At 45.4% G+C, this 70,339-nt stretch overlaps 1 protein-coding gene across 1 annotated transcript; it reads left to right on the top strand.

Annotated features, from left to right (window-relative positions):
* Positions 1-12,519: 12,519 nt before the first annotated feature.
* Positions 12,520-13,142, top strand: LOC101146806 (large ribosomal subunit protein eL20-like). Its single transcript, XM_055377845.2, has one exon. It carries the CDS (start codon positions 12,552-12,554, stop codon positions 13,080-13,082), a length of 531 nt encoding a protein of 176 aa, XP_055233820.2. The 5' UTR covers positions 12,520-12,551; the 3' UTR covers positions 13,083-13,142.
* Positions 13,143-70,339: the final 57,197 nt, after the last annotated feature.

The raw sequence follows: 70,339 nt of genomic DNA on the forward strand, positions 1-70,339 counted from the left end.
GCAGGAGGACTGGGAGCTGCCATGCTGTGTGATTTGCTCCCATGGCTCATCTTGAATTATTGTTCCCTCTGGTGAAGGGGCTGGTGCCATCGTGGGTCCTACCAGGTTATAAATTAATCACAGTCAATCTAGTAGCCAGGAATAGGTTCCAGCCTTGAAGTCATCTTTTGTTAGAGTGAGACTTCTGGAGGTGTCAGGTCCATATCAAGATCTGACCCCTGAAGCGTTTAAGGAAATATATGACCAGATAAGTGAGTGTGGAACATTCCGAGGCTGTAAAGTTTATCTCAGAACTACATCTTGAAACTGGGTAGGGCAGGGAGAAGAGCAAATGGAAAAAGAAAAAAAGTTTTATTTCTTATTTATTTATTTTTTTGAGACAGAGTCTCGCTCTGTTGCCCAGGCTGGAGTGCAGTGGCACCATCTTGGCTTGCTGCAAACTTCGTCTCCTGGTTTCAAGTGATTCTCCTGCCTCAGCCTCCCGAGTAGCTGGGATTACAGGCGTGCACCACCAAGCCTGGCTAGTTTTTGTATTTTTAGTAGAGACAGGTTTCACCATGTTGGCCAGGCTGGTCTTGAACTCCTGACCTCAAGTGATCTGCCCACCTCAGCCTCCCAAAGTGCTGAGATTACAGGCATGAGCCACTGCGCCTGGCTGGAAAAAAAGTTTTAAAGAAAAAATGTTGTCTTTTTTTTTTTTTTTTAAGACAGAGTTTTATTTTGAGGAATGTCTTGATGTTTATCTTTGACAAAAACTTTTTTTTTTTTTCCTGACGTGGAGTTTCACTCTGTTGCCCAGGCTGGAGTGCAGTGGCATGCTTGGCTCACTGCAGTCTCTGCCTCTTGGGTTCAAGCGATTCTCCTGCCTCAGTAGCTGGAGAAGTAGCTGGCACTACAGGCGCCCACCACCACGCCTAGCTAATTTTTGTATTTTTAGTAGAGATGAGGTTTCACCATGTTGGCCAGACTGGTCTCAAACTCCTGACATCAGGTGACCCACCCGCCTCAGCCTCCCAAAGTGCTGGGATTACAGGTGTGAGCCTCTGCGCCCAGCCGAAAAAAAAGTTTGAGGCTAAGCCACTAAGCTCCTCAGTTACAATAAGAATTTCCTGTGATTTAGTCATCTTTCTCGTCCTGGTACAGAGAGGAGACAGCATTATAAATGGAGATTTCCTTTATAGATGTAAATTTCCCTTACAAAAGAGCAATTTTTACTGTTTTCAGACCTTTTCCTGTGTCTGCTGTTTCTCAAAAATATCAGCTCTAAATAGTCCTTATGTCAAAGAGACGCATTTTGGGGTGGCATATTCTGGTCTCCTACAGTCATGTTTTGGGGTGGCATTTTGGTCTGCTACAACAGGAACTGGTAGTGATAGGCCACCCACTATACCACCCAGTAATATCAGTACCATTGGTTTGATGTAGTATCTAAAATCCCCACCATTAGCCACTCTTATGGATAGAAGCATTATTTTCAGAAGGCATATATGCCATTCACGAGGGAAAAAACATTTATTTGGTAGACTGTGCCATTAGCACAACAGCCACTTGGACCCATAATGACTTGGAGGCAGAGGATGGACTCCTGTGACATTTTATCCCCTACCCTCAGTTATCTAGAAAGGACTAGGTCCTTAAGGGAAATGCTTTCCTTTTAAATTCTCTAAGCCCAATTGGCTGCTTTGAAAGCTCCATGTTTTCAAAAGTTAAGTTTACCCCTACTATCTTAAGGATCTCACCTGAGCACTCTTGGACTTTTGGCATGGGTCTCTGCAGAATTACAATGCCCCAAACCCTGCCTTCTTTTCTGGGCCCTTCTCCCACTGGCCTCCAAATATTACCCCATCATGACCCTCTGGGGCCCCATTTCTTTTGAGGTTTTGCCAGTAAATCCCTTAAGTCAGTGTCTAAGTCAGTATGAGCTGCCTTAGCAGGATAAACTGGGGCCTGGAGATCTCAATCCAGGAAGAAGACTAGAAAGTCTTTTTTTTATTTTTTTTTGAGACGGAGTATCACTCTGTCACCCAGGCTGGAGTGCAGTGGCGCCATCTCGGCTCACTGCAAGCTCTGCCTCCTGGGTTAATGCCATTCTCCTGCCTCAGCCTCCAGAATAGCTGGGACTATAGACGCCCACCACCACGCCCGGCTAATTTTTTGTATTTTTAGTAGAGACGGGGTTTCACCATGTTAGCCAGGACGGTCTCGATCTCCTGACCTCATGATCCGCCTGCCTCAGCCTCCCAAAGTGCTGGGATTACAGGCGTGAGCCACCGCGCCTGGCCTAGAAAGTCCTTCTTAAATAGGTTCAGCGATTAAAAAGAGAGTCAATTTTGCCGTTAATATTTCTCTACTCTAAAAGGGAGGTTATAAAAGTTCTGAGAACATATACTGTTTCCAAGAGATACAATAAAGCTATTTTTCATATTGAATGAGTAGAAAATGCCTCTTGAAGGCCAGGCATGGTGGCTCACACCTGTAATTCCAGCAATTTGGGAGGCTGAGGTGGGTGGATCACTTGAGGCCAGGAGTTCAAGACCGGCCTGGCCAACATGGTGAAACCCTATCTCTACTAAAAAAAAAAATACAAAAAAAATTAGCCGGGCATGGAACCCAGAAAGCGGAGGTTGCAGTGAGCTGGCGTCACACCACTGCACTCCAGCCTGGGTGACAGAGAGAGACCTTGTCTCAAAAAAAAGGAAAAAAAAGAAAATGCCTCTTGTAAACATTTTTATTTGATGTTTCTTCCCTCTCCCTTTTTTTTTTTAGGCATGGTCCCTCTATTGTTCAGTCTGGTCTCAAACTCCTGGGCTCAAGTTATCCTCCTGCCTCAGCTTCCCAAATAACTAGGATTACAGGTATGTACCACCATGCCCAGCTACTTTTATTTTTCTTCAATAAAATTTTATGTAAAACATTTCCTAGAGTGAATAGTTCTAAAGTTTTGGGCTGGATCAGTAAAATTTAAAAATTAAACAAAACAAAGAAAGAAAGATACAAAGAAAACTCAATACCGTTAGGTGACCAAAAGCACATTAAGGAAAGATTTCCAAAACTTGGAAATAGGGAAAAGGGATTACTACCTTTCTTCTCAGGGTGCTACTGGGCTTTGTCTAGTAAACATACCCAAGGATTATCTGATCAGCTAGGGGTATGTGCCTTGGTTTGAATTGCTAATCTATTGAGTACAGTATTTAATTAGAAGACTAGCTGGTAGAAAACGAGTAGGAATTTAAATTAATTTTGTCCTATACAGATGCTGATTATTTCTGTCCTTTAGAGAAGACAATCCCAAAGGTGACAATTAATGTAGAATATAAACCAGTTTTCACTGGCACAGTGTCTCACGCCTATAATCCCAGCACTTTGGGAGGCAGAGGGGGCAGTGGATCACCTGAGATTGGTAGTTTGAGACCAGCCTAGCAAACATGGTGAAAACCCACCTCTACTAAAAATACAAAAATCAGCTGGGCATAGTAGTGGGTGCCTGTAATCTCAGCTACTTGGGAGGTTGATGCAGGAGAATCGCTTGAACCCAGGAGGCAGAGTTTGCAGTGAGCCGAGATTGCACCACTGCACTCCAGCCTGGGTGACAGAGTGAGACTCAGTTTCAAAAAGAAAAAAAATTATCCAGTTTTGTATCTAAATTGGCAAACTTTTGCAAACATTCTTTCTTTTAGCCGCTATAAAGGCTTCACTCTCTTTAATTCTCTTTGAACTAGCCTTACCATTTTGCTGGTTCCTTCATTAATGAGTTAACTAAACATGTGACATGTGCTCATTTTTTTATTTGCATGAGATTCATGTTTTTTTAACTTTTTGAGAAGTATACTTTCTCAGTAAGGTTGGCAAGGTTTATTCTGTCAAGTAAAAACAGAAAATTTATACCATCTACTATCTCCATAAAAGTAAATATATTTAATACAAAAAATGAAGCCTATAATGGGAGGTAAAGGACAATATTTAAATGGGTAGTGTAGGAGACCAGAATGTGCCACCCCAAAATATGCCTCTTTGGCATAAAGGCTATTTTGAGCTGATTATTTTGAGAAACAGCAGACACAGGAGAAGCTCTAAAAACAGAGTAGAAGTTACCCTTTTGTAAGGGAAATTTACATCTATAAAGAAAATCTCCATTTGTAAGGGTGTCTCCCTCTCTGCACCAGGAAGAGAAGGGTAACTAAATCATAGGAAACTCTTTTCAATGGAGAAGGCACCAAATTAAATCTGCACGATAAACTTTAATTTTGTTTACCATGCTTTTCCTGGTCATATCCTTAAAACCAGCATCCCCCATACTTTTTTCCTTTGATTTTTAGCTGAAGATGCAATATAAGCCTGAATTCTAAGCTACCTCTTGGAGAGTTACACATTTTCTCCAGGCTATTTCCCATGTATAGGAAGGAAATTAAAATATCTCACCCCAAGATATACTTCTTTGACATGTTTTGAGATGGCTGTTCAGAGGGCCCGCAAACAGAAGTAGCCCTGCAAAGCTGTCTTTTGTGCGGAAGATTTGCATCTGTAGAGAAAATCTGCGTTAATGCAGCCATTTTTCTCTGCATTTACTCTTTCCTCTAAAGCCTTCCCTTCTCTGAATCTAGGAAAGATTAACTGAGAGTCTTGTAACCACCCATTGGGTTCACCTTGTTCACCGCCTAGACAGAGCGAATTTATCAAGACAGCGGAATTGCAATGGCGAAAGAGTAATTCATGCACAGCCGTCTGTGTGGGAGACTGGAGTTTTATTATTACTCAAATCAGTCTCCCTGAGCATTCAGGGATCAGCGTTTTTAAGGATTATTTGGCAGGTATGGGCTCAGGAAGTAGGGAGTGTTGATTGGTCGGATTGAAGATAAAATTACAGGGGGTTGAAGTGAGTTCTTGCTGACTTCTGTTCCCGGATGGGATCACAGGACTGGTTGAGCCAGATTAGCAGTCTAGGTGGTGTCATCTGCTGCATTGGAATGCAGGGTCTGCAAAATATCTCAAACACTGATCTTAGGTTTTGCAACAGTGATCTTATTCCCAGAAGCAATTTGGGGAGGTTCGGACTCTTCCAGCCAGAGACTGCATGGCTCCTAAATCATAATTTCTAATCTTGTGGCTAATTTGTTAGTGTCAGGCCTCTGAGCCCAAGCTAAGCCATCATATCCCCTGTGACCTGCACGTACACATCCAGATGGCCGGTTCCAGCCTTAACTGATGACATTCCACCACAAAAGAAGTGAAAATGGTCTGCTCCTGCCTTAACTGATGACATTGTCTTGTGAAATTCCTTCTCCTGGCTCATCCTGGCTCAAAAGCTCCCCCACTGAGTACCTTGTGACCCCCACTCCAGCCCGCCAGAGAACAACCCCCCTTTTTCCTTTACCTACCCAAATCCTATAAAACGGCCCCACCCCATCTCCCTTCGCTGACTGTCTTTTTGGACTCAGCCCGTCTGCACCCAGGTGATTAAAAGCATTATTGCTCACACAAAGCCTGTTTAGTGGTCTCTTCACACGGACGCGCATGAAAGTTAGTCCTACAAAGACAGACTGGTCTCCACGCAAGCAAGGGTTTTTTTCCAGAAAGGGCTATTGTCAATTTTGTTGGTTCAGAGTTTAAACTATAAACTAAATTCCTTCCCAAGACTAGCTCAGCCTACACCCAGGAATGAACAGACAGCTTAGAGGCTAGAAGCAATGTGGAATCAGTGAGGTCTGATCTTTTTCACTGTCATAATTTCCTCAGTTATGATTTTTGCAAAGGCAGTTTTGTAATACCTAACCTTGTTTTTACTAACCCTGTTTTTAGACTCTCCCTTTCCTTTAATCACCTAGCCTTGTTTCCACCTGAATTGACTCTCCCTTAGCTAAGAGAGCCAGACAGACTCCATCTTGGCTCTTTCACTGGCAGCCCCTTCCTCAAGGACTTAACTTGTGCAAGCTGACTCCCAGCACATCCAAGAATGCAATGAACTGATAAGATACGGTGGCGAGCTATATCCGCAGTTCCCAGGAATTCGTCCGATTGATAACGCCCAAAGCCCCGCGTCTATCACCTTGTGATAGTCTTAAAGCCCCTGCACCTGGAACTGTTTACTTTCCTGTAACCATTTATCCTTTTAATTTTTTTGCCTACTTTACTTCTGTAAAATTGTTTTAACTAGAACCCCCCTCCCCTTCTAAACCAAAGTATAAAAGAAAATCTAGCCCCTTCTTTGAGGTCTAGAGAACTTTGAGCGTTAGCCATCTCTTGGCTGCTGGCTAAATAAACAGACTCTTAATTCGTCTGAAAGTGTGGCGTTTTCTCTAACTCGCTCAAGTACAACAGTTTCAGTCTGACACCTTTAAAAGTCTGAAAGTGTAACCACCTGATGGGTTCGTCCTGCCCACTGCACAGGCAAAACCAATTCACTGAGACCACAGCATTGCAATAAAGAAAGAGTTTAATAGATACAAGGCTGGCCACGCCACGTGGAAGACTGAATTATTACTCAGATCAATCTCCCTGAAAAATTCAGAGGTTAGGGTTTTTAAGGATAGTTTGGCAGGCCAGGGAGCCTATTTCTGGGTGGGGCCACATGACCAGGTAGCAGAGATCAGCAGGTGTCAGTGGAGCCATTGGTTCATCGTTAGTCAGAAATGCAAAAACCTGAAAAGATATCTCAAAAGACCAATCTTGGCTGTGCGCAGTGGCCCATGCCTGTAATCCCAGCACTTTGGGAGGCCAAGGTGGGCGGATCACCTGAGGTCAGGAATTCGAGACCAGCCTGACCAAAATACTAAAATTAGTATTAGCCTACTAAAAATACAAAATTAGCCGGGCATGGTGGCACATGCCTGTAATCCCAGCTACTTGGGAGGCGGAGGCAGGAAAATGACTTGAACCTGGAAGGCGGAGGTTGTGGTGAGCCGAGTTCGCACCATTGCACTCCAGCCTGGGCAACATGAGCGAAACTCTGTCTCAAAAACAAAAACAAAACAACAACAAAAGACCAATCTTAGGTTCTATTAGGTTGGTGCAAAAGTAATTGCAGTTTTTGCGATTAAAAGTAATAGTGATGTTATCTGCAGGAGTAACTGGGAGAGTTGCAAATCTTATGACCTCCAGCATAATGGCTGGTAATTGTTTATGTTTACACCTTATCAGAATTCAGCCTGCTCACATCCTCCTAACCTGGTAGTCTCTCATTAGCTTTACAAAGGTGATTTAGTTTTGGGTAAGGGTTATTATCATTTAAACTGTAAACTAAATGTCTCCCAAAGTTAGGTTGGTCTAAGTCCAGGAATGATTAAGGGCAGTTTGAAGGTTAGAGGCAAGATGGGGTTGGTTAGGTCAGATCTCTTTCACTGTCATAATCTTCTCACTGTTAGAATTTTTGCAAAGGTGGTTTCAAAAGAAACATTTATCATCTATTCTGAGGACTGCTCCCTGTGAGGTTTCATCTGCATAACAAGACCACCTTTGCTAGTCAGGCCTCCTCCCCATCCCAGAACCTGTTTTGCCACAACCAAAGCCCCCATTCTTTCTGGAACCTCAAGATGACATACAAGCTTCAGAACCCCATTGCATGGTAGGGATAATCACTCTGTGGTTCTCTCCCATATGCACGTTAATACATTTGTATTCCTTTTCTCCAATTAATCTGCTATTGTTAGTTGATTTTTCAGCAAACCTTCAGAGGGTAAAGGGCAAGTTTTACCTTGGCCCTTGCAGTTTTGGCGCTGTGAGTAGGATACCAAAGCTCTGCTCTTCTGGAAGCTGCAGTCATGGGAACTCGGGACCCGATGAGAGAGAAGAAAGGAAGAAACCGGTCAGGAAGGCAGAGTCGATCCTTAGTTGAATTCTTTCAAACAAAAGAACGGCCTAAAAAAATCATGCTCGAGGCTGGGCGCAGTGGCTCACGCCTGTAATCCCAACACTTTGGGAGGCACAGGCGGGAGGATCACGAGGTCAGGAGATCCAGACCATCCTGGCTAACATGGCGAAACCCCATCTCTACTAACAAATACAAAAAAAAAAAAAAAATTAGCCGGGGGTGGTGGTGGGTGCCTGTAGTCCCAGCTACTTGGGAGATTGAGGCAGGAGAATGGTGTGAACCCAGGAGGCGGAGTTTGCGGTGAGCCGAGACCACGCCACTGCACTCCAGCCTGGGCGACAGAGTGAGGCTCCGTCTCAAAAAAAAAAAAAAAAAAAAAAATCATGCTGCATGCTGCAGGCACAGATAAGGGAACTCATACAGAAGGGCTTCCCTAAGGCATGCCCACTGCCGCATAGATAAGAAAGGCTACACAGGTGACTTGCCCTTGCAGACATGCCTGCAATGGAAAATTCCGTCCCCTGACACATGCGCAGTAAGGGGAATAAAGCAATCTGGAGTAACTCAAGCTAAGGGCCCAGGTGCACATTAGGAGGACGAGGTGGAGCTACCAGAAATTCACATCTTATGCAAATGAGATGCGTAGCCCTCATAGGTATTATAAAAGCCTTTGCATTCAAGTGTGAAAAGGGCAACCCTCTTCTGGGCCCCCTCTCTCGGCTTTTGAGGGTACCAGGGAGTAAGCTGTAGTGTGAGTAAGAACTTGACCTTTGTGTGTGTGATGGCTGGCTAGTTGCTGATGAAAGCTGCAGTTTTAGAGGTGGCCGATAACAGTTTCAATGAATGGTTATCACTGCAGGGTGCTACTTTCTTCTTTGCACGTTTACTTAAGAAAGGCATGGTTTGAACACCTAGAGGCTGTAAGAGCACTCACCACCAACGGACAAGATTCCCATGGGAGGTGGGCTGGTCACAAAGTGGGCTGATTGGCAGTGGGTCACCCACCGGCTTCGGGGGAATATCTTTGTAGTGAGGTGCACTGTGGAAGTGTTGTGCAGCCTCCTTCTGTGGTATTTTCCTCTTTTTAGGGTCTTGGGTTTCAGTGTAAAAGTGGAATCTTTGATTTTTTTTTCTTTTCTTTTTTTTTTTTTTTTTTTTTGAGACAGAGTATCACTCTGTTGCCCAGGCTGGAGTGCAGTGGGGAGATGTCAGCTCACTGCAACCTCTGCCCCCTGGGTTTAAGCGATTCTCCTGCCTCAGCCTCCCGAGTAGCTAGGATTACAGGCTCCTGCCACCGCGCCTGACTAATTGTTGTATTGTTAGTAGAGACAGGGTTTCACCATCTTGGCCAGGCTGGTCTCGAACTCCTGACCTCGTGATCCACCCAGCTCGGCCTCCCAAAGTATGGGATTACAGGCGCGAGCCACCGCGCCCATCCGGAATCTTTGATTTTTAAAGATCTAGATGTTCTGTTTTCCCGCTGTGCCTGCCTTTCATATATTTTATTACTGGGCCCTAAAAACTGCAAATGCTCTGTTGGCCCTCTTCCCTCTTTTTTTTTTTTTTTTTTTTTTTTGAGATGGAGTCTCGCTCTGTTGCCCAGGCTTGGACTCCTGGGCTCAAGCGATCCACCCATCTTGGCCTCCCAAAGTGCTGGAATTACAGGTGTGAGCCACCACTCCTGGTCGATCTAACTGTCTGTGGTTGCCCAAGACCACGCTTCTGTCTGTAAGTTCCCCAATAAAATCACCTCTATGATGACAAGCTGGACTTGTCTGCCTCCTTCTTCAGTTTCCTGGCTCCTTCTGCTTATCAGGGTCACTTTGCATATATGACCCTTTCACAAGACACAAGTTAATGTGACTTTAGCAGTCTTTTGGTTTATATTTAATTTTTTTTTTTAGACCAAGTCTTGCTCTGTCACCCAGACTGGAGTGCAGTGCTCACTGCAACCTTCATCTCCTGGGTTCAAGGAATTCTCCTGCCTCTGCCTCCTGAGTAGCTGGGATTACAGGCATGCACCACCATGCCCAGCTAATTTTTTGTATTTTTAGTAGAGACAGGGTTTTACCATGTTGGCCAGGCTGGTCTCAAATTCCTAACCTCAAGTGATCCATCTGCCTCAGCCTTCCAAAGTGTTGGGATTACAGGCGTGAGCCACTGCGCCCGGCCAAGGGCTAGTTTAATATTGTTGGTTTAATAAAAAAAAGAACTATGTCTTTTGAGTAATCAGCAAACTATACATGTATTTAACTTCAAAGTTCTTGCTTTTTTGACACTTGCCTAACATATAAAAATAGTTAATAAAAAATTTAACTTGAGATAATGACTAGATTTGTTTCATGTCTCATACAATTTTTCAAACACAATTGTTAAGAGTAAATAAATGTCAATGAGATAAAAGTTTACAAATGGACTTTCTTTTTTTGAGACAAGGTCTTGCTTTGTTGGCCAGGCTAGAGTGCAGTGGTATGAACATACCTTACTGCAGCCTCAACCTCCGGGGCTCAAGCAGTCCTCCTGCCTTAGCCTTCCAATGTGTTGGGATTATAGGCATGAACCACCTTGCCTGGCCTACAATGAACTTTTAATAATAGTTACGTTTTATAATGTGTTTTCTTAAAAAGGTTTCTCAGAGGCAAGCATGGTGGCATACGCCTGTAGTTTCAGCTACTCAGGAGGCTGAGGTGGGAGGATTATTTGATTCCAGGAGTTTTAGTACAGCTTAGGCAGCAAAGTGAGACCCCTGTCTCCTATAGAGAGAGAGAAAGAAAGAGTTAAAAAAAAGTTTCTAAAATCTTTTTGGTAACTCTATACCCTTAGAGTTTTGCTGAGACAAATTAAATAATACATATTTTTAGCTGGGCTTGGTGGTGCATGCCTGTAGTCCCAGCTACTTGCAAGGCTGAGGTGGGAGGATCAATTGAACCTGGGAGGTCAAGGCTGCAGTGAACTGTGATCACATCACTGCACTCAGCCTGGGCAACAGAGTGAGACCCTGTCTCAAAAAGAGAAAAAAATTAGGGTCAGGTGTGGTGGCTCACGCCTGTAATCCCAGCACTTTGGGAGGCTGAGGTTGGTGGATTAACTGAGATAAAGATTTCGAGACCAGCCCAGCCAATATGGCAAAACCCCATCTCTACTAAAAATACACAAATTAGCTGGGCTTGGTGGTGAGCACCTGTAATCCCAGCTGCTAGGGAGGCTGAGACAGGAGAATCAATTGAACCCGGGAGGCAGAGGTTGTAGCGAGCTGAGATCACACCACTGTACTCCAGCCTGGGCGACAGAGCAAGACTCCGTCTCAAAAAAAAATAAAATAAAACCAAGAAAAAAAAAAAAACCAGATATCCAGCCATGGGCAACATGACAAAACCCCCTCTCTACAGAAAATGAGCCAGGCATGGTGCCACATGCCTATAGTCCCAGCTACTCAGGAGGCTGAGATGGGAGGATCACCTGAGCCCAGAAGGCTGAGGCAGCAGTGAGCTGAGATTGCACCACTGCACTCCAGTCTGAGTGACAGAGAGAGAGAGACTCTGTCTCAATACATAAATAAATACATAAATAAAAAGAAATTTAAGAAATAAGAGGAATGATAGATAAAATGGAATGCATATAAAAAGCTAAAAGAGAATGAAAAATATTATAAGAGGTTCTAAAAGGTTTATGGAACTCTTATTGTGTATGGTCAAACTGATTGAAGTTGGGTGAATTTGTTTATAAGGTTTTCTTAAAATTAGCTTTGCCATTAATAATACACTGATGCAAAGGTAGAATTTTGAATAAGATTTTCATCTAGTATTAATAAGGGATAATAATAGATTTTTGTTTACTTTTAAGTATACTGAAAAAAATGAGGGGAGAGGGAGAGACAGACTTTGCCTCATGCTGTCTTTATTAGGTCTTTTGATTGTTGGGAAAATGAGTCTCTTCTCTATCAAAGAGTAAAGTTTTTGCTTTTTGAAATCTTTGAATTATCACTTTGGCTCAATGAATGATTATTATTTTACAGTGACCTGTGATCCTATTTTGATAAAATGTTTTAAATCTTTCATATTTAACAAACTTCCTAAAATTAAATTTCAAGTTCCAAAAAGAGCCGCTGGAAGTTCAAGAGAGACACATTAAGTTTATTTTGTATGTAAATATCACACAGGAAGCATTGTCAAGTAAGAAATGGTGTTTACCTTTCTCTGAGTTCTATTTGTATAAATGTGTTGTTAATATGTGTCCCAAAATTGTGTGAGATTCCTAAAATTCTGATATCTTAGTAAATGTTATCAATTATAATGATTATTATGTTAAATTTTTGTACATCACAGAAATAACCAAATTTTTTTTTTTTTGTCAATCACATCTTTTCTTTTTCTTTTTTTTTTTTTTTGAGACAAAGTTTCACTTTTGTTGCCCAGGCTGGAGTGCAGTGGTGCGATCTCAGCTCACCGCAACCTCCGTCTCCCAGGTTCAAGCAATTCTCCTGCCTCAGTCTCCTGAGTAGCTGGGATTACAGGCACGAGCCACCACGCCTGTCTAATTTTTATATTTTTAGCAGAGACGGGGTTTTATCATGTTGGCCAGGCTGGTTTCAAACTCTTGACCTCAGGTGATACACCCGCCTCAGCCTCCTGAAGTGCTGGGATTATAAGCGTGAGCCACCGCGCCCAGCCGTTCCTGTTGTTTTTATGTTACAAAATTTATCAGCGAGTCTCCTTTTGCGGGTGGCGGCGAACGCGGAGAGCACGCCATGAAGGCCTCGGGCACACTACGAGAGTACAAAGTAGTGGGTCGCTGCCTGCCCACCCCCAAATGCCACACACCGCCCCTCTACCGCATGCGAATCTTTGCGCCTAATCATGTCGTCGCCAAGTCCCGCTTCTGGTACTTCGTATCTCAGTTAAAGAAGATGAAGAAGTCTTCAGGGGAGATTGTCTACTGTGGGCAGGTGTTTGAGAAGTTCCCCCTGCGGGTGAAGAACTTCGGGATCTGGCTGCGCTATGACTCCCGGAGCGGCACCCACAACATGTACCGGGAATACCGGGACCTGACCACCGCAGGCGCTGTCACCCAGTGCTACCAAGACATGGGCGCCCGGCACCGCGCCCGGGCCCACTCCATTCAGATCATGAAGGTGGAGGAGATCGCGGCCAGCAAGTGCCGCCGGCTGGCTGTCAACCAGTTCCACGACTCCAAGATCAAGTTCCCGCTGCCCCACCGGGTCCTGCGCCGTCAGCACAAGCCACGCTTCACCACCAAGAGGCCCAACACCTTCTTCTAGGTGCAGGGCCCTCGCCCGGGTGTGCCCCAAATAAACTCAGGAACGCCCCGGAAAAAAAAATTATCACCAAGAAAATAATTTAAGATGATGGCTAGCTGTTTATGTCTCATGGAATTTTTATGATTAATCCAAGCAAGATTGTTTAAAAACAGCTGAGTTAATTTATAAGCTTCTATCTCACATCTGTTTATCTTTTCACCAATCATTATGTTTTGTAATATGTTTATTTAAAAATAATTCTCCAGGCTGAGTATGGTGGCTCATACCTCATGCTTGTAACTCCAGCACTTTAGGAGGCCAAGGTGGGAGGATTGCTTGAGCCCAGGAGTTTGAGACTGCCTGGGCAACACAGTTGGAACCTGTGTCTACAAACAAATTAGTTAGCTGGGCGTGGTGTCATGCATCTGTGGTCCCAGCTACTCTGGAGGCTGTGATAGGAGGATCACTTGAGCATGGGAGGTCAAGACTGCAGTGAGCTGTAATCGTGCCACTGCACTCCACCCTTGGTGACAGAACAAGACCCTGTCTCAAAAAATGATGATAATTATAATAATTCTACAACTCTCTTTGGTATCTTTCACCCTTAGAGTTTTGCTAAGTTAAATGATGGATATTCATTGCATTCATAGATTATTTCCAAACAAGGAGATATACTGAAGCATTAATTGCCTCACATAAGTATATACTCATCTATGGTTCACTTACTATAGAGGAATGAATGATATTTGGTTAGCAAACATGTCCTGTGCCACACTGAAAAATTGCATTATTTAAAAAAATAAGCAAAAACACCTCTATGTGCATATTTGGTAAGAAAAGTAGGATGTATTTTTGAAAAGAAAAGATATGAGGTATGAAGATGCGTTTTTGCTGAGGAAAAGGAGAGTAATTCAGTTTGGAAGTCCCTCCCCTATAGCATGGGAAATACTCCCAAAGAGGCATTTCCTCTGCAGAGGTGGGCACTCAAAAACAAAGGAAGTCGCTCAGCCTAGACAGTCTCTGAGATGTAAATGACTCACTTCTGATGAGCAGGCGTCCAAATTTAACTGATCCTTCCAGACCACTGCTCTTCCCTTAACTCTTCATCATTTATTCTTTATTTATTTTTTTTATTTTTATTTTTGGAGACAGAGTCTCGCTCTGTTGCCCAGGCTGGAGTGCAGTGGTGCGATCTCAGCTCACTGCAACCTTGGCCTCCTGGGTTCAAGCGATTCTCCTGCCTCAGCTTCCTGAGTAGCTGGGATTACAGGCGCCCACCACCACAGCTGACTAATTTTTGTATTTTTAGTAGAGACAGGGTTTTATCATGTTGGCCAGGCTGGTCTCAAACTCCTGACCTCAAGTGATTTCCCCTACTCCTGCCCCCGCTTCCTCTGCACACATTGGCCTCCCAAAGTGCTGGGATTATAGTGAGCCACCACACCTGGCCATTCATTCTTCATTCAACAGGTAATCAGTAGCAGGAAATGGCCTAAACAGGGGTGTCCGAGAGAGAACACAGCCATGGGTTCTTAGTTTCTGTTTCTGGCTGGGCTAACAAAGCCCCTTCTTTATCTCTCTTTTCTGCTTTTCACTAGAGACAGAAACTAAAAACCATGGCTTCAGGTTGCTAAAAGCCTAAAACAAAACAAAACAGAACATGAACAACAAAATAAGGTGGGTTGGATGAGCTTGGCCTGCAGGGTGGAATTGGTGGATGTACTGAGGAATGGAACCGGAAGTCTGTGCTGGTTATTGGTATTTTGCCTGTCAGCTCCAAAGCCATTCTTTTTTGCCTGCTCCGTGAAAACGTATCTGGGCCTTTTAAGTATTTCTTTATTTTGTTCCTTTGCCATCTGGCACTTAATTGTCAGTAGAGGCCAGGGAAGAATGAGTTCAGGAGGAAAAGGGTTTTGCTTCCTGGTTCCATTGCCAGCTCTGCAGGCCCCTGCGGTGTGCGAGGCCTGCCCCAGCACCAGGCTTCTGCGGTGGATGTGGTTTCCCAGTGCCTCATGCCAGCAGCAAGGGTGGCTTCTCCAGCACAGCTCCTTCAGTGCTTGAAGCTTCTCCAGACTCCAGCAGCACAGCTGGATTCCTCAGTATCTGTCTCTTGCAATGTGTAATCAGCAGCACCTAGTACAGTAGCTTTCCCCTGTATCCACTTCTGATGGTTTTGTAGCGAAGTGTCTGCACTGAGTTACTTCCCTGTGAACAGCCTTCTCCCCAGCACCCCAGAAGACAGATTTCTAGCATGTTCCACTGGCATGGCACCTCAGTGAGGTCTCTGATATTTAGTGAGTCACAGCCATGCTTCTCCAGCAAGGCCTATATCTCAGCCCAAGGGTAAGTACTACATCTCAGCCCTGGGGTGGTGGCTTTTTATATTATATTTGTCATGCACATCCATGTAAAGAGACCACCAAACAGGCTTTGTGTGAGCAATAAAGCTTTTTAATCACCTGGGTGCAGGTGGGCTGAGTCCAAAAAGAGAGTCAGCAAAGGGACTTAGGGATGGGGCAGTTTTATAGGATTTGGGTAGGTAGTGGAAAATTATAGTCAAAGGGGGTCTCAAGGTGCTCAGTGGGGGAGCTTCTAAGCCAGGAGAAGGAATTTCATAAGGTAATGTCATCAGTTAAGGCAGGAACCGGCCATTTTCACTTCTTTTGTGATTCTTCAGTTGCCTCAGGCCATCTGGATGTATAAGGGCAGGCTTGGGCTCAGAGGCCTAAGAATATTAATCTGTCATTATCACATCAATTATATCTGCTATTCCTATATTCTTTTTTATTCTCTTTATTTCTTACTACCCAACCTCTGGTTACTCTGTCTAATTCCATGTTATGGTTAGTAATTCTTTGTTTTTTTTTTTTTTTGAGACGAAGTCTCACTCTTGTCCCCCAGGCTGGAGTGCAATGGCGCAATCTCAGCTCACTGCAACCTTCCCTTCTCGGGTTCAAGCGATTCTCCTGCCTCAGCCCCCCTGAGCAGCTGAGACTACAGGCGCCTACCACCATGCCCAGCTAATTTTTGTATTTTTAGTAGAGACGGGGTTTCACCATGTTGGCCAGGCTGGTCTCGAACTCCTGACCTCAGGTGATCCACCTGCCTCGGCCTCCCAAAGTACTAGGATTACAGGCATAAGCCATCGTGCCCGGCCTATGGATAATAATTCTTTATATTAAACTTTTTCTATTTGAACTACTGTTTTTTTCCTCTCTTGATGGGACTCAGACTGATACATTTATTCATTCTGGCCAAAGACAATAAGACATGGGTTTTGGATGGGTGTGGGCTTATGCCTGTAATCCCAGCACTTTGGGGAGGCCAAGGTGGAATGTTTGCTTGAGCCCAGGAGTTCACAACCATTAATTAATGAGTTAAATAAAATCTTTGACATCTGTTCGTTTTACATTTGTATGAGTATCATCATTTTACCTTTAAAAAAAATCTTTCAGCAGCGACCAGCAATAGAATCCCACAAAGAGAATGGCTTAATCATTTGGGGAGGACCATACAGAAGGAGAGGCAGGGCAACACAGTGAGATCCTGTCTCTACAAAAAATTTAAAAATTAGCTGGGCATGATGGCGTGCACATGTAGTCCCCAGCTACTCGGGAGGCTGAGGTGGGAGGATCACATGAGCTCAGGAGGTTGAGGCTGCAGTGAGCCATGATCGCATCACTGCACTCTAGTCTGGGTGACAGAGTGAGACCTTGTGTTAAACAAACAAACAAAACCAGGGGTCATGTCCCACAAGAGCTCATAGTCGAGTGGGTGGAGGAACAAGAAAACAGATAACAGTGTAAGGAAATACAAGGGGCTATAGCTGAGATATGACTACAACCTATGGAGGTCCAGCAAGGGAGCAGAAGGAGCTGAGAAGGTTTCGCCTTTTTTTAAATAAAAAAAAATGTTTTTGGCCGGGTGCAGTGGTGTCAGTAATCCCAGCACTTTGGGAGGCCAAGACGGGCAGATCACCTGAGCTCAGGAGTTCGAGACCAGCCTGGCCAAAATGGTGAAGCCCCATCTGTACTAAAAACACAAAAAATTAGCTGGGCATGATGGCGGCGGGGGTTGGGGGTTCCTGAGAGAGAAGAATCGCTTGAACTCAGGAGACGGAGGTTGCAGTAAGCCGAGATCGTACCACTGCACTCCAGCCTGGGTGACAGAGCAAGACCGTCTCAAAAAAAATTTTTTTTTTTATTTAGACACAGGTTCTCACTATATTGCCCAGGCTGGTCTTGAACACCTGGGCTCAAGAAGTCCTCCAGCCTTAGCCTCCCAAAGTGCTGGGATTACAGGCATTAGCCACTGCGGCAGCCCAAGGTTTTGCTCTAATTCCTGCTCTTATGACTAGGGCAGCTGGAGAGCCCATGAGGAAAAGAACCAGAGACCAGCTTGTGAGGATGGTAGAAGCTTGATAATGTCCCGGTGGCCATGTGGTTTCTAGCCTGTTTTCAATTGAAGGTGTCAGAAAAAATTGTGAAAGACGTTGGAATGTGGAGAAATTTCCGGATGTCCTATGTCCTGTGCCGGGTACCCTTCCAGGTTCTGTGAGTGTTTCATTTTCTGACCTGAGAGTACTGCAAGTGATCCTTGTCCATAGAAATGCCAATGAACTTTGCCCAGTGGAATACATACAGACATTGACCAATTTTGCTTGTTTTTGGAAATTCATTTTAGTATTCCATTTGCCTATGTGTATGCGTGTTCTTTGACTTCTTTGAATCATTTCTACCATCCTACTGCTTCTCTCATTAATTAATGAGTTAAATAAAATATTTGACAACTGTTTATGTTTGTATGAGTATCATGATTTTACCTTTAAAAAAATCTTTCAACAGTGACCAGCAATAGAACCCTCAAAAGAGAATGGCTTAATCATTTTGGAAGGGCAATGCAGAAGGAGAGGCTGAGAGAAGCTGAGTGTGAAAGAAAATACCAGGGGTCAGATTAATCTGAATACACATTCTTTAGTGAGCACCTACTGTAAACCCTGAACCCAATATAGGGAGGAGGCTGTGGCCCTGAGTGCACCGAGCCCAGGTCAGTGGCTCAGGACTCACCCTGCAGGAGGCCAGCCCTTGAGCCTCCCATTCACGCTGTCTCCTCCTCCCAATGTCTGAGAGGGTCAGATGTGGGGTAACTGGAGCCTGTCAGTGGTGCTGGAAGAAGGAAACCTCTGCTGGAAGCACCACTTTTCTTTCTTTCTTTTCTTTTTTTTTTTTTTTTTGAGACAGAGTCTAGCTCTGTTGCCCAGGTTGGAATGCAGGGCGCAATCTCGGCTCACTGCAACCTCCGCCTCCCGGATTCAAGCCATTTTCCTACCTCAGCCTCCCGAGTAGCTGGGACTACAGGTGCCTGCCACCACGCCCAGCTAATTTTTGTATTTTTAGTAGAGATGGGGTTTCACCGTATTGGCCAGGATTGTCTCGATCTCCTGACCTCATGATCCACCCGCCTCAGCCTCCCAATGTGCTAGGATTACATGTGTGAGCCACCATGCTCGGCCAAATCACCACTTTTCTAATAAAGAGTCCACTTTAATCTCAGAAACAAGATAGAGACAGTATGCTTGTCCAGAAAAGCTGTCCACAGGGACAGATTCCCCATTCCTGAGCAAGTTTGTTCTAATAAAAATAGAGGCGGCAGTTATTGGACACATTAATTTCCCTAATGGATTCTCTTTGGTTTCAAGGCTGGGCCTTTGCTGCTGTGTCCCAGAGCTGAAACTCTGGTGGATGGTGCCAGGCTGACGTGGATATTCTGGAGAGCTGATGGTGCTTAGGCAAGGCCAGGAGGAAGGTGGGGGGATGCCCAGGGTCTTGCAGGCAGGGCAGAGCACCCAGTGGACTTCCTCACATGGTTTCTGGGGGATGCTTTCGGGGCAGACAATCTTCTCCAGGCAAGTTGAGCAATGCATTGCATCTCACTGGCTTGGTTATTACCTTCCTTTTGAGAGACTAAGTGAAGAGAAAAATACTTGTTCTTTTTCCTGAGCATAAAAGATGTGTTCAGAGGGAAGAACTATTGGTACTCACCCCTACCACCTGCTAAATCTTAACTGAGATGGATTACCTATAGGTGAAGATAGGGTGAGAACCCAGGGGCTGTGGGAAATGGAGGGGAGTAGGGGAGTGTTGAACATCTTGGGATCTGGGATATCTCTACAAGAACTAGGCCATGTGAGGAGAGGTGGGCAGCCCTAGAAGCCTGAAATTTCACAGAATCCAAAGTATATTTGCTGTTTATATATAATTTTATATATGACATATAATTTTATATATATAAAATTTTAAAAAAGAAAAACTAAAAAAAGGCAAATATATATAAAGAAAAACTAAAAAAGGCAAATATATATATATATATATTTGAAACCTCTAAATATGGCCAAGATTACTGTCTTTACTGTTTTTGTTGTTTGGGGTTTTTTATTTATTTTATTTTATTTTTTTATTTTTTTGAGATGGAGTCTCACTCTGTTGCCCAGGCTGGAGTGCAGTGGCACGATCTTGGCTCACTGCAAGCTCCGCCTCCTGGGTTCATGCCATTCTCCTGCCTCAGCCTCCAGAGTAGATGGGCCTACAGGTGCCTGCCACCATGCCTGGCTAATTTTTTTTTTGTATTTTTAGTAGAGACGGGGTTTCACTGTGTTAGCCAGGATGGTCTCAATCTCCTGACCTTGTGATCCACCTGCCTTGGCCTCCCAAAGTGTTGGGATTACAGGCGTGAGCCATTGCGCCCGGCCTGTTTGGGGTTTTTTAAATGCTTTTTTTTTTTTTTTGGCGTTTTTTTTTTTCTATTCACTACCTGTACTTTTAAACATTATTTTATTAAGGTGAATATGCCTTTGTTTGGTTTTGCTATTTACTATTAATGGCTCAGATTCTGTGAAGTAGCATATTAACCTGAAGATTTGAGTGTTACAGAAATGCATGTGATTTATGTATACAATAAAAGATAACCCCAAAGCTTTCACTTTACTGTTCTATAGGGTATTAACATATATATATATAAAATATATATGCAATCTTATTTTAATGTTTCTTTATTAAATTGCCTATAAATACCCAACTTCTCAAATGCTGCTTTTAAGTAACTTCATAATTTGAGGTAATTATAGATTCACATGCACTTATAAGAAATAATAGAGATCCTGTGTATCCTTTACTCAGTTTCTTCTAACAATAACATTTTACACAACTGTAATGCATGATCACAACCAGGTTTGACCTTGATACAGTCAAGATGCAGAGCAAGTTCATCACCACAAGGATCCCTCATCTTGTCCTTTTACAGCCTTACTCACTTCCCTCCCCTCTACCTTAACAAAGACTTTCTACTTGACCAAACTTTAGTCAGTCAGGCTCTTTTTTTTTTTTTTTTTTGAGATGGAGTCTGGCTTTGGCTTTGTCGCCCAGGCTGGAGGGCAATGGCACGATCTTGGCTCACTGCAACCTCCACCTGCCGGGTTCAAGCAATTCTCCTGCCTCAGCCTCCCGAGTAGCTGGGACTACAGGCATGTGCCACCATGCCCAGCTAATATTTTGTATTTTTAGTAGAGATGGGGTTTCACCGTGTTGGCCAGGCTGGTCTCGAACTCCTGAGCTCAGGTGATCTGCCCGCCTTGGCCTCCCCAAGTGCTGAGATTACAGGCGTGAGCCACCGTGCTTGGGCTAGTCAGGCTCTTCTGAGCTGTCTTCTCAACTAGTCTTCAATCATTGGGCTTCCCTGTCCATCTTTGCCTTGCCCAGTTTTAGCAAGAATCCTGCTAAATTGTTTAGCCAGAACCCCTACCCTCCATATCTGACCATATTTCCCATTCTCCACCACTCCCCAGGTGACATCTGGTCACCCTGGTCGGTCTCCATCAAGAATCCTGTAAGGTTTTTTTAACCAGAATCCCCTTGACTCTTTTTTTTTTTTTTTTTTTTTGATACAGAGTTTCCCTCTTGTCACCCAGGCTGGAGTGCAATGGTGCAATCACTGCAGCCTCTGCCTCTCAGATTCAAACCATTCTCCTGCCTCAGCCTCCTGAGTAGCTGGGATTACAGGTGCCCATCACCATGCCCGGCTAATTTTTATATTTTTAGTAGGGACGGCGTTTTACCATGTTGGCCAGGCTGGTCTCGAACTCCCGAACTCAGGTGATCTGCCTGCCTCAGCCTCCCAAAGTGCTGTGATTACAGGCGTGAGCCACCGCGCCCAGCCTCCCTTGACTCTTGCTATTTTCGCTTAGTAATTTTTGATCCACTGACCTCCTACTCTGCTCTTTAGCTACAAATCTCCAGTTGTTCATGTTGTATTTGGAATTGAGCCCAGTTCTATACCGAGGTATCTTTCCTGTATTGTAATAGTCCTAGATACAATCTGTTTTTACTGCTCTATCATCTGGCTCTGATTTTCTTCCTCTCTCTCTCTCTCTTTCTCTGAGACATGGTCTTGCTCCATCTCCCAGGCTGGAGTACAGTGTCACCATCATAGCTCACTGCAGCTTCGAACTCCTGGGCTCAAGTGATCCTCCTGCCTCAGCTTCCCGAGTAGCTAGGACTACAGACTTGCAGATCTGCACCCAGCTTATTTATTTTATTTTATTTTTTTTGGTGAAGAGGGGGTTTTGCAGTATTGCCCAGGCTGGTCTCAAACTCCTGGCCTCAAGCGATCCTCCTGGCCTCAAGCAGTCAAAGTGCTGAGATTACAGGTGTGAGCCACCATGCCTGGTCCTAAAATTGGTCTTTTGAGATGTTTTCCAGACTTTTGCATTCTGGTAACAGACTGACCACACCTGGACCTGTGACTCATAACTCAACTGGTCCTGTGGCCCCCACCCAGAGGCAGATGCAACATATGGGGACCATTTTCCTCACTTCTCTGATATTTAATTTCCAGCCAATCAGCAGCATTCCCTAGCCCTACGGCCACAGAATTTTCCATAAAATCTCTGGCCTCTGAGTTCTTGGGGAGACTGATTTGAGTAATAATTCCAGTCCTGCCACTTGGTGGCCTTACATTAATTAAACTCTTCACTGAAATGCTATGGTCTCTGTGAATTGGTTTCATCTGTGCAGTGGGCAGGACAAACCCATCGGGTGATAACAGATGGAGAGAATGAGGCCTAGATGATTTCTAAGAACCTCACAGCCCTGTCATCTCTCAAGTGATGACATACATTTTGAGCTGCTGGCACAGATTGTGGTGGCTTGTTAGGGTTGAAAGTGGGGAGCAGCAATACAGTAACAGGAGAATATAGGACTGACACCAACCACCAGAAACACACCATGAAATCCATGGATGGTTTTAAGGGCCTTGCAACTTGAACAAGCTAATGCTTTAACAGTTTGGCATGTGAAAGAAAGGCACATTCCCACTGAAGCCTTTGAAATGGCATCTCAGTGGCTTTCCTGAAAACCCTGACATTTTGATGGATTTGAAGTAACAACCGAACATTTAGGGCTGAGGCCCCGACGTACAGCTGCTGTCAACACCCAGGTAGTGATCCCCAAAACCACAGTAAATGTTCACAAGTGTTGTTCAGGGAACATCAGACCTGGAGCTGAGAGATGCATCCACTGCTTCCTTCAGAAAGCCCTAAGAGACCTCTAAGGACATATGCCTTCAGATGGCCCCAATCTCAGGAGCAAGGATCACTACTTTACAACTAATGTAAATAAAACCTGGCTGGGCACAGTGGCTCATGTCTGTAATACCAGCACTTTGGGAAGCCAAGGCGGGAGGATCACCTGAGGTCAGGAGTTTGAGACCAGCCTGGCCAACATGGTGAAACCCCATCTCTACTAAAAATACAAAAAATTAACCAAGTGTGGTGGTGGACATCTGTAATGCCAGCTACTCGGGAGGCTGAGGCAGAAGAATTGCTTGAACCCAGGAGGTGGAGGTTGCAGTGAGCCGAGATCGTGCCACTGCACTCCAGCCTGGGTGAAAGAGCCAGACTCCGTCTCAAAAACTAATAAAAAATAAACAAAGTAAATGAAACCCAAAGGGTTGAACCCTCACCCTAGAGTAGATAACATATGGAAATAGAAAAGAGGAAAATTAATTTTTTAAGGTCCAGCTCACTTCCTGTATGATGCGTTCCCAGACCACTGTAGACCACAGGGATTCAATCATTTTTGTTTATCAATTTAACAAATGTTGCTTTCCTTTCTTCTAAGTGTCAGGGACTATGCTATGATGGAAAATAAGACAGTCCCTCACCCCCAGGATCAACCATTGTGGATGAATGGGCATCCAATGATATTATCATCACCACAATGGCTGTGAGTTACCAGACACTTACCGTAACCCAGGTACTTGCTAAGGTGTTAAGTATATACTTCAGTTATCTTCAAAATACCCAGAGAATATGGAAATAAGTATAACCAAGATATTCTGATTTGTCATTTTGGGTAACAAAATAAGGACACTTCTCTTTTAATATTCAAACTGATATTTCAGAGTTCTCCTGAAGATCCCACCCTTTTGCGATGAGTTCCACAGCCCACTCACTCCCAGGGGTCAGTCCTCACAGAGAAGGGTTGCTTGCTGCTGTCCCTCCCATGCAGGGTCACCACTGAAAGTGTTCTGTCCTGCCTGGTCGGACCCTTCCCCGTCTTTGATGGCTGATTCCTGGAGTGCAGCCGGCTCTGTAGGCAGTCACTTTATGGATCTCTCTCCTCACTGTCATGCTCACCTAAGTAGCCAGATGCTACTACAGACTAGACTCCTGGTGTTTGCTTACATAAACATACCTGAACATGCATGTATGTACATACCTTTCCATTTTGCCAAGAAAATTGAAGTAAGAACATCTTCAGAGACTCTCATCACTTCACTTACCCACCTACCTGCATCAGTGCCATGACCTCTGCCTTCCTGGCTATTACTATAGATGAACTGCCTCCGTTTTCATAAAGTTAATCTTCCCTTTCCACTTGTGCCTGAGACCCTGCTCTGCCCATCAATTCAAGAACTCAGCAATGGTTCCTCCTCCCTACATCAGCATACTTTCTTCTCTACTGGATCACTCTCCATAACATACAAATATGAAAATAATATGTTCTAACAAATATTATAAATATAATTTCTCAGCTAAAAAAAGTTGCTTTTCTCTCTTGATCCATATCCCCCTTCAACTGCTACCCCATTTTTCTCATTGATTCCTCTCCGTACATTTTCTTTTGAACCTTCCAATCAGGTTTATACCCCCTCCACTGAATTTTGAGCTTGCCAATGCCCTCCGTGTTGCTAAGTTTCGCTCAGTTCTCAGGTTGCATCTTCCTTGACATATCAGGAGTATTCAATGAAGAGCATTTTTTTTTTTTTTTTTTTGAGACAGGGTCTTGCTCTGTCACCTAGGCTGAAGTGCAGTGGCGCGATCTCAGCTCACTGAAACCTTCGCCTCCCAGGTTCAAGAGATTCTCATGTCTCAGCCTCCCCAGTAGCTGGGATTACAGGCACCTGCCACCACACCAGGCTAATTTTTGTATTTTTAGTAGAAACCGGGTTTCACCATGTTGGCCAGGCTGGTCTCGAACTCCTGAATTCAGATGATCCTCCTGCCTCATCCTCCCAAAGTGCTGGGATTACAGGCGTGAGCCACTGCAACAAAGAAGTTTAATAGGATTACAATGTTTTCAGTGCAAGGCTGGCTTAAGAGTTACAATGAACTAACTAGTTAGTTACAGTATGGTTTCCCTCACTATGGCTTGTTTTCTTTCTTTCTTTTTTTTTTTTACATCTAGTTTTCATTTTCTTTCCAACTCAAAAGGGTATATTTAACATTCCATCTTAAAATGTGGTAGCTATGAAGTCTTTGTGTGAGAAAGGTAAGAGGGAGATTGATAATGAAAGTCAACCAAAAAAAAAAAAAAAAGGAAGAAAGAAAGGAAAAGAAAAGAAAGTCAACAGTAAGAGAAAAGGGGTCTTCCCTGGCACCCTTCAGCCATTTACAGCATTTTACAAAACAGTGTAGGCAAGGAAGAAGGCTTAATCCATAATCAGAGAAAATAAAGTTTGTAACTGCCTAGGTTATAGCTGCCTGTCATGGGACTCAGGCTTTTAATCATTCTTTAAAGCTCACAGTAATTTATTCTTCCAACAGCTTAGATTTTGAATTTCTTGTTTTCTCAGGACTGGGGTCTGGGAAGGGCTGTGTGCACTGAACAACTCCACAGGAAGGGGCTCTCTTTTCATCATCAACCATGAGAATGGCGCCCCCTGGAATGGTGCAATACAGAGGCCTTATATTGAGCTCTCTGCTGATTTCAGCCATTAGGATCATCAAACACTCTTTACCTACCCAGAGTCTAACACCCACCAAGCAACCTCTGGTGACCATTTGGCTTTCCATGTGCTTGTCTCACCTGTCAGTCTTTGTGAGCTTGGCTATGTGAGATGATCTGTAGAGACTGATCACTTCTGGGTACACAAGCAATGAATTTCAGGCCTAGGAAATGAAGCACCAGATGGAGATGTGATGCCCTCCCAAAAGTCTTGCCCCCTTTGCACCCTTTCCCTGGGTGACTTCTCTCAGTTGGAATTGCTTGCCTCCTTCAAACTGACAACAGATTCAAGGGTTCCTGCAGGAAAATCTCACAAGTTTGATGCTGTTAGATAATACATCAGCGGTCAGTGAGTCCTCATCAAGTTGAGTCCAGCACTGGCATGGTGTGGAGAAATGGGGATGGGTGGCACAGAGGAAAGAGGGGATATCTCCCTGCCCTCCAGGAGCTCCAGCAGGGAAGGCATTGCTCCTGGCAGACCAGGAGTCACATGTCAGCCTCTTGGGAGGAGATGGGGGTGGGAGGAGAGGATAATAAAGGCAGAGAATATTATTTGTGATAAATGAGATAGTAAGAGTTACCATGGCTTGAATGCTTATTATATGTCACAGACACTAAATGCTCTATATGAATTTTTCATTTGATGTTCAGAACAACACTGTTTTTCAGGTAAGTAAATAAGGTCCTGAGAGGCTGAGGAATGTGCCCAAGATCACACAGTAAGTAAGGGAGGGAGAAGAACTTGAAACCCAAGCACACTTAGTACCTCTCAGAGAAGGAGAAAGTCTCAGAACACCTACTTTTCTCCTCTTTGTATAAAACAACACTTTGTGCCATCTGAAGGTATGAGGAATGTTGTGAAGAGGATTGGAAATCGGTGCTAGGATTTTCCACATCTTTTCTGATTTAATTAGTTATGAAATTAGCTTTCTCAAGATACCAAAGCCCCCTCCCCCTTTCCACACTCCACTGCAAACACATACCCTGCTTTTCCCACTATCCATTGGGTATAGGAAGAGCTTGCTGGAATTTCTAGGAATGTGACACCCTAGGTCAGGACTCACCCTGAGACACTGCAGATGATTGGGGTACCCTGGGATGCTCTGAATGACAGACTGAAACACCTGCTCAAAGGGCTGCAGTACAAAGTCACTTCTTTTTTTTCTTTTCTTTCTTTTTTTTTTTTTTTTTTGGAGACAAGTTCTCACTCTCTTGCCCAGGCTCAAATGATTCTCCCACCTCAGCCTCCCAAGTAGCTGGGACCACAGGTGCACACCACCACACCCAGCTAATTTTTTGTATTTTTTTTGTAGAGACAGGGTTTCACCATGTTGCCCAGGCTCGTCTTGAACTTCTGGGTTCAAGCAATCCTCCTTTCTGGGCCTCCCAAAGTCCTGGGATTACAGGCATGAGCTAATGCACCTGGCCTAAAGTCATTTCTTGGAGTTAAGGCCCCGGTTCTCAACCTAGGCAAGAGTCAGGGTGGGAATGGAGGGGATGTTGCCAGTGTCCACTGAAGAATGACAAGGTTCATAAATTTGGAAAGGAGAGCTTTGTTTCTCATAAAGAGCTGCAGCATGCAGGGTGGCCATTCTGATGGGCTGGGAAGTGTAGCCTCTGGCCAGAAGCCAGAAACAAGCACTTTAAGGGAGGGGTAAAGGGAGCAGAAATTTATGCTGAGCAGGGTGGTTGAATATACATACTTAATAAGCTACAAGAGGAGTGATTAACATTTATGAATGGAGAAACCTACACATGCATAACTGAGCTTCATGCCCCTTCATGGGTCACATGTACAAAAAATGGTAGGGTTAGCATGATCTCAGGGTGGAGTTTTCCACTTTCTGATGACAAAAGGCGAAGCAGAGGACACGAAAACCCTGTCTGCAGCGTCCATAGATGGCCAACACCACTTTGTGGTTAGTGGTCTCTTATCAGGAAGGAATTCTGGCCCATTGCGTGGAAACTGCAAAAGAGAGGGCAGTCATGTGGCTGGTTGAAATCAGCCGTGGAGTGAGCCTTTCAAAAGGGCTGGTTTCTGTTGAACCCTTAGGGAAGAAAGCCTAATGGCAGTAGTGAGGGAGGGCGTATAACCAGGCTTGTCCAACCCCCCATGCTGCCATGGCCAGGAACTCAGTTTTCAAGGCTTCTCTGCCATCTCCTTGGCCAAGAGGGGGTTCGTACATTCGGTTGGGGGACTGAGGATTTTATTTTTATTTCTCACCAGATAGATACTTTCAATATTCCATAAAGCCTAAATGAAATCTTAACATTCCCCAGGATGAGGCTGTCCTGTGAACTGAAGCCCCAGTCTCTTTACTTTGAGCTGGAATTACATCACCTGTGTAACAACCTTGTTCATTTCATACTCACCTGAAGCTGGCTTGGTGACTAGAATGGCTTCTAGGTAAGGAAAACTTGGAAGCAAATTGATTATTAGAAAAAAATCCAGTTTGCCTTCTAGAAAAAATCTTCCCAGGTGTCCTTGGTGGGAAAAGGCTGGGAATGGTGCTCAGGGCAGTGACCTGCAGATCCCTAGGTGGAGAACAGCACCCCCATCCCACCCTCCTCCCTTCTTCCCCATCTGCCCTCACTGCCTCCCTGCAACTGAACAGAACCAGCTACCAGGCATCCTTGGCCAGTGTCCAGAGCACATCGATTGACCTCAGGGAAAAAGCTCTGTCTTTTTCCCCCCAGTCATACACCTACAAAGCCCCAGTGCAAGGCTGGCAGAATGCATTGATGTAGTTCACATGAAAACAGTAACACTTGTTTGTTTTGCACTTCAAGGTGCAGAAAATCCTTGGCAGCTGGGCCCGGGGGCCTGGGCAGCTCAGGAGAGTGAAGATGTTCTCTTGACTCTGGGACTGGGTGTTCCAGTGGTTTATGGTCTTGCCTCTCAGATAATTGACATCAGGGAGGTTTCTGGGAAGCAGGAGGGAGGACAGGACATGAACTCCCCTCCAGACAGTTCTGCCATGTGTCCAGCTAGGCTCAGCTGCCGGAGGGGGTTGGGTCTAGTTCCTGGCTCCTCTGGTGCAGAGTGAAGGGAGATGGAAGGGAGGAAAGCGTTGCTCAACAAGGAAGAGCCCAGCTCTGGCCAGGCCTTGGCCAGGTGCTAAGGAAGGAGATGGGCTCCTGCCCTTGCCAGTTCCTTCAGTCTGGTCTGGGATTTGGATGTTTGGGATGACAATCCCATATCTTGAGTAGTAGATGTGACAGGTTAAGACTGAGGCTTTAATCATTTTAAGAAATGGGCTTTTCCTGTCTGTGTGGTGATAGAGGGTGACATTTAATAATGTTGAAGGGAACATAGAGGCTCAGCTTTCCTGTGGCGAAGTCAGGCTTACTCCACTGTGAATAAGGCAAGAGAGATTCAAACTGAAACATGGTACATTTAAGTTAAACACAGGGATGAGCTTTCTCCAGGGGCCATTCGAAATAGTCCAGATTCTCCTGGCTTAGGAGGACCAGCACACGTCTCAATGGCATGGTCAAAGTCTTCCCGCAATCTGGCCCCACTAACCCTCTGCAATCTGGGCCTCTAAGCCAGGCTCACTTCTTATCCTGCCTCACTCTAGAATGTTCACTGTTCTGGTCCCTGATTCTCTATATCCTACTCATCTGGAGGCTAAGTTATGTGCCCTCTTCCAAGAAGCGCTTTTTTTTTTTTTTCAGACAGGGTCTCACTCTGTCACCCAGGCTGGAGTGCAGCAACACAATCATGGCTCACTGCAGCCTCGATCTGCTGGGCTCTGGTGATCCTCCCTCCTCAACCTCCTGAGTAGCTGGGACTGAAAGCGTATACCACCGTGCCTAGCTAACTTTTTTTTAAATTTTTTTGTAGAGATGGAGTCTCACTATGTTGTCCAGGCTGGTCTTGAAATCCTGGCCTCAAGTGATCCTCCTACCTCAGCCTCCCAGAGAGTTGGGATTACAGGGATGAGCCGTCATGCCTGGCCTCCAAGAAGCTCTTAACAGCAGACACTGTTGGTTATCTGTCAGGCAACCACTCCCCATATCAGTTCAGATGATGTTCAACAATAGTTCAGATGAGAGTAACAACAACAACAACAACACAGCAAACAGTGATGGCATAAACCAACGAGAAATTATGTCCCTGTCTCTCTCAAGAAGTTGGGAGGTGGGCAGTCCGGGGCTGATAGAGCACTCCATGGTGCCAGGCGCTCAGGGTCCTTCTAGCTCTAGCATCTGTCATCTTTAGGGTGTGGTCTAAGGTGGTTTTCATGTTCCACGGAACAAGCCAGATGGAGAGGACATTGAGAAAGGTCGAAGAGGACGAGCTAGCAGCCCTGTAAAGCAGAATTTGGGAGCAGCTTTCAACTACCTCATTGGCTATTGGCTCAAATACCTCATTGGCTAGAATTTGGTGCCTCACTTCCCCCCCGATGCAAGGGAGGCTGGGAAGTACAATCTGCATCATACAAGAAGCACTGTCAAATAAATAATCCTTGTACAGGTGTGACTATCCTTGTACAGGTGTGAGTATCCTTGTACAGGTGTGTTATTAATGTGTGTTCCAAAAGCATATGAGATTCCTAGAAATCTGCTATGTTTTAGTACGTACCATCAGTCATAATTCTAATGTTAAATTGTTGTTTGCTACAGAAATAGCCAAATTTCCTCATCAATTGCATGATTATTATTATGAATTTTTATCATATCTTTAACCATGAGCATTTAAAATCTTGTTGTCCACAGTTAAATAGACAACAAGCTTTATTTGGATGCTTTTTTTCCCCCTGAAAACTCTTTACAAATCCTAAAGTATTGCTTCTTCAAGGAGGTTCATGGAAAGGATGGAAAGAATGCTGACAAATACAGGTTTCTGACAACTTTGAGATCCTATCATTAGACTGGGTGAAAATTTCCATAACGTAGCATGAAAAAACCCACAAAACTGGACTCATAAAGCTTAGACTAACCTAACCACAAATAGAACAAGAATTAATTACATGCAGCTGAGCACAGTGGCTCATGCCTGTAACCCCAGCTCTTTGGCAGGCTGAGAAGGGAGGATCACTTGAGCTCAGGTATTTGAGACAGCCTGGGCAACATAGTGAGACCCTGTCTCTAGTTAAAACAAGAAAAAGCCTGGGCATGGTGGCTCATGCCTGTAATCCCAGCGCTTTGAGAGGCCGAGGCAGGCAGATCACGAGGTCAGGAGTTGGAGACCAGTCTGGCCAACATGGTGAAACCCGGTCTCTACTGAAAATACAAAACTTAGCTGGGTGTGGTGGTGGCTGGCGCCTGTAATCCGAGCTACTTGGGAGGCTGAGGCAGGAGAATTGCTTGAACCTGGGAGGCAGAGGTTGCAGTGAACCAAGGTCGCACTACTGCACTCCAGCCTGGGTGACAGAGCAAGACTCCGTCTCGAAAAAAAAAAAGAAAAAAATGATAAGAAGAAGTAAAAGAATTAATCACATGGGACTGAAATCATGAAGGACTAAAATGATTTTTAATGACTTTTTTTGTTTGAAACATTGCTGATTCTTTTTATGTTTTGTTCTTTTTGTTTTCCAGAGTTAAGGAAACCTTTTTTTTTCTCTTAAGCTTTGCAGGAATAATATAAAGTATACTTGTTTTTTTTTTTTTTTTTTTTTTTTTTTTTTGAGACAGTGTCTCGCTCTGCCGCCCAGGCTGGAGTGTAGTGGCGCGATCTTGGCTCACTGCAAGCTCCGCCTCCCGGGTTCACGCCATTCTCCTGCCTCAGCCTCCCGAGTAGCTGGGACTACAGGCATCTGCCACCACGCCCGAACGAAGGGGTTTCACTATGTTAGTCAGGATGGTCTCAATCTCCTGACCTCGTGATCCGCCTGCCTTGGCTTCCCAAAGTGCTGGGATTACAGGGGTGAGCCACCGTGCCCAGCCATATAAAGTATACTTTTATGAACAAAATTGAAACATGTACGTTTCTTTATGCCTGATTTTTTTCAGAATTTGGAAACTATTTGTGAGTATTCATATTTTATGGCAATATAGTAAGTACAAGGCAATATAGTTTACTATAAAAATTTATTTGTATAAGTTCAGTAATCTGTTCTTCTAACAACACGATTGGAGACACTCTGTTGTTTGTTTTTGTTCTTTTTTACTGAAGCTTTGACTGGAATGTCATATTTTCAGATATGACCAAACAGCTTAAAAAATTGAGGTTGGCATTATGAAACCAATAGAAGTTCCTGGAAAAACTGGCCTAGTACCTTAAATACATGGTTCACATGGTTGCCCTGTGGTAAGTAAAGAATGCCACTTTCTGACAGGCCTAGGAACCTCAGGATATATTGGGGATCTCAAGAAGAGAGAAATTAACCCAGTTTGTACAGGTGTTACAGACATAGTCTAAGGATGAGTCAAATCCTTGGCTTGGCTTCGTAGCCTTGAGAGGCTTTAAAAAGTCTAATCTGAGATTCCTCATGAAAAGTTCCAGCAAAGCTTTTAAAAACAGCCTATATTGGCCAGGCATGGTGGCTCACACCTGTAATCCCAACACTTTGGGAGGCTGACGCGAGTGGATCACGTGAGGTCAGAAGTTTGAGAGCAGCCTGGCCAACATGGCAAAACCCCGTCTCTACTAAAAACACAAAAATTATCTGGGCCTGGTGGAACACACCTGTAGTCCCAGCTACTAGGGAGGCCGAGGCAGGACAATCGCTTGAACCCGGGAGGTGGAGGTTGCAGTGAGCTGAGATCGCACCACTGCACTCCAGCCTATGCGACAGAGTGAGACTCCATCTCAAAAAAAAAAGAGCCTATATGATAAATCACTATTCTTGCTAAACTTATGTATGTAATCAGGCCAAAGACTAAACTTATTTTGCAAAGAAATTGATCTTACTATGATTTGGTAGAAATGAGAACTGGAGAGGAGAAAAATATGTTTCAGAAGAAAACTATGGTGTACCTGTTGTAAGATTCTAGCCCTGTTCATTGTTTTTGAATTTGTATTATTTGCCTACAATTTGTACTGAACCCTGAATATTTTCCTGGCTATAAGTCTACAAACTAACTTTTCCAAATTTTTATCCCAATTTTCTGACTTGGACTCACTGAAATTAAAACTGTCTTTTTCATGAGGCCTTACAAGCCTAAGCTAATAAACTTGGTTTTGAAAAAGAATCAATGCAACAGCTTATATTTGAAGAAAATTTACATGCCAACTGTAATCTAGAAAAAATCTGTCAGCTAGCTACTGGTCTTCTGAGCTAACTGTCTTCCAGACTCTAGAAGGACTAGTTCGTAGACCACTCCAGACATTGGCCTTTGTTTTTCTTCTGTTTCCATAAAAATGCCTCTTATTAAGGATATATTTGCCTGCGTCATATATAGAGGCCTAGCTTTGAGATCCCATCTGCAATCCATTTTCTAAAATGAGACACGACTGTTTAATTGGACTGGCCTATTCCCAGAAATGAGAGACTGGTTTAATTGGATATTTTACCACTCAGTTACTAACCTGATTTCTCTCTCCACAACCATAACTCAACTTATAGTGTACAAAACTTCTAGGGAAGTTTCAGACTGGGGAAATGAAGGAGACTAGGGAATTTCATCCCAAAATATGGCAACCTAGTATGCAGATTACTTTATATTAATGGCTGCGCGTGTAGCTATAATGGCTGCGCATGTAGCTATAATGTCAGCACTTTGGGAGGCTGAGGTGGGCTGATCGCTTGAGCTCAGGAGTTTGAGATCAGGCTGGGCAACATGGCAAAACCCTGTCTCTATCAAAAAAAAAAAAATATATATATATACAAAAAGTTGGCTGGGCGTTGTGGCACGTGCCTGTAGTCCCAGCTTCTTAGGAGGCTGAGGTGGGAGGATCACTGGAGCCCAGAAGGTCAAGGTTGCAGTGAGCCAAGACAGCACCACTGCACTCCAGCCTGGGTGCCAGAGTGAGGTCCTGTCTCAACAATTAATTAATTAAAGGCCCTTGGAGACCAGCAGATGGTGGAAGAAGCTTTACTCTGCTATTCCCTTATCTGCCTAAAGTCTGAACCTGCCGAAGAAGAAAACTACTAGTTCTGGTTTCTTCCCTGAGTTTTCATTAACTTAACTCACATCTCAGGAAGAGAGACTGAAGTCTGTCAACACACCTGAACAGATTTTTGTCACAAATCATTGTCTGCTTTGCGGGCCCAACAAACTTAGTCCTCGGCCATTATATGTTCTCCAAGGCCATTACATTCCTCTAACTATCATGTACTATCCCCAAAATTGCCACATTTCTCTTACCTCCCCTTACTCTATCAAAAAGGGTACATATGCCTCTGTACCCCATTGGGTTACTGAGTCATCATTCTCTTGCAATTTCCCTGTGCTATGGACATTAAATTTTGTCTGTCTTTTCTTCTATTCATTTGTCTTTTGTCAGTTGCTTTTCAGCAAACCTTCAGAGGATGAAGGAGAAGCTTTCCCTCAGTCCCTACAGTGGAACAAATGGACCCTCACACATTACTGTTGGGAATGCAAAATGTGCAATCACTTTGGAACATGGTTTGGCAGTTTCTTTTAAATTAAGCATGCACTTACCAACTCTCTTGTGCTTAATGTAACTGCAGTCTAGTTATCTTTTAGGTATAACAGAGCCCAAACTGCAAGTCATGTAGCTTGGGCAGGCACAATAGAAAAAGCTTTGACCTCTAACCACACTTAGAACCAATGGATTCTTCCTATGGAACCAGAAATATATGACCAGAACCTGAACACCAAAACTCTTTCAGAAGTGAGGGTCCATTGGCCAGGAAAATCTGATGCTGAAATCTGCCTCCACATACCTTACCATAAATGATCACATTTGAAGCTCTCCAATCAGACCCTGCCAACCCAATGTCTATAATACTTTCCCTTGCACATCAGCTCCTTAAAGGTTGCCCCAGACCTCAAATCGCAGAGACACATTTGAGCTGCGTCTCCTGTCTCCTTGCTGGTCCACCTTGCACTAAAGCCTTTCTTTTCTGAGAAGCCAGTGCCATAGCATTGGCTTTATTTATTTATTTATTTATTTATATTTTGGGATGGAGTTTTGCTTCACCCAGGCTACAGTGCAGTGGTGCCATCATACCTCATTGCAGCCTTGACCTCCTGGGCTCAAGGGATCCTCCCGTCTCAGTTTCCCAAGTAGCTGGGACTACAGCTATGTGCTACCATGCCCAGCTTATTTATTTATTTATTTATTTATTTATTTATTTATTTATTTATTTATTTTGTAGAGACAGTGTCTCACTATGTTGCCCATACTGTTCTAGAACTCCTGCAAATTCTATTTTTTTTTTTTTCCGAGACGGAGTCTTGCTCTGTCGCCCAGGCTGGAGTGCAGTGGCGCGATCTCAGCTCACTGCAAGCTCCACCTCCCGGGTTCACGCCATTCTCCTGCCTCAGCCTCCTGAGTAGCTGGGACTACAGGAGCCCGCCACCACACCCGGCTAATTTTTTTGGTGCTTTTAGTAGAGACAGGGTTTCACTGTGTTAGCCAGGATGGTCTTAATCTCCTGACCTCATGATCCACCCGCCTTGGCCTCCCAAAGTGCTGGGATTACAGGCGTGAGCCACCACACCTGGCAGTATTGGCTTTCTATGCATGCCAGGCAGTAAGCCCATTGCTTGGTAACAATGTTTCTGCCTGCTTTCATCATGGCCCCTTCTAGTCTGTTTGTAACACAGAGTAATCCCTTTAAAACCAAAGTCTGATCTTGTCTTCTCCTCTGCTCCTGACTCTTCCACAGTGTCCCTTGAAGAGCAAAGTGGCTGCTGAGACCATTGCATAATTTGCCCCTCCTCCCCCACACCCACCTTCTAGCCAACTCTGCTGCCCACACACCCAGGTAGCTGAAGTGGAGGTTTCCAGATGCTTCCGGTATTGCTCCCAGAGGAACTCCTTTGAAAAAACAAACAGATCCTCCCCTCCTCATAGCCCCTGGCCAGGAAAGAGTCCATCCTCTAACTTTGCCATTTCCTAGAAACTCCAGGCACACACCAGCTCATCTCCTTTGACCTTTCTGTTACTTTGTCCTAGAACATATCCGCAAGGCCTGCTCCCTTACCTCCCTCAGACTTTGACACAAAGCTTGTTTTCTGTTTTGTTGTTGTCGTTGTTTTGTTTTTTTATAGATGGAATCTCGCTCTGTCACCCAGGCTGGAGGGCAGTGGTATGATCTCAGCTCACTGCAACCTCTGCCTGCCAGGTTCAAGCAGTCCTCCTGCCTCAGCCTCCTGAGTAGCTGGGACTATAGGCACGCGCCACCATGCCTGGCTAATTTTTTGTATTTTTAGTAGAGACGGGGTTTCACCATGCTGGCCAGGCTGGTCTCAAACTCCTGACCTTGTGATCCGCCTGCTTCAGCCTCCCAAAGTACTGGGATTATAGGCATGAGCCACCACGCCTGGCCTCAAACCTTGTTTTTGCGGTGAGGCTTTCTTTGGACACCTCATCTAAAATTGCAACCTCTTCCTGACCCCACGTCGTGCCTTGCTTCATTTCTCCACACTCACTGTCTTCCAATTTGCTCTATAGTTTTCTTATTGTCCCTCTCCACACCAGGATGGCAGGAATTTTTATCTGTTCCCTTTGCTGCTATTTCCCCAGGGCCTGGCATGTTCTGGAAGCTCATGTTGAATGAATGAGAGCTTCCAGGCTCAAATGAAGTTTTACTCCTCCCAAAAGCCTCCCCAGTAGCAGCACAGCCATCATTAACTCTCTTCTCTGATCCCCAGACTGTTTTCCTTGCAATTCTTCCTGTGTATTAGCTGCATCCCCGCTACACTCCCCTTATACTTGCCTGTGAGCTCCTCAAGGGCAGGGACCATGTCTTTGCCTCCCCTGGCATCAAGTATGGCTTGAAGCACGCCCTGGGTACTCAAGAAATGCTTGATTTTATTTTTTTGAGATGGAGTCTTGCTCTGTCGCCCAGGCTAGAGTGCAGTGGCAGATCTTGGCTCACTGCAACCTTCACCTCCCGGGTTCAAGTGATTCTCCTGCCTCAGCCTCCTAAGTAGCTGGGATTACAGGTGTGGGCCACTACGCCTGGCTAATTTTTTGTATTTTTAGTAGAGACAGAGTTTCACCATGTTGGCCAGGCTGGTCTCAAACTCCTGACCTCAAGTGATCCACCTGTCTTGGCCTCCCAAAGTGCTGGGATTACAGGCATGAGCCACCGCGACTGGCCTGATTCTAGTTTCTTGGGAGAGGGCGGCAGGCATGCCTTTTTGTAGGGGAGACAAAGTAATATATTTTCCTCATTCATAGATAGATTCATAGCTGAAACCCCTCTAACAAAAGATAGATTAATAAGAGAAAAGCGTAAAACATTTGCTTAATACAAGTTTTATGTGACACAAGAATCTTCAGAAATGAAGACCCAATGAAACAAGGAAATCTGTGAATATTTATGCTTAGGTCTGAAGAATAGACAGTCATACAGAAGCATGATGGGAAGACAGAAGGACATGGTCTAATGGGAATAAACTGGGGGGAACTCAGCAAGATCTGTTTGCTCAGGTGCTTTGTGGCATCTCTGTGTGACATTCCTTTCCTCTGGGTATAGGGTAGGACAATTGTCACATGAAAGTCTTCAGGCAAGAAGGGCAGGGGAAGGTGAGAGTGACCTTTCTCCTTCTGCTTTTTTCTGTTTCCAAGATGCCATATTTTTGGGTAGTATTTCCTACACCCCATGATTGTGAAAACCTGCATCATTTAGATGGACAGCTTTCCCTTTGTTCAAAGCCTTGGATGCATTTGCTGAGAGGGTCCCTGGATACAAGACAATGCCATCAGTCTATCATTTCTGAGGAAGAGGTTCTTAAATAAAGGAGAAATTGGAAGGAAAAAATCAATTAGGATCAGGGAGATGGCTGCTCTGTGCCACCCCTTTCTCCCTTAGCTAACGTGGCTTTTGATTGGACTGGGCTGTCTCTGAGCTGGAGCAGAAGCTAATCGAAGGCCATTTTTCTTTCTTTGCAAGGAGCAATGTTAATCAGAACAGTGAGAGCTTGAGTGTCAACTCTGCACTTATATAAAAATGGCCTTGGGGATGAATGTGCAACAATTATCCCGTGACCAGAGTCTTTTTCAGGAAGGACAAACCCAAGATTAGTGGTTAATGCTGAATCCCAAGGAGTCTTGCCCTGAAGCTGAGGAAATAATCCTGATACTGTGTATTTCCAGCTCAAGACCATTTGCAGGCCGGGTGCGGTGGCTCACGCCTGTAATCCCAGCACTTTGGGAGGCCGAGGTGGGCGGATCACGAGGTCAGGAGATCCAGACCATCCTGGCTAACACAGTGAAACCCCGTCTCTACTAAAAATACAAAAAATTAGCTGAGTGTGGTGGCGGGCACCTGTAGTCCCAGCTACTCGGGAGGCTGAGGCAGGAGAATGGCGTGAACCCGGGAGGCGGAGCTTGCAGTGAGCCGAGATTGTGCCACTGCACTCCAGCCTGGGTGACAGAGCGAGATTCCGTCTCAAAAAAAAAAAAAAAAAAAAAAAGACCATTTGCAAAGGGGGCCTGTGCTTTCAAAATGGAAAGAAAATTAGACAGTAGTTTCTTGAGGGGAGGGGGAAGTGGTACTGTTTTAAAACAAGTTAAACTACTGAGGAGCACAGTGGAACAGAAAGAAAAAAATTCTTATGTTCCAGCTCAGAATTCTGTCACTTACCAGCTATATGACCCAGGCAAGCCATGCGGCTTCTCTAAGCTTCTATTTCCTCAACTGTAAATAGAGACAATGATTTCTGTCTATCATTGTATGAATTAAATTAGATCATACATGGGAAAGGCCATAGATAAAGTATAAATCCCTCTACAAATGTGGGGTATGATATTATTTGGTAAAGGCACATTGTACCCACAGTACCCTCCAGGAGCCAGCCGAGTTGGGAAGAGGGCACGGACCAATGGAATGACAAGGGACAGCCCAAGTGTGACCTGGGGTCACCCTGTCCCCCTCAGAGTTCAATAAGAACGCCTTGAACTCCCATTCCTGTCCAGAGTTTTCTCTGCATTCTTGGCAAGAAGGCAGACTTTATAATCTCACTGCAGAACGGCTGAGGATAAGGGGCAGTGTGGCTCAGTGAGTAGAATAGGGACTGTGGAGTCAGGCTGCCTGGGTTGGAATGCTAATTCACCATCTGCGTGAACTTGGGCAAGTTAGGTAACGTCTCTGTGCCTCGGGTTCCTCATCTGTAAAATGAGGTTAATGACCTATACCTCATTGGATTGTTGTGAGGATTAAACGAAGTTATGAGCAAAGTGTTCAGAAAAGCACTTAGAGAAACACTGAGTGTCGTACTCACCTCAGGTTCCAGGCTCCCCGAAACAGATGCAGTTTATAAGGCACCTCTTCATCCCAAATGTGCTCACCCTGCCCTGTGCCAGCCACAGAACTTGGCCCCTCTCCTTGGCTTATCTTAAAACAAATAAAGGCAAAAGCAAAAGTAAAAAGACACACACCAAAGGCTCTTTTGGGCCGGGCATGGTGGCTCATGCCTGTAATCCCAGCACTTTGGGAGGCCAAGGTGGGTGGATCACGTAAGGTCAGGAGTTCAAGACCAGCCCGGCCAACATGGTGAAACCCCTTGTCTACTAAAAATACAAACATTAGCCGGGCATGGTGGCATGCACCTGTAATCCCAGCAACTCAGGAGGCTGAGGCAGTAGAATCGCTTGAACCTGGGAGGTGAAGGTTGCAGTGAGCCAAGATCGTGCCACTGCACTCCAACCTGGGCAACAGAGCAAGACTTCATCTCAAAAATAAACAAATAAATAAAAATAAAGGCTATTTTGGCCTTAGAAAACTTTACTGAAGTACTAAAAGAAGCGGAGGAAATTTACACAAACATCTTAAAACGTAGACAGCTTGTGTTTAAAAGTCTCTACTGTGCATCTGCCAACCTGCTTCTGCCATGTCACTGGGTCTCTCTGCCCTTCCCCTTTCATGAGCAAATGCTTCCCCCAGCCCCATCCCATTCTGCCATGTCTTGTGAAAAGAAATTCAGCCCTCACTTTCTACAGCTTCTTCCTTCCAGGTCCTGCCTCGGGGCCTACCTTCTCATAACCAGACGGTTATAACAGTATTTTCCTAAACCAAGACAATTTCCTTTCTAAGCAGGATTCTGGTGTTGCCTGGTAAGATAGCACATACCGTTTTCTCACCCTACTATAAACTCAAAAGTCATGAGATTGGATTTTGGGTTTTGAGTTGCCAATGGTTAGAGGAAAAAGGGGGAGCTCTCTGGTAGAGACCAAGTGTATTAAAATATGTAATAAGGCAGCTTTAGGCTAAACTTGATTTAACAAATCTAATAACGGTGCAGTGTAATTCTCTCTTGAAACATAATTTTTCTCTCTAAAGTAACCCCTATTTCAATCACAGATAATCACAGTAAGACTAATTTGTTTGCAAAAGTCAGTTTAGAATCATTGTATTTGGCCTACTTATTTACAGAAGCACAGAAAGAATAGAGACTGATCATATATGCTGTTTTAAAATCTGCTTTGCTAGAACTTCTCATAAGGAGTCTTAGAGTATAGTTTTAAAAGTCACTCTAGGCTAGGAAGCCAAGTTATAGACTTACCGTCAGATTTTCCCTGTAATACATATAGATCTGGGTGAATTCCTCTCTTATCGAGGTCCCCAAATTATCCTGAGGTTGCTGGATCTGACCGGAAGTGACTTGCCTTACTCACCTGTAAGGGAATCATGTAAAAGAACCCTGCATGCAAAGTACCAGGATTTTTTTTTTTCCAAGGGGTTTTATTGAGTCCACAAATTTAACCTTAGCTTCTTAAAAGTTATCTAGTCAAATCTGATTCTATGCACATCATTCTCAAATATGACACCCCAGTGAGGGCCTTTTACCAATTGTGTCTTGTTAAAAGGAGAACAGATTTTAATTGAATTTGTACAAATAACTATATTGCCATGAACATAAGAGCACTCAATACGAGTTTGGTATTTGGCAGTACCATCCAGAGGTAGAGAAAATACCACATATGCATACTATACATACACAGATATACATAAACAGATAGATGCAAACAGAAATCTTCAAGTTTTTATTTAAAAATTTTAGCCATGTGCCAGGTACCGTAATATAAAACTCCCTAGTTTATAAAAGAGTAGTTTATAAAAGAGTAATTGGATCTAAATTATGTTTCTGGCAGATGGAATAAGTTAAGATTACTCTCTCAGATGGATAAAGCTTTTTACTACTTGTGGTAAAGACTTGAAATTTTTAAAAATGCCAGTTGGTTTCTAAATAGCTTTCTCCCATCCCCCACCTTCTTCTGAGCGTCTTCTCCCCAAAATTTGCATCTCAAAAAGATGCTGCTTAGGTCCTAGAGAAGACAGGGTAGAAAATTTCCATGTTAAAGGCACGGAGAAAGGATATATTTTCTCCAAGAAGGAGTTTTGGTGTTATTTGCTTATTATCAGAGGTCATATGGAGGCTGTGGACTAAATTTTAGGCAATTACTGAGGAGACTCTAGCAGCTGTCTGAATGTCTCCAAAGACCATCTGAGTGGATAAAATATCCAGTTATTTCTAATTAACCCTTTTCCTTTTCAGCTTCAGAGAGTTGACCTGGGGGACCCTCAGTCCCTTGAGATCAGTGGAGCCAAAAGTTCAAGTGACTGAGGGTCTGGAATAGGAAAGAAAAGAGTTTGGCAGGGGTGGATGGAAAGGTGGAGGAGGTGAGGCAGGAAAATAGGGTCTAGAGGCAGGGAACTTAAAGCCAGTGCACACTTCAACTATGACAGGAAATATCCTCTCGATTTTGTGTGTGTGTGTGTGTGTGTGTGTGAGACAGAGTCTCCCTCTGTCGCCCAGGCTGGAGTGCAGTGGCGCGATCCTGGCTCACTGCAACCTCCACCTCCTAAGTTCAAGTGATTCTTCTGCCTCAGCCTCCTGAGGTTTACAGGTGCATGCCACCACACCTGGCTAATTTTTTTTTTGTATTTCTTTTAGTAAGGCAGGGTTTCACCATGTTGGCCAGGCTGGTCTCGAACTCCTGACCTCAGGTGATCCACCCTCCTTGGCCTCCCAAAGTGCTGGGATTACAGGCGTCAGCCACCATGCCCGGGCGTTCTGAAAGTTTTTCTTTAGTCCATTGATGTTAAAGTTATCAGAAATCTGTATTCAGGAATACCCGTTAGAGTATTCTTCATGAAAATCAATTTAGGACTATAGATCACTGCAAATGCTTTTAGAGAAGAATTTAAAACAATAGCATGAATGACAGGCCAGGCATGGTGGCTCATACCTGTCCTGTAATCCCAGAACTTTGGGAAGCCAAGGCAGGTAGATGACTTGAGGCCAGTTTGAGACTGGCCTGGCAAACATGGTGAAACCCTGTCTCTACCAAAAATACAAAAATTAGCCGGGCGTGGTGGCACGTGCCTCTAATCCTAGCTACGCGGGAGGCTGAGGCACAAGAATCTCTCGAATCTAGAAGGCAGAGGCTGCAGTGAGCCGAGATTGTGCCACTGTACTCCAGCCTAGGTAACAGTGAGACTCTGTCTCAAAAAATAAAATAAAATAAAATAAAATAAAATAAAATAAAATAAAATAAAATAAAATAAAATAAAATAAAATAAAATAGCTGTGGATGACGACAACTTAAAATAGCCATGGTTAAATCTGATGAAAGTGTTCAATTGACAAAGAAATTTAGTTATTTCTATTATGTGCAGCGTTTTAAGATAACAACCAGAATTATGACTGACCATATCACATCAGGATCATCAAGACTTTTATAAATTTAATATAATCATTAGAATATTCACACTAATAACATATCTATACAAATATAACTTTAGAAAAGATTTAACATAACAAAATTATGACTGATAACATTTTAGATTTTTATAACATTATATAATTTGGGGAACATTTATATCAATAAATGTAACTGAAAGAAGATCTAGCATTAATTATCATTTGACAATTTCCTCCCATACAATTTACCTTAGCCAGGCATGGTGGCATGAGTCTGTGGTCCCAGCTACTTGGGAGGTTGAGGTAGGAGGATCGCTTGAGTCCAGGAGGCAGAGGTTGCAGTGAGCCGAGATCGCGCCATTGCACTCCAGCCTGGGTGACAGAATGACACCTTGTCTCAAAAAAAAAAAGAAAAAGAAAAAGAAAAAATAATCTGTATTCCATACAATTTACCAAATAAGTCTAATCATTTAATATCTCTACAGGATGAGAGATACATTCTTTGAAGATTTCCAGGGGCCTAACTTGAAAATGCCAAAGTTAATTTTAGGCCAAAAAGACTTAATTTAGTATTTTGATGCTGGGGAAACCTATCAAAGTGTCAAAAGTTTCGAAACACTTGATCAAAACAGAATCACAGGTCATTATAAAACAATACTTATTTGTTTAACCAGAGTGATCATCAAAAGACCTTAAAAACAATACAGAAAGTTACATGGATGTAAAAACCTTAACCCTTTTAAAGGTCAGCTTTTCTAAGTACTCAACCTAATAAAGACAATGCTGGAATTATCTTGATAAAATGGAAAATCTGTGTGTGTGTGTTTTAGGCCAGTTACCAAAAAGGTAAAGAAGAACCGCCTGTACTGTGACTGCTTCTCTTTATGGGAAGCCTGTTTAGCTAACTGGGAAGTCAAACCTGATGAAAAAGATACTTGAATTTAATTAGACACAAGAAGAGTGTGTCTAGGGCTATGTGTACACACTACATTAAGGAATGTAAACAAGAAAACTAGTACCTTAAGGAAGGGCATAATAGCTCTTAGTAACAGCATGAGAAGTCCCCTGGTTACATGAACAATTCAGACATATCAGGAAAAGCCAAGATTACAGAATCAAGTTATGCTGGAAGAAAACACTGCTTTTTCTAGACCTTCAAGATGAAACACTTCTGTGTCAGGCCACAATGGCAAAGTTAGAGCCACAGGAAAAAAAGTTCCAGGAGTTGACGAAAATAAGGAGACAGTTATCCCAGCCAAGCGAAAAGATAGACCTTTTCAAAGGGAAACAGAACAGAAGGCAATGATGTATGACCTGCAAGCCACGTGTGATGAGGTACAGTAAAAGTTGAACTTCTGAGATATAAATCTGATGCCCTGGGTTGTGCGTGGGGTTAGCCCTAGGGAAATCGTTAAATGGGGGACGGGGTCTGCATCACCTCCCCACACTGAGGCTCTTGGATCCACTGAACATTTACCCCCACCCCAAATCTAGAGGCATGCCTTGCTGGACAGAACCCTGTACAATCAAATGATATTCTTCCTGGCCAGCGCTGTGGCGGGTGGATCACCTGAGGTTGGGAGTTAGAGACCAGCCTGGCCAACATGGTGAAACCCTGTCTCTACTAGAAATACAAAAATTAGCCGGGCATGGTGGCGCACATCTGTAATTCCAGCCACTCAGGAGGTTGAAGGACAAGAATTGGAGGTGGAGGCAGGAGGTGGACATTACAGTAAGCTGAGATCCCACCACTGCACTCCAGCCTGGGGGACAGAACAAGTCTTCGTCTCAAAAAAAAAAAAAAAAAAAAAATGCTCTTCTGCCTGACCCAAGCTGAATCCTCCCCACTTGCAGCCCTACACCGAGTTGCCAGCCCCATGCGATGGAGCTAAGGCCTCAAGGCAAAGGCTACCAACATGTGTGGGTCTCCTCAGGGCACACTCCTTATTTTGTCTGACTATGGGTGTGCATTTACAGTCTGGGGTGAAGATGTACCTCTAGAAGCACTAATGGTGAAGTTTCAGGACTATCACAACCTGGCCTTGCTCTAGGCTACAAAGTTACCCCTTGAGGACAGCCACCAATCAAGATGCTGGAAGGGATGTACCTGGCTCTTAGAGGACAATGCCATCAGCCTCAGGGCACCCACGTGTGTTGCAGGGGTAGTGCCAAAAAGGCTTTGCCTGGGCCCTGGAGCCTTCCCTCAGGGCTCTCTGCTCCTCTCTGCACTACGTCTCTCTGACCGGATCCCCTCTGACGTCAGGCTGGGACTGGAGGTCTGGGTAGGGGTGTCCTCTGCAGTTCCACTTGGGTCCAGGTAATCGTTCATCTTCTAAATGCATCATCATTTTATCAGGGTAGAGGGAGCAAGCAGGCAGGAGGGGGAGACGGTGGAGTTGGGTCTGAGGGAGTTTAGGAAAGGAAATGCCACCCCAAAATATGCCACTTTGGTATGTTGATTGCTTGCAACCGAGGGCACGTGGGAGACAGCAGATGCAGGCAGAGGCGTTCTCTGAGCTCCCCTTATTGACCAAAAGACAGATCCTCCAAACAGAACACAATGGTCATGAGTCTCCTCCCCAGGAATCTCATCAACCAGGGGAATACTGGCCCATGTCACAGGACAGGAGACTGGGGGTCGACACCATACCAAGACAGACTTTGTCACTGGCTGTCACCTACTCTTCTTAGGCTCATCCATCATTCCCCAAGTCATTTACTTTCCTCTAAGTTGCCTACATCACCCCTCCTCTCTCCCCTGGGAAGAAGGTACATACAAGCTCCAACCCCTTCCCTTCTGGGAATCCCCAAGTTACCAGCAGCAGTTACTGCAGGCCCAGGTAGGAGGGTAGAGGCTGGGTAGGAGGACAGAGTGAAAATCAAGAACCACAGCAGTTCCTTGGTTTCCATTTCTCAGACTCTGCTGTTTGAAAGCAGAGAAGAAAGAAATGTGCACATGTGCACATATGTGGGTATTCATACCTAACATGTGGACTCCAGGTCTGGAGGGGAGGAGGCTATGCTAACACGAATGCCTGCCTGTGTGTGGGCTCTCAAGTGGGGGCCGTGTGGAAACAGTGTCTCCTTTCTGGTCATCAACAGTCCGCGGCAGTGAGAGGGAGAGACCCAAATGTTTGGGAGACTTGAGTTCTAACCCCACTAGTTCCCTTAAAGAGCTGAGGCTTTGGGGCAAAACATTTGACCTCCCTGGGAGTCACCAGGTTTCACAATTCCTCTGTTCATGATTCTGAGACTCACTCAGGAGTGACTTCAGTGGGATGAACCATCATTCAGAAAAGACCCTGCCTAAGGACTCAGACGGTTTATGTTGTCTGGACACAGGCAGTAGATGACACAGCTTGGCCAGGTCTCAGATCAGGATTCCCCTTCTCCCCTGGTGCCCTGGCAGCCCTGTGGAATATAGGAGCCATGGAAGCCTCTGGGTGTGGCTGAGTTGCTGGATCCCACTTAGTGAATCTTTGCCTGATTGCCTGGTGGGAGCAGAGCTGCCTTGCTCCACAAGGGGCTGGGTGGAATGTGGAGATGACTTTGCTGTGCCTCCATGGCTCCTCAGACCACACCTGGACCCCACCGGGCTCAGCTCCAGTACTCACTGCAGCAGGGACCCAGCTGACACTGTCAGAGGAAGAAGAAACCAACTCCGGCCTCCATTCACCCTGGGATGGGGTATGGGTGGGCTGGGGTGGTAATGAAGGTCTTCCTCCAGAGAAGGGGTCTAGAGCTCTGAGAAATTGTCCAGAAAGAGCAGAGTCCCTGGCAAGACAAGACTCAGGCAAGCTTCCCTTCCTGCCAGGATCTCAGAGGGAGACCCTGCATCCTCCACACCCACTCAGTGGTGCAGGGGCATCAGGCAGTGCACAGCAGTCAGCATTCAGGGCTTTGACTTTTGCCTTTTAGTGTCTCTCCAAAGCCTCCTTATACGGAAACCATAAATACTGACTTTAGGCTACAAAAACGTAGTCTCTGAGAGACCTGGTCATCCAGTTGATCTTAAAAAATAATCAAATTACTGACAGGCCAGGTGCAGTGGCTCATACCTGTAATCCCATCACTTTGGGAGGCCACGGCAGGAGAAGTGCTTGAGCCTAGGAGTGAGAGATCAGCCTGGGCAATAGAGTGAGACCCTGTCTCTAAAAAGCAAACAAACAAACAGAATATAAATATGTTAGCCAGGCATGATGGAGTGTGCCTGTAGTACCAGCTACTTGGGAGGCTGAGGTGGGAGGATAGCTTGAACCCAGGAGGTCAAGGCTGCAATGAGCTAATTGTGCCATTGCACTCCAGCCTGGGCAACAGAGCAAGACCCTGTCTCAAAACAAAACATCACTGACGGAGAAAAATATCGGGACTTTTGCAACAGGAATAACACCAAAGTATGCAGGGCTGCATACACAGAGAATGAGTCAAATGACCACAACAGGTTTCTTCATAGCAAGAAAGGGGCTACCTCAGAGGCAAACTCAAGGGTGACAGTTCCCATTGAGCCCCACAGTTCAAGAAGGAGGGACACCTCCCCTAGTTCCTAGGCTCTCAACTCCTCATGTGCTAGATCCACCACTGTTTCGGCATTTATGCAGCCTAGACTTCCTCTAGCATGGCCCCTCACTCTCAGGGAGATGGCCCAGGAGCAAGGCAGAGCATGGTCAAATGCACAGAGAAGGGTCCACTCCGTGAGGGTCAGGGAGTCAAGAAAGGCTTTCCTGGGAGAGGCACTGGCGTTGGCCTCCAAGGACAGGTGGGATTGCATGGGGAGAGACTGGCACAACAAAAGTTTTTTTTTTTCATGCCAACTACTTTGGTCAAACAAAACATTTTAGAAAAACATTTTATGAACTGTTATCTGCTAGGCAGTGTGCTAAGTACTTTATATAAGCTGTTTCATTGGTTCTCACAACAACACTCTGAGGTAGGAGCGATTCCTTTTTTACCAGTGAGGGAACAGAGGCCCAGAGGAGTTAAGTTTGTCCAAGGCCACACAGCTAGTAAGCAGTACAGCCAGGACTTGAAGCCTGGTCCCTGATGACACAGCTCATACTCTTAACACCTCAGTCAGATATAAGAGCGGTGGAGTGGACGCTCCATTCCTGCGCCCTATACTTTTGTGAGTCCCCCAAGAAGGGCACAGAGGGCTCTCTGGGCTGCAGGGCTGCTGAGAGGTGATGAAGGCCACACCTCAGCCTCCAGCCAGACCTGCACCTCCAGATCGGAGGCATTTGGGCAGCAGTCTTGTTGCTGAGCCTCCAGGAAAGTAGGTCCACAATTCCAAAGCAGGCCTTGCAGACATAAAGAGTTATTCTGCCATAAGAGGGTTCCATGGCCAAATGAACTCGGCGACACTAGTGTGAACAAAGCTCATTGGGTTTACTTCCCACAGGACTTCCCAGAACCTGGATCTGCTAATGGGCCTTGTCAATCTCCAAGAGGACATAGAATAGTGTATTTCCCTACCTCCTCCGACCACCAGAGCCCTTCAATCCACATCCTTTCCTTTGGAGTACTTACTTCTTTTGGTTCTGCCTTTGAGTGGCACGTCAACCCCCTTGATAACTACAGCCTGCTGTAGGTGTGCTGGGGTGGGAGGATCACTTTAAGGCCACAACCTTAAAGGGAAACCAGGCCCCCTGGGAAGATGTCATGCTGGCAGCAGTGGCTGGAGAGAGGCCCTTGAGAGAAAAGTAGAACTCAAGAAACCAGAGACAGGACTACCTGGGGAGTCTCCTTCATTGCATCTCTTCTGTCCCAGCACCCCTTCTCCAGCCTTCTAGTATCAGACCTCAATCAGGTCAGTCCTGACGTGTGCTCACCAAACGTCGTATCTCCCAAACCGGGGGTCACTTGGCCAGCAACAGAAGTGTGCAGTCGTGGAGGCTACCTCCTTGCTCTAGCCCACTTGTGCACACTTTCCCTTCATTGTGGAAGGCCCTGCTGTGAGGAGCCACGCTTCAGAGAAGCCCTCACCTTTGCCATTTCGGAGGTATTTGCATATTTAAACTTAGCGAGAACTGCGGACTGAGAGCCTTTGCCCCACAAGCAAAGCAGCAGCTGGAAGGAAGGAGAGGCGGTCCTTGCAGGTGCTCTCAAAAGCCCTCTTCACAGGCGACCAATGGTTTTCAAGCCATTCACACAGCCCTTCTCAACTTGACTGTACATAAGACACACTTGAGAACCTTTAAAAATGACCTCTGACCCTGTAACCACCTCGAATTAAATTAGAATCTCGGGTCTCAAGCATCAGTAATTTGTGAAATCTCCCCAAGTGATTCTAATGTGCTGCCAGGGAGGCAAACTGCTGCTGGAGCCCAGCTCCTCAAAGTGCAGCCTGGGACCAGCAGCCCCCAGGTGTGGTTGGAAATGCCCCCAGGCCTACTGAATCAGAGCCTGCATTTTAATGACCGCCCCCCCCCCCATGACTCATATTCCCGTTAGAGTTCTAGGGCCTTGTTACCATCACCTGTGTCAGCATCTCGCTGCAGTGGCAAGCGTGCTGGGCCACGATTTAACCCTTTCTTGCCCCTTCCTACTGATCACCCCGGAAAGCTCGCTGGCCCTCGCTCTGTGTCTTGGCTTCCTTATCTGTTGTAAGGAACATGGCTGTGCTTTGGTCAAGGATAGGCCAAGGGAGGATGTTTACATCCCACGTGACTCAGCATAGACCGCAGGCGTATAACTCCACTTGTTATCACAGCCATGTAGCTATAACATGGGAACGTCATCACTTGGCTCTATGCCACTATTGTCTGTAAAAGGTACAATTGCCCTGTTGACACTGTGCAGGTGCGCTGGTGCCCAGAGAAAGAGAGCCAGAGATGTCCATTTTTGGAGACGGACGGGGAAAGCCAGGACACAACTTGGCCCCCTAGTGCCCAGAGAGTGAAAGAGTTAAGCTGCCGACCCTGAAGGCAGGGGAGAGCTGGTCACACAGCTGTATGTGGGAGCTGCCAGCTCAAGCAGCCCAGACAAGGCAGACAGTGTGAGAAAGCTGCTGATGTGAGCTGCTGCTGAATAAAATCATTCACCTGCCTACAGTCCCCTGAATGTTCTTTCTGCTCATCCACCCACTCCTTCTGGACCTCAACATGACCTTTGGCATAGTCGTGAACCTGACATCTGTAATATGTAGTCGTTGGACAAAGTGAGTCCTAGCTCTGCCGTCACCACCACCATCATCATCACCTCTCATTGAGGGCCTACTATGTGCAGCCAGGCTCTGAACTAGGTCTGTCCATGCTCTGCCTGAGTCTCTTCAGCTGTCCAGTGGGGACACAGACATGCCTTGCTCAGCACTCTCCTCGTGCACAGAGCTCACAGCACTGAGGCTGAACCATGCAGCGTGAACTGTGCACCTCCCAGCCTGGCTCTTTTCCCTTTGCTACATCTTTCATTCCTCTCTTTAAAATCTTGTGCTTCTACTGAAGGTCTTTGTTTCCCAGCAAATATTTTGCAAAGGACAAACAAACAGAGCATTATTTTCTGGTTTAAAGGGACGACTATGACAGCGTAAGGGCTATGAGTTTCAAGTGGATGTGGGAGTGTGCTCTAGGTCTCACATCCACTTGAGACCCACCTCCCTGCCTTTAGCCCCATAGGAAAGAATGGAGGGAAGAGGGGATGGCCAACAATCCCCTAATGGTATGCCAATCGTGAGCAATAAGTGACGATGTCAGGACAGAGCTGCACAGAGGTCCCGATATAAAGATCTCAGTAGCCCTGATTCATGTAAAGCCCCCTCCCCCAGCATCCTTCAATAAGTAGGATAAGTTTATAATAACCCAGACCCCAAGGTGGTCATGCAAGCTGGTTGTAGACAGTTGCCCTTTTCTGCCCTACATCCAATCCAGCTTCCATAGGATTGAAGATTCCTTCTCTAGAACTCTTCATAGGCACATTGTAGGCTGAAAAGGACACCCACTTTTTTCCACCTCCCTGATAGTCAAGGTGCCAGCTATGATCCAGGCCTTACTTTGGGGATCTGGGCGGAGGGTTATTAATTCTGGAGTGAGTAATATAAAAAAGCAGGCACAGAGGAGGCCCCTTAGGCCCACGAGGTGGCTGAGGGGGCAACGGGATGACAGTTTGCGGTGACAGGTCATCTGGCGTTGACAGGTATCCAGCATGGGAGGTGGCCAGGCTGCCCATGGTAAGATCCAGCATCTGAAGCTGTGTGGTCCTCACCTTCTCATTCCTGGGGAGTGATTTGTGCTTCTGGCTGCCTTCTCTTCCCTTGGTTCCCACCTGATTTCTGAGCTTCATGCTTCAAATTTACGGCAATTCTGTAAGCTACCCACATCCCCAAATACTTTCTAGATTACTTTTTCTGCTTAAATCTGCTGAAATGAAGACTCTGATGGAAGCACACATTAACTGAGAAAGTGTACGAGAAAGCACTTTGTAAAGTACCCGGAAAATGTTCGTTGTCAATATCCAAGATCTCCCTCTAGGCAGAAAATCCTCACAGACACCTGCCCTCTCCGCCTGGCCCTGGTAGCTCCACAGAAACCCTCCTCCACCCTCTGGGTCTGCAGGGCCAGGCCCCACAGATCTGTCCACCCTGCTCTATTAATAAATACAATGTGATTGCTACTAGGGGCATGGCTTGCAGTAAGCTCTGCAAGGGATTAACATACTGTCTCAGGAAGGGTGAGTGACTTGGCCCTGTCTCATGGAGCAGAGCTGGAGCTAGGACCCAGATGTGCCATCCCCAGCACCAGTCCACCCTGAGGTGCCTCGACACAGACATTGCACCAGGCAAGCCTTCAGCTTGTGGCAGGTTTAATAGCAGCATAAAAATTACACGGTCTTTTGAATCACATCAGAGTTAATGTGCCGCAATGGTAACTACCACATCAAAGTGGGTTTCACATTTCCACCTTCATGCACTATCAAGCACGTATCATCTTAAAATAAACCAGCCAGGTCCTTGGAAGCTGTGCCATGTGGTCCAGGGCCTGAAAGCCCTGTGGCAGAGTGAGGGGAAGCCCAGATATGCCGCTTCTAGCAATTATCCTTATAGATTTATTCCCACACACGCATGACCTGAGCATATACAGTTATTCATTGCCGCAGGGAACATAGGGAAACAGTCTATGTATCCATCAGTAGGGGATTGGGTAATGCTCACACAGCAATAGATTATCAACTGGAGTATCAATGGATGTTTCTGCAGCTTAATACAAATACGGTCAGGCTGTGTTTGGCTGATATGGAAAGACCCTCGAAAATATTGTGAGGTGAAAACAGCAAGTTGCAAAACTAGGTATAGTAGCCGTCATTTATGCAGAGAAGAAGGGGAAAAGAAAATATATGACTGTACATATATCTCTGGAAAATACAAAATACTGAAAGCTGAAATATTGGTGGTTTCTGGAGAGCTAAACCAGGTGGTTGAGAGACAGGAGTGGGAGGGAGAATTTTCACAGAATATCCTTTTGTTCCTTTTGAATCTGGAACTATAAGAATGTAATACCTGTTCAAATAAAAATAAACACATGTGATCATTTTGTGGGGTGTTTTGGGGGTTTTGTTTTGTTTTTGCAAATGACATTTTAAAAAATAAAAATAAGAACAAAAAGACATGGATTTCAGATGGCCAGATTTCAGCCCTCAGTTCGAGGGATATTTGGGGAACTGGGGACCCACTTGGATTTGCAGGCTGCTGTCTTGTCAGCAAATGGGAAGGTCAAGAGCAGCAGACCTTTCCAGAGCCCCTTACACACCCAATTCCAAGTGGGCCAGAACCACCGGTGGGGCACTCAACTGACCGGCACCCTGCCCCAGAGGAAGAAGGGCTTCGACAGAGCCCTGCAGGAAGCAGACGGAGGCACAGGAGCCTCCCCGCTAGGAGAACCATGCTGGTGACCCTCTCCTGTTTACACAGCTGCACAGGGCATGGCTGGTTCTCTATGAGCAGCAAGATAACCAGGAAGGCACCAGCCAGAAAATATCACTATACCTAATACTCTACCAAGTGGGTGACGTCCTCTTTGGTTAGGGTGTTCCCCTGTCCTGAGACCCACTTTCAAAATATACACCCCTTGGCCATGGATGAAGGTGTATCTCACATACTATCTCTCCCAGTAGCTTATTAAATCTTTTCTCCCAGACAGGAGGAGTCCAGGTAAAATGATAGCCCCTGCAGTGGGTTGAATCGTGGTCCTTCCAAAAATTATATCCATCCAGAACCTCAGGATGCGATCGCATTTAGAAAAAGGGTCTCTGCAGATGCAGTAAGGATCTCAAGGTGGGAACAGCCTGGATTTGAGTGGGTTCTAAATCCAATGACAGATGGGTGCAGTGGCTCACACCTGTAATCCCAGCACTTTGTGAGGCTGAGGCGGGTGGATCACCTGAGGACAGGAGCTTGAGACCAGCCTGGCCAACATGGCAAAACCCCATTTCTACTAAAAATACAAAAAATTAGTAGGGCATGATGGCACGTGCCTGTAATCCCAGCTACTTGGGAGGCTGAGGCAGGAGAATCTCTTGAACCCGGGAGGCAGAGGTTGCAGTGAGCCGAGATCACGCCACTGCACTCCAGCCTGGGGGATAGGGCAAGACACTGTCTCAAAAAAAGAAAAAAAAAAAAGACAGAGAGAGAGAGACAGGACAGGAGACACAGAGAGTAAAGGCACGTGATGCTGGAGGAGACTGGAACGATGTACCTGCAGGCTAGGGAGCCCCAAGGATTGGTGGAGCCACCAGGAGCTAGAAGACGGGCATGGAAAGAACCAGACCTGCAGACACCTTAATTTTGAACCTCTGGTCTCCACGGCTGAGAGAAAATAAGTTTCTGTCATTGTGAGCCACCTAATCTGTGGTATTTTGTTATGGCAGCCCCAAAACCTTTGCTGAGGAAGAAGAGGGGACTTGGGGCACTGAGGGTCACTTCAAGGACTTCATAAATCAATTAAGGGCTGCCCCTGCTGCCGTGTGGCTCTGGGAAGGGAGAATAGGGTGTCCTGTTTGGTTGGAGAAAAATGCCCAGGGAAGGCTGGGCCACACTTGTGGTCTGGGGCGGCTCCTTCCCAGTTCCCTGCGCAAGAGCCTTCCCTGCAGTTGCCTAGGGAATGTTTTTCTCCACCGGGGAAGGTGTGCGTTTTGCTGCACCAAGAAAGGTGTGCGGCCCTGTCGCTAGGAAACAGGGAGCCGGGCCTGTGGGCTCCCAGCCTGGAGCAAGGCAGATGGTGACAAGATTAAATAGTGCCTTTCATTTCAACATAGGAAATGTTTTCAATTCTCCTCTCTTCATGTCTCTAAAAAAAGGCAAGTGCGGAAACGTCCCACTGGAAATTTATTAACAAAAGCCCAGGCAGCCCAAAAAAGCCAACTTTTTTCTTTTCACACATCTCTCCAACCAGCCTACAGGCACTTTGAGTGGAGGGCCTTGCCCCATTGCCATGACGCTCCAGGCACCCCAGGGAGCCTCAGCCAATCCTCACAGCTACTCACAGAGGTAAGGCTTATTGCTATCCCATTTCATAGTTGAGGAGACCAAGGCCTGCAGAACAAAGTAATTGGTTGGCAAGTTGGGAAGCTGGGATTTCAACCCATGCATAACAGTGCTAACCTTTGCTATACACGCCCTCATGATAATGTTTGTGAAAGTACTGGAAATGACGAGGGCAGTACAAATCCAGAATCTCATCATGGTTAACAGGTCTCAGTCCAATCGGGCTGCTGTAACAGAATACCATAGCCTGAGTAGCTTAGAAACAATAAAATTGATTTCTCACAGTTCTAGGGGTTGCGAAGTCCAAGATCAAGGCACCAGCATATTCAGTGTCTGGTGAGGGCCTGTAACCTAGTTCATAGATGGCTGTCTTTTCACTGTGTCCTCACATGGTGGAGGGAGGTGAGGGAGCTCTCTGGGGTCTCTTCTATAGGGCCACCAATTTCATTCATGAGGGCTCTGCCCTCATGACCTAATCACCTTCCAAAGGCCTCACCTCAACAGCATCACCTTGGGGATTAGGTTTCAACATGTGAATTTGTGGGGGACACAAACAAACATTCAGTCTATAGCATAACACAGGACAGTGAAGGGCGAGCACAGTGAAGAGGAGACAGCTTTGTTTTCACTGCAAATTAACTTCTGGCAAGGAACTGAGTGGGCCAGAAGAGATTAGACAGATGTGAAGATTAAGACACTGCAGGTCAGAGCCCACCAGTTGGGTCAGTGTCTCCTGACTAGGCCATTTCTGGTACAGCTTCAGGCCCCACATGACCCAGTCCCCCAAGCTGTGCAGCCAATAGCAGTAACTGGCCAGAGCTAGCCAGGGCAAACACATTCCCTGGCACAGTCTTTTGACTATTGTGTGCTTGTAGTAGAGTAGAGTGAAAAAGAACATTTCAGATCCCTAAGATACCTGGAGTCAAGTGCCCAGATTGAAGCTGGGTCATTGGGAGAAAGGTGGGCAAAGACTAAGAAAGGGGGGAAGATTTGGGTTAGGTTTGAGATCCATCAGGTTGGAAGTTTAGAGGGAGGAGGAGCTGGGCAGACATGTTCACAGATATGCCCTATTCTTCCCCAAACCTTACCTCCCTCAGTCCTAAAATAAGTACTATCTACAAGTGAATCATTCAAATAACAATAATCCCTTTGGTGTTTAAAACTTCTCTCCTATCCAAGTGGTTTCACAGCCATTGTCTCATGTGATGCTCAGCTCAGTTCCAGGAGGTGAACACAGCAAGTGCTACTCCTCCATTTTGACCATGGAGAAGGTGAGTTTCAATCCATCTTATCCCAGCCTCCGGGTCCCAGTCTTTTGGGGGTAGTGTCAATTCTTCATTTGTAGTAACACTTAAAACTCTGCCTCCTTTTCCATTCTTTTTTTTTTTTTCCTTTTTGAGACAGAATCTAACTTTGTCACCAAGGCTGGAGTGCAGAGACACGATCTCAGCTCACTGCAACCTCCACCTTCCAGGTTGAAGCGATTCTCATGCCTCAGGCTCCCTAGTTGCTGGAACTACAGGCGCCCACTACCACGCTCAGCTGATTTTTGTAGTTTTAGTAGAGATGGGATTTCAACATGTTGGCCAGGCTGGTCTTGAATTCCTGGCCTTGAGTGACCAGCCCGCCTTGGCCTCCCGAAGTGCTGGGATTACAGGCATGAGCCACCACGCCCCACTCCTTTTCCATTCTTAATTCCAGTATCTTAATTCAGCTTCGCATAAGGTCAAGGCTCCTGCCTCTGCCTTTAGTCTCTCCCCAGGCTGAGGTGTCTATATGCTGTCCCTAGATTATGCTTCCTGAAGCACCACTTTCATCATCATGACCATTGTAGCACTTATCACTGATCCTTAACAACCCATCAAAACTGAATGCCACTGCCTGGCTTCCAAAGCCCTCTTAACTTTGATGTCACCCAACTCCATTGTGTATTACCTTTACTTTACTACATGCACTTGCTGCTCCAGCCATTCCACTCTCCTCTCTGATTCACAATTCACGATGCCCGTTGCTGCCTCTATGCCTTTGCTCATGCTGTGCTCCCTCCTGGCCTGACGTCCCTTCATCCATGGACAACTCTCCAGTTGCTACTTACCCTTCAGGATACAGAGCAAGTCAACCTCTTTCATTAAACCAATCCTAGTTATCCCAGAGACTGTTCCCCCCTCTGAATTCATACTTACATACAGAGCATGACACCTGAGCCCTTGGTAGCCGGCTTGTAGGATGGCCCCCCAGTGATCCTCACCTCATGGTCCTCATACCACTGTATAGGCCTCTCCCTCATTGAGTAGAGTCGATCTGTGTAACCAACAGGACGTTACAGAAATGACATAGTGCGAATTGAATTCCAAGGCTAGGTCATATGAGACATTGTGATTTCTAGTTTGTGCTCTCTTGGATTGCCTGCTCTGGAGGAATATAGCCACCATGTCAGGAGGACACTTAGCCCTGTGGAGTTCTTGTGGTGATGAACTGAGGCTGCTAGGCAGCAACCAGCACTAACCTGGCAGGCATGTGAGGAACCATCTTGGAAGTGGATGTTCCCCACCCCCAACGTGATGCCTTCTGCTATGTTATGATGCAGCAAGAAGGCACTTGCCAGATGTAAGCCCCTAAACCTTGGACTTCCCAGCCTCCAGAATTGTATTACAATAAATCTCTGTTCTTTATAAATTACCCAGTCTCAGACATTCTGTTACAGTAGCACAAAATGGACTAAGACATACCCCTTCCTGTGACCAATAACCCCACCTCTACTTCTCAGCAACTCCCACTGGTTCCAAGTGGTCCTGTTAACATCTGCTTAGCAGCTGTGCCTGACTTCTGTGTGCCCCACGAGGCAGGTAAGAATATCCATTGCTAGGCCAGGCATGGTGGCTCATGCCTGTAATCCCAACACTTTGGGAGGCCAAGGCAGGTGGATCACTTGAGGTCAGGAGTTCAAGACCAGCCTGACCAACATGGTGAAACCCCATCTCTATTAAAAATACAAAATTAGCCGGGTGTGGTGGCACAGGCCTGTAATCCCAGCTACTTGGGAAGCTGAGGTAGCAGAATCACTTGAACCCAGAAGGTAGACGTTGCAGTGAGCCAAGATCATGTCATTGCACTCCAGCCTAGGCAACAAGAGTGAAACTCTGTCTCAAAAAGAAAAAAAAAAACAAAAAAAGAATATCCATTGTTGCTCACTGCTGTGTGGCCAAGGCTAAGCCCAATGCCTAGGGCAGAGTAGGTGCTCAATTAATATTGGATGAATGAATGCACAGTGATTAAGTGGCTATATATCTTCTCTGGGCTTCTGAAGGCTAGGAAGTTCAAGAGTGAGGGGCTGCCATCTGGCAAGGGCCTTCTTTCTGCACCATCCCATGGTGAAAAGCAGAAGGTCAAGCGAAGGCAAGAGAGTGAACCCCTAGACCCAAGCCCTTTTTATTTATTTATTTATTTTTAAATTTTATTTATTTATTTTTAAATTTTATTTATTTATTTATTTTGAGATGGAGTCTCACTCTGTCGCCCAGGCTGGAGTGCAGTGGCGCGATCTTGGCTCACTGCAAGCTCTGCCTCCCAGGTTCACACCATTCTCCTGCCTCATCCTCCTGAGTAGCTGGGACTACAGGCACCTGCCACCAAGCCTGGCTAGTTCTTTGTATTTTTAGTAGAGACAGGGTTTCACTGTGTTAGCCAGGATGGTCTTGATCTCCTGACCTCATGATCTGCCTGCCTTGGCTTCCCAAAGTGCTGGGATTACAGGTGTGAGCCACCGTGCCCGGACTATTTATTTTTATTTTTTATTTTTTTATTATTATTTTTTGAGATGGAGTCTCGCTCTGTCGCTCAGGCTGGAATGCAATGGTGTAATCTTGGCTCACTGCAACCTCTGCCTCCCAGGTTCAAGCAATTCTCCTGCCTCAGCCTCCTGAGCAGCTGGGATTACAGGCGTCTGCCACCAGCCTGGCTAATTTTTGTATTTTTAGTAGAGATAGAGTTTCACCATGTTGGCCAGGCTGGTCTCGAACTCCTGATCTCAAGTGATCTGCCCGCCTCGGCCTCCCAAAGTGCTGGGATTACAGGCGTGAGCTACCGCGCCCAGCTCAAGCCCTTTTTATAATCAACATTAATCCATTCATGAGAAACCCTCGTGACCTAGACACATCCCCCTTAGGCCCCATCTCCCAACACTGCTCCATTGGGGATTAAGTTTCCAGCATGATTTCTGGGAGACACATTCAAACCAGAGCGTTTCTGCAGGCCTTTACAAAGCCAGTAGGTCCAGTGTGTGGTGCCCATAAAAAGGCACAGTGACACCTGAGGCAGCTTTTCCAAAGCCATCCAGGGTAGAGGGGGAGGCACCTGGCCATGGGAACTTCCATGTTGCCACAAAAGCCCTTGGGAGTCATCCTGACATGCTGCAGTGGTGAGCACGTAGTGCTGGGCTCAGCATGGCAGATATCCACCTGCCACCTGGGCACTAAATATAGCCCATAACAAACCCTTCTTTGCCTGGAACCTGCAGAGTTGGCTTATTTGGCTGGAACTGCTACAGAGAGAAGCTCTGTTAGAACGAATTGAGAACTGGCTTCTTCCCATAATTCTAGGATGCTGAGATTCATAATTAGACAATGGATCTTTCCTGCCAGCAACACAACATTGCTGGCCTTAGTCACTGATGAATCCTCCAGGTTGGTTGCTTCAGGTGTTGAGGAGAGGCTGGGGTAGGTGTCCAGAGAATACTCGCATTTTCCAGTGTCCCAACAAAGTAGGATTTTTCTCCCCAGTGTTCTGTTCCTTAGTTATGGACTGACTGTGTCCTCCCACTGGGATACACAGGTTGAAGCCCTAGAGTGACTGTAATTGGAGATAGGGCCTCTAAGGAAGTAATTAAGGTTAAATGAGGTTCTAAGGGTGGGGCTGTGATCTGATAGGATTTGTGTCCTTATGAGACCAGAGTTCACTCTGTCTCCTCACTTGCACAAGAAAGAGGCTATATGAGAGCACAACATGATGGTGGCTGCCTACAAGCGAAGAGGAGAGGCCTCATCATAATAAATACTACCTTGTTGGCACCTTGGTCTTGGACTTCTAGCCTCCATAACTGTGAGAAGTAAATTTCTGTTGCTTAAGCTACCAGACCGTGGTATTTTGTTACGTCTGAGCTGACAAATATACTTAGCACCTTGCTTCTCTGGTCTTTGAACCAGCATTACCAAGCCCAACTCCGGGCTTACCCAACCGCAGTCTGCATTGCAACAAGATGCCCAGATGATTCAGAAGCACTGCTTATGAAAAGGTGTTGGGCTCCTGGGAGGGTCTGATTGGGCTAGCAGTCATTTACTCTTCAATGTGAATCAGGGAGCCTAAGCAGAGGTGCTGAACACTTCAGGCTGGGAAAAGAGAACACTGTAGAACTAAAAATAGCTGGCCTTTCTGCTTTGCTAAAGAGGAGTCTTGCATGACTCGACTTATGGGTAGTCCAGGGCTCTGAACTCAGTTGGTCTAGCTGTGTATATGTGGTGATGGGGAAGTCCTTTAATGTCCTTCAGTTGATATAGGGATATGATTTGTCCCAAAGGAAGGGTAGTGATGCATCCTGCATTGTTGAAGAACTGATAACAGATTTAGACTTCTCTACTTTTCGTATCCACATGCCTTGGGTGACTGTTGGCTTTGGAGAATTTAATTCCATTTACCAACTCTAATCAACTGGTAATGGCCACTTGGAATGCTGCGCTGAGAGAGAGTCTAAGGCCTCCACTGGTATCAGTGAAAAATAGGACCTTGATGAATTAGCAATGTTGGCCAAGAGCATGGGATGAGGGTAGGGGGACTACCTGGTATCTGTTAATTCCACTCTGAGGCAAAAGGCACTTAGAATTGGTACGTGAAATAATTAACCAAGTAATTAGGTCTGATTCTGCCTTCTATTATCGTTTATTTATTTGCCATTTTTTGTCATCTATTTATATAAATAACATTCCCTGACTTTACTCATAAAGGAAAAATAAGCAAAAATAACTAGAAAAAATTGTGGAAAAGAAGAGTAAGTAGAGGGAATTAGCCCAACCAGAGAGTACCATAATTCACTGATTCTGTTTCCTGTTTGTTGTTGTTGTTGTTGTTTTTACAATTAAACATCTCTGAAATTGAGATGTGTCTTACATCCCTGTCATCGAGGTGACAGTCATGACGCAGTTGTCCTCACCTGTCCATATACACAGCACTAGCCAAGATTGTTGGAAGCTTGGAAGAAGGCCTGGAGGCAATAGTAGGGAACTCTTTTAAAAAATGCTGTACCATCAAACGAGCACTCTTGAAGGCACAGAGAACAATGTTGTTTGGAAAAACAAGAACATCAATGGTCAGAATCAAAATAAGATTCAGAAGAGATAAGCTCTGAATATGAGGAAATTTTAGGACTACCGTCAATTCCAATTTTGCTTATCTTTTTAGGTTTTTGTTTTTTGTTTTTAGCAGAGCCTTGCTCTGTCACCCAGGCTGGAGTGCAGTGGTGCAATCTCAGCTCGTTGCAACCTCTGCCTCCCACACTCAAGCGGTCCTCATGCCTCAACCTCAGCTGGGATTGCAGGTGCGCACCACCAGCCGGGCTAATTTTTCTATTTTCAGTAGATTACAGCTGGGATTACAGGTGTGAGTCACCGTGTCCAGCTTCATTTTGCTTACACGTTTAAATGTATGTCCAAGTGTCATATATGATCAACTTCTATGTCTACATAAGTCTAAAGCTTATGTAAGTCTTATAGAAGTTTAAGTCTATAGGTTTATATACAGTTATTCAAAGAAGATGCATTGGTAGAGACAGGAGTCCTGCTGTGTGTTCAAGGAACAGAAGGAAGACCAGAGTGCCCAGCAAGAGTGGATTCATGGAAGAGGATAAAGATCCAAGAGTTAGCTGGGGACCATGTCAGGTAGGCTTTTGGGGCTTCTGTGGGACTTTGGGAACCACTGCAGTTTTGCACAGAAGAGGACATGATCAGACTTACATTTTAAAAGCATCGCTCTGGCTGATGAGAGGAGAGTGGACCTGGGGTCAGGGGGTGAAATCAGGGATGCCATGGAAAGATGGATTAGGAAGCTATTTCCATAGCCCAGGGAGAGACTGATGATGGGACAGGGAGCTGGTTCAACTCTGGGTCTATTTGAGAATGGAGCTGACAGGACTTAATAGGCGTGGATGTCGTAAAGAAGAGAGGAGTCGGCTGGGTGCAGTGGCTCACGCCTGTAATCCCAACATTTTGGAAGCCTAAGACTGGCTGATCACCTGAGGTCAGGAGTTCTAGACCAGCCTGGCCAACATGGCGAAACCCCGTCTGTACTAAAAATACAAAAATTAGCCAGGCGTGGTGGCAGGTGCCTGTAATCCCAGCTACTCAGGAGGCTGAGGCAGGAGAACTGCTTGAACCTGGGAAGTGGAGGTTGCAGTGAGCCGAGACTATGCCATTGCCCTCCAGCCTGGGTGACAAGAGTGAAGCTCCGTCTCAAAAAAAAAAAAAAAAAAAGAGAGAGAGAGAGGAGTCATCAAAGACATGGAGTTTTGACTCGAGCTATAGAGAGAATGGAGCTACTGTTTCCCGAGAATGTTGTGGTGGCAGCAGGTTCTGGGGAGCAGCAGGAGTTTGGGTTAGGAAGTGTTTTCAAAATGCAGATTAAGCTTCCAAGTGGAGCCCCTGAGAGGACAGTGGCTCCATGAGTCTGTAGTTCAGGAGAGGGTGCCAGGCTAGAGATACAAATGCCACATTAGTTTCAGCCCAAGCTGATATGGAAGCCCTGAAGCCGATGAAATCAGCGTGGGACAGAGAAGGAAAATGTGTCATGATAGAATAGGAGGGGACGCTGCGACAAAGAGGAGGGGAGGGGAAGGCAGGAGGGGCCAGAAAAGGAGGCTGAGAAGGAGTGGCCAGAGACATAGGGGAGATAAAGTGAGAGATCCATGGACTAGAACAGAAATCCCAGAAATAGGCCCAAATGCAGAAGTTATAGGAATGTAACGTGCACAAAAGGCAGCATTTCAAACCAGGAAGGAAAGAGAAATGATTCAATATATGGGGTTGCCCTCTGGGAAAAAAATGAAGTTGGATTAGTATACGTTTCAAATGTGTCCAGTATCTAAATGTATAAATAAACAAAATTTAAAAGCACATACTAGAAGAAACCATAAGGAAATGAATTTTAGTAATCTTTTGTTGGTGTAAAACAACCTAGAAAGCTATAAAACAGTGGTACATGTGATTACATAACAAAGACTATCTGCATGGCAAACTATCTTCAAAAAAGTCAATAGACAAGTGACCAATTGGGAAAAATATTTATGATTCATATAGGGCTAAGTGCCATCATATTTAGAGGTTCTAAATCAACAATGATCACGATAATAACAAGAATAAAAGAACAATAAGCCAATAAAAACATGGGTAAAGATTGTGCACCAACCACTCAAGGAAAGAGAAATACAACCAGCTTTAAGTCTCTGAAAAGATGCTCAAACTCACTCACAGTAAGAGAAATGCAAATTAAAACTACACAAGAAAGCAGCTTTCACCAACAGATTTTTTTTTTTAAAGAAGGGAAACCACTCAGGCTGCATGTTCTCTGTCTTACTCTGCTGGAGGGAAATGAATGCCCATCAATGCCAAATAATATGTGTGTGCACACATTATACATTATAATTGTGTGTTATAATGTATAATTATACATTATACATTATAAATGTGTGTGTGCACATGTGTGTTCCCCAGCTCCATCCCCTAAGAACACCTGGAAACAGTGGCACCCTAATAGCAGTGAGCACATCTACGGACCAGGTCTTGGTTTTTGAATACCATTTTTCATAAAAGGAATGAGAGCTCCTTGGAGAAATGGCTGATTCCAGGGCTGGACCAAGACAAGTATAAGGTGAACCCAGAACCTTTCTTTAAGATTATGATGATGTTTTGAAGCTATTACTAGTTCATTCAGTTCTTCACCAGTATTAAAATTATTTTTCCCAGCACTTTGGGAAGCCGAGGTGGGAGGATCGCTTGAGTCCAGGAGTTTGAGACCAGCCTGGGCAACACAGCAAGAACCCCATCTCTTTAAAAAATATAAAATAAATAAAATACACTGTTTTTTAAAAATAACAACACTTAACCATAAACTTAGTGTTTACTATGTGTTAGGCACTGTTTGACATTATTTTGATTAATCCTTACAATAACTTTAAGAAGTAGATTATCCTACCTTACATGTAAGAAAACTGAGGCTTACCAGTAACTTGACCTAGTGTAGTTGACCCATCTTGGGTTCCCCACCTGCCTCACGCTGATTTCCCTTTCCTGGCTGTGTACCCCATCCTCCGGCGCCCCTGGCAGCCTGCCCTGTACCATGTAACTGTACCCTGTACCCTTAGCTGGTTGGCCAACGAAGGAATTTTTTTTTTTTTTGAGGCAGAGTTTTGTTCTTGTTGCTCAGGCTGGAGTGCAGTGGCAAAATCTCGGCTCACTGCAACCTCCACCTTTCAGGTTCAAGTGATTCTCCTGCCTCAGCCCCCAAAGCAGTTGGGATTACAGGCACCCGCCACCATGCCTGACTAATTTTTGTATTTTTATTAGAGATGGGGTTTCACCATGTTGGCCAGGCTGGTCTCGAACTCCTGACCTCAGGTGATCCACCCGCTTCGGCCTCCCAAAGTGCTGGGATTACAGGTGTGAGCCACTGTGCCTGGCCCGACCAAGGAATTTGATACTTGAACCAAGCTGGGTCAAACAGCCTTGAGACAGATGAAAATGTAAGACTTAAAACCAGAGGCCGGGCACAGTGGCTCAACGCCTGTAATCCCAGCACTTTGGGAGGCCGAAGCGGGTGGATCACCTGAGGTCAGGAGTTTGAGACCAGCCTGACCAACATGGTGAAACCCCGTCTCTACTAAAAATACAAAATTAGCCGGGCGTGGTGGCGGGCACCTGTAATCCCAGCTACTCAGGAGGCTGAGGCAGAAGAATCGCTTGAACCCAGGAGGCGAAGGTTGTGGTGAGCCAAGATTGTTCCATTGCACTTCAGCCTCAGCAACAAGAGCGAACCTCTGTCTCAAAAAAAAAAAAAGACTTTAAAGAATGAGAGAGAGACACAGAAATCATTAAGGTTGAGAAAGGTTAGTAGCAACACTCTGGAAAAAAGCCTCCTACTGCTGAGTCATGGTTGTCAACCCTTCCATGTGATCTGTAATAGTTAGTTTTATGTGTTAACTTGACTGGGCTATGATATAGCTGGTAAAACATTATTTCTGGGTGTGTCTGTGAGAGTGTTTCCAGAAGAGATTAGCATTTGAATTGGTAGACTGACTAAGGAAGATCGTCCTCGCCAATGCAGGTGGGCAAAATCAAATCTGCTGAGAGCCTGAATGGAATAAAAAATCAGGGGAAGTGTATATTTTCTTGCTGTCTGAGCTGAGACATCCAGGTTTTCCCGCTCTTGGATATCTGTGCTCCTGGTTCTTGGACTTTCTGACTCAGACCAGATTTTATATCCTACCCATCCCCTTCACCTCCGCCCTCCCACTCCCTAGTTCTCCAGCTTTGATGTTTGGACTGGAATTGCACTACTGGCTTTCCTGGGCCTCCAGCTTACAGATGGCAGATTGTGAGATTTCTCAGCCTTCATAATTGTGTGTGCCAATCCCTCCTGGTAAATCTCTCTCTCTCTGTCTCTCTCTCTCTCTCTGTCTCTCTCTCTCTCTCTCTCTCTCTCTATATATATATATATATATATATATCCATCCTATGGATTCTATTTCTCTGAAGAACTCTAATACATTCTAATAAATTCACCCTTTTTGGCTTAAGCCCACCAGAATCCATTTCTATTGTTAGTAACCAAAGTAGCCTTAATGAATAAGCAAGAATCATACATGGTAGAGATGGGATTTGAACTTTGGACTCCAAAGCACTGTTCTTTTTCAGTATACTACACCATTCACTCCTGGGAACCATTTATTCACACTAACAAGTATCCATATCCAATATCCACAGCTCTCTATTCTAACAAAGTTTTTAATGGGATAATTCCAGCCCCAAATCAGTGTGGTCATCTTGTTGGAGAGATCATATGAAGAAGCCACTGGGAGAGTGAGCCCTGTGGTGACACAGAGAGGCCCAGCCATCCCAGTGTCCCAGGTGAGATGTTCCTGCCACGATGGCAGACATGTGAGTGAAGCCATCTTGAATGTTTCTGCCCCAGGTGCCATCTCACTGTGAACACCTGACAGGCAAGATCAGCAGAAGAACCATCCCGCTAAGCCCCAGGCAACTCACAGAATTACAAGAAATAAGATGGTTGTTTTTAACCACTAAGTTTTGGGATGGTTTGTTTTGCAGCAAAAGATAATTAAAATTGATGGCTTCTTTGGAAAGATGGCATGTGAGATGAGAACTAAAAGGCTGAGGGGAGGGGGCGCTGGGGGACGGCAAATCAAGGCAGAGGTGTCAGGAAGGAGCTCGGTACATTTGAAGAGCTGAAAAGGCCAGTGTGGCTCCAGTGTAGAGCAGTGGGGAGGGTGGTACCAGATGAGGGAAGAGAGATTATGCAGGACCCTGTGCATCTCAGAAGGAGCCTGGACTTTATCTAACTGCAACAGACACCATTGAAGGAATTTTTGTTTTTAAATTTTTTGTAGAGACGAAGTCTCACTATGTTGCCCAGGCTGGTCTTGAGCTCCTAGACTCAAATGATCCTCCCATCTCAGCCTTCCAAAGTGCTGGATTACAGATATGAGCCACCATGCCCAGCCCATTGAAGGGTTTTAAGCAGGGGAATGACATGGTCAGATGTTGAGTTTTCAGGTGTCTCTCTGGCTGTTGGATGGGAGGATGGCAGGTAACATGGAAGCAAGAAGAGTAGTTAGAGGGCATTTGTAATAGTCCCCATGAGAGATGATGGCAGCTTCAATGAGGGTGGTGGATATGAAGGTGGAGAGGAATAGAGGAGCTCAATGAATATTTTGGAGGCGGAATAAACAGAACGTGGTGATGGACTGGATGTGAGGTGTGAATGAGAAGGAAATGCCAGGAATGACACCCAGATTCCTGACTTGACAACTGGGTGGAGGCTGGTGCCATTTACTGAGATGGGGAAAATGGTGGGAGGATAAGATTTGGGTTAGGGGGTCCAGATCAAGGGTTCACTTTTACACATATGAAGTTGGAGATGTCAGGGAGACAGCAAGTGGAGACGTGAGTAGGCAGCTGAATATCCAAGCTCTCATTTTAGAAAAGTGATCTGGGCTAGGCATATACACTTGAGAGTCATCAGCCTAAAGATGATATTTAAAGCCATGAGAAGAAATGAGATTGCCTAGAGAGAGAGGAAGGAGAGAAAAGAGTCTCCGCTAACGTTAATGCCTGGTAGAGGAGGGAACCCTGGCAAACCCTGAACATCACAGGACTTCCCTTAAGAGCCACAGGAAGCAAGTTCAAGGTGCTTCTACCTAACAGCTCTTTGGATATTTGATGACAAGGGGTAGTGTCCACCTCTAGATTACGCCTTCCAAGTTCCCTCTGTCTTTCCTTGTAAGGCATAATTTAAAGTTCTTCACCATATGGGTCATTCTCCTCTTAAAGTTCCTTTCGTGAACTGAGTGTAATGCTCCAGCCCCAGGTAGAAAGGGACCAGCTGAGCCATTTATCACTATCCCTGTTTAGGGATAAATACTAAACAGGAGGCAGCATCAGGACAGGGAGGACAGATGAGCCCTGCTCGGTTGTTGCTAAGAGATTTTTCATTGCTTTTCCCATCCGTAGGAAAGGGCGAAGGATTTCAGAGAAAGCCTCATAAACAATTGAATGAGCTCAGGCACTCTGTTACTGCCTGACAGCCTCAGTGGCAGAGACCTAGATTGTTTCCCAGAGGAAAAAATAAATAGTGTAAAACTTTCAAGATGCGCGCGTCAAAGGGCTGCTTGCCTGCTTTACGGTGAGAGCGCAAGATGGATGGTTTGGGAACAGCTGAAACCTATAAACACAGAGCAGAAAAGTTCTCCATCTTTTGCTCATTTATTCCATGAACTTTTTCATTGCTGAGATGCCAAGGCCTAAATAAATATGCATGCTATGCCATTGTTCCGCTCTGAGTCCCGGCTGGAATAGGAGACCTACATTCTTCATTAATGCTGTTCAGATTCACATGATGAATATTCTGCTTTGGTTACTGCACATGGTGCCCAGAAATCTAAGGAAAAAAAAACATATATGTGTGTCTCATGTGCACATTCACATACACACACACACACACATACACACACACACACACACACCCCATGTACATATCCTAAGCCTTCCAGATGTGGAGTTTGAAAACGTGCTCAATATCACTCTGGCAAGAAAGGGTTCTTCATTTCTCACCTCTTTCTTTCCTTTCTCCCTGAAGTGGGTGAAGTATTTGTCAAGATAGAGACTTGGTCTACATAACAATGCAGAGATTCACCCAGGAGAGGCCCTCAGTGTTACTGAGACCCAGGTAGATGCTCCCACGCTGAAGAGGGAGGGAGCACAGAGAGAGAAGGGAGCCCCATGACATGATCTGGTGTCTGTTGTGTTAAAGGCTTGGCCTTTCTTCTGGCCCTAGGGAGTGTGTATCATCATTCTAGAGCAGTGATTCTCAAAGTGTGGTTCCCCCAGGCATCCCAGACCCCCTGAATGAGAAACTCCAGAGGTAGGGCCCAGCAATCTGTATTTTAAGAAGCCCTGGAGGTGATTCTGATGCAGGCTCATCCTAGAGTCTAGCAGTATGACTTTCTTTCTAGCAATATACTCTACCTTTAAACTCTTTCAAGTATTGTGTGCATATAATTTTATATTTGGAAAATAAGGAGAAAACCTTATTTTTGTAACACAAACTGCAGGATATTTGGGGAGGATATGAAGAGAGAAGAAAGTGGCATATTAAAATCCCAGAGATAGACTTTTGTGTTCACCAAAGTGGGGCAAGGGTTAAAAAAGATTTCAAAACACTGATTTAGAGTAAAGAAAGGTCTCTCTGAGGCAGGAGACTCAGGTCATGGGGGGTTCATGCAGCAGGATGATGGGGTTCAGAACAGACTATCCCAAATATGGCACTTTGGCACTGGAGGAAGCAGCAGAAACAAGAAAGCCTCTCTGACCCTCTTCCGTGCTTCTCCTAAAGCAGGCCATAAAAGAATTCCTTGATCTTGCTCTGAAGTAGGTGATAAGACCCTTACATAAAGTGCCCACCCTATACCCACAAGAAAAGAATGTTGTTATCTCTGAGGACACAGGGACACAGAGAAGATTCTGAACAGGCCCTGCTAAGTTCCCGCCAGTTTATTATCATTGGAATAGTAATAAATTAGTGTATTACCCCCTTTGTCCACATCTGCACGACTGTCCACTCTTTATCAAACCTAAGCATAAAAACACACAGGTTTTCCTGTTTCTTTGGGTCTTCATTTCTGAAGGCTCCCATGTCATGTCAAACCTAGATATTAAATAAATGTGTATGCTTTTTTCTTGTTAATCTGTCTTTTACTATGGGTGCCTCAGCCATAAACCTAGTGATGGGTGAGGGAGAGAAATCTTTCCTCCCCAGTAAGAGCCTGTGAGAGAAGGCCAGGAGCTCACCATGCCCCACGAAGCCAGGGTTGGAACAGGCTTTTCTGAAAGTCTATTGGTTTCCCAGCAGACCTCCTGAGAGAGTAGTGTGTGCATGTGGATGTGTGTATGCACCTGTGTGTGTGCAGGTGGGGGGTGGGCAGGAGGACAACAGGAGGCCATGGGGAACATTTCTGTCACATCACCACTACCACAAGCTCCCAGTATCTGGCTCTCAACCCTGGGGAGAGCTGGTCTGCAATAAACCAGAGACCTTAGAATGCAAAGGGGGTTGATTTCTAGTTTCCAAGGACTCCCAAGGTCCTTCCCGTGTGGCTTCCTCATTTGCAGTGGGTCTCAAATTCAGTAGACTCCACCTCCCAGAGATTCTGATTCCATTGGCTTGCTGTGGGGAGAAGAAATTGGCCTGTTTTTTTTTTTTTTTTTTTTTGAGACAGAGTCTTTCTCTGTCCCCCAGGCTGGAGTGCAGTGGTGCGATCTCGGCTCACTGAAACCTCTGCCTCCCAGGTTCAAGCAATTCTCCTGTCTCAGCCTCCTGAGTAGCTGGGGCTACAGGCTCATGCCACCACACCCGGCTAATTTTTGTATTTTTAGTAGAGACGGGGTTTCACCATATTGGTCAGGCCAGTCTCAGACTCCTGACCTCAGGTGATCCACCTGCCTCCGCCACCCAAAGTGCTGGGATTACAGGTGTGAGCCACCGCGCCCAGCCAAAATCTGCATTTTAAACAAGCCTCTTCCTTCCAAGTAATTCTAACACAGAAGCTTCATGGACTACAGCAAGGATACCAAGGCAGTTTTATTTTTGGTGATGGTGATGCTTGGGAGGAGGGGGGGCGTGACACTGAGGAGTAGGGAAGGGAATGGTCTTGGTCATTGGAGCCTCTGAAGGGCCTCTTCTTCCAAAGTCAACCAGTGACTAAGTAGCAGCAGTGAGGCAGAAGGGCAGCCTAGTTGAGAAGTGTCCACTGGACAGGGAGAAGCATTAGTTTGGGCAGCAAATGTCAGGTTGCTAGTTGATCCTGGGGACGCTTGCAGGTCACCTGGTCAACGTGGTTGTCAGAGGCATGCTACCTGTTCTTTCTAGAAGGGAGACCTCACAAAGCCACATAGCTACTTCTACTGGTGGAGAAAGAAGCTTGGGAGAGTCTGTAGGGCAAATGCACCCACTGAACAGCTACTATTAGGTAGGAAAGGCATTTAGGCAACACGGGTAGACAGCTCAGTGTAAAGGGGACCCATAAATCCTGCCAAGAGAGCCCTGTGATGACGGAGGTGTTCTGAACCTGTGCTGTGCAGTGAGGCAGCCACCAGTCACATGTGGCTCATGAGCACTTAAAATGTGGCTAGTGTGGATGAGGAACTGGTTTTTAAACTTTATTTAATTTTAGTTCATTTAAATTGAGGTTTAAATAGCCGCATATGGCTCTGATTGCGGCGTTGGATAGTGAGAATCTCACATTACCAACCACATCCCAGTGCTGGAATGGAGGCAGCTCTGGGTGAAACGGCTGCTCTGTCTAGTCCTGAGGGAGGTCTGGGTGCTTTGTAAGTCAGAGGCTGGGGATTTGAGGCTTCCTGACTCCTTCCAGCCTCTTCACTGCTCTGGGAGGATATCTCCGAGTTATTTCACAGCAGCGCTCCTGCTCCAGGGCTGTCAGCCTCGTCTGGTTCAAGGTCAAGGGCCCTGTCTGTGGCTTGAATACAAGCTCAGCTCTATAGCTCTGGAAGGATTACAGGGGAAAACCAGGGGTGAAGGGGTCTCATGTCCCTAACTTGGAGCACAGGCAAGCTTCACAATTGTCCCCTCATACTCATCTCCCATTTCCCGCTTAAAAGATAAAAAGGAAGATAAAACATATAATAAAAGGAAGCTATTCTAAATGAGGACATTTTTAAAAAGCAAGAGCACAGATACTGTAAACATCCAATTGTTGGAAAACATAGGAACCCTCAGCTAGCCAAACAGGGCTGCCCCAAACGGTCCAGCAGAATCCTTGGGAATAAAAATCCCTCCCACAGGCACCAAATAACCTTCAATTATTTTGACGCATTCAGTACTTCTCTGCCAAGGTTGACAAACGACATCCAATCTCAGCTTCTGCCCAGGCTGCCCTGGGTGAGGCTGAAGGCCCGAGGCACCAGCCCCAAGCTCCAGCCCTGCCTGAGGCCAGGGCATCA

Source organism: Gorilla gorilla, chromosome 12, assembly GCF_029281585.2.
Source record: "Gorilla gorilla gorilla isolate KB3781 chromosome 12, NHGRI_mGorGor1-v2.1_pri, whole genome shotgun sequence".
NCBI classification, from domain to species: domain Eukaryota; kingdom Metazoa; phylum Chordata; class Mammalia; order Primates; family Hominidae; genus Gorilla; species Gorilla gorilla.

Excerpts from the sequence above, each read along its gene's own strand:
- LOC101146806 (XM_055377845.2), top strand. The coding sequence starts at position 12,552 with ATGAAGGCCTCGGGCACACTACGAGAGTACAAAGTAGTGGGTCGCTGC.